The 70,000-nt window shown below is 32.9% G+C and overlaps 1 pseudogene; it reads left to right on the plus strand.

Moving 5' to 3' along the window:
- The first annotated feature begins 20,794 nt into the window (after positions 1 to 20,794).
- LOC145285100 (5S ribosomal RNA) lies at positions 20,795 to 20,911 on the plus strand (annotated as a pseudogene).
- The last annotated feature ends 49,089 nt before the right edge of the window (positions 20,912 to 70,000 follow it).

Consider the following 70,000-nt stretch of genomic DNA (forward strand, 5'->3'; position numbering starts at 1 on the left):
TTGAGTCTCTTATGCCACTCTAAAACTGATGCTCTATTCATGCAAGATGGTCCAAAAGCAGTCTGAAGTATCAAGAGGTTTTTGTGGTATTTTCCAAGTTTAAAACAGAATTTCATTGCATATCGTTCTTCTAAAGTGTCCTCACGCCCGAATTGCATTTTTTTAATTCACCAATAGGCTTTAGTAGGATGTATTCCAATTCCTAGTGTAGTTGTTTATTTGAACCTGAAACCATAAAAATTGGTCAATCATCTCATAAGATGTATAGCAGTAACATATTAAATTTTCAAGAATCTATGGCAATTATAAATGCCCGTAAAAAATAGTATGGAACCTAATTTAAGACACGTCGTATGCGCAGAATATTAAATGCGGATGTCAGTATACCAGAATATAAAAAATATAAGTCGCCACCAGCAGAAGAAATCAAACGAAAAAACATTGAATGAAGGAACAAGTCCAACAGATTTGTCGCACAAATGTCAGTGAAATCAACAGAAAGGAGCTAAAGAAAACAAATATGATACAAATAAATGTTACTAAATATAAATTACTCTTCTACCGAGCACACACACACACACACACACACACACACACACACATACACAGAATGGTTTGTTGGGTCTAATGTGAAGTTTGAAACAAACCGACTGGCAAGCATGTTAGCTTTCTCGGTTGAGTGCAAACAAGCTCATGATTGTTTGATAATGGAGGAATCGTTGATTGGCCATTATTTACTACACTGTTGTAGATTTTCCAAAGATCACGGCTTCCTAATTTCTGTACTTCGATGTGTATTCTGGTGGTTTCGATATATTCTCTCTTAGCTGTCGCTAGTTCTCTTACAATTACTTCTAGCTCCTATAAACTTCTGTCTGTTTGAACTGGACTTATGTCGGTTAAATTTGCGATACGCATGCTGCCTTTGAGTAATGGAAGCTGCACAAGTAGAAGTAAACTATTGAGGAGAGTGGGGCTTGCTATAGAATTTTCGCGTGGGGACATGTGCTTCAATTGCCGTTTGGAACCATTCAGTAGTCTCATTTGCGCACTACTCAGCGGAAAGAGAAAAGATGTTTCCCCGTTTGGTATCTCTGATGAGATCTGTTATGGCTTCCCATTTTTTTTTATAATACTTTGTTGTTTTGAGCAATTGTTCTTCAGAGTTGAGTCGAGAATTTAGGTCAATTTCTACCATCATCGCAGAGTGATCAGCATTCCCGAGTAGGCTGTGGATATTCGTTGCACACCCATTGGGAACTATGGTTAAAAATAGATCTAGAAGTGAGGCATGTTGATCTTGCTGGTCTGGGAAACGTGTCCGAAGCGTAACCGTTTGTAATAGGTAATGAGATATAGAGAAGCTATATGTTATGCGTCTGTATAAGTAGGTTCTAAATCAGGAAAAACTTTTTAGTAAAAGTCCAAACTACAGAGAGTCAAAATGCCTAAATTGTACTGCATGTATTACGGAAATAAATGAAGCGCAAGATAGTTTTATTATATCCATGGCGGAAAAATACATAAATTATTAGAGTCTACGTGTGACGTATGGAAAAATATTTAAATTCGTACATAAAAAGGTTGGATGTTTAAAAAACTTTAAACATTCTAAAAAATGAATCTTCTTAGAAATTCACAACTACTTATGAAACTTCAAATACTTCCAAATAAATTTGTAATAGTTCCCATTGATAAAGCAGCAAATAATATAACTTTTATATGCAAAAGGTATTATATACTATGTTTATTGTTTGAAGTAGGAATTATAGGTAAAGGTTCAGATGCCTATAAATTAAGAAGTAATTAAATCGATAATACTGTTCTTAAATAACAGCATTAGTTGTGATAAATTAGGATTAAAAGTAGAGGATAAAAAATTAAAAAAAACTTCTATGTATTTATCGGTTACCTAAAATACACAAAAGAAATCTGTTAGCACCTGTTTTATTGTTGCTTCAAAATGTGCATCACGAAGCAATTAAGTAAAGCTATATCTAAAGTATTTAAACTAATTATTAATCAAATAAATTATTTCCACCGGAAGTAAGGTCTATAAATCTATTTTTGGTGATAAATAATGCATATTCACTAAAAGAAAAATTAAATAGCATAAATTGTCGATAAAAACTAAATCAATAGCAACATATGATTTTAGTATCTTGTATACAAAAATACCACATAATGAACTGTTTAAAGAAGTAAACAATATTGTAGACTTAGCTTTTACAGACAGGAAAGGTAAATACGTAGACTTTTCAAGATCCAAACCTTCTGGTGTAAAACGAAAAACGGTACCTAGTGTTTCCATAGAAAGTTTAAAATACTTATAAGTCATCTTATTGAAGAGAAGCACTTTCAAATAGGAAATAAATTTTTTTACAAAATGTAGGCATTCCAATTGGTTTAGATCCTGCACCTTTCTGAGCAAATCTGTGTTTACATAGACTAGAATGTATATATATTTTGTCAAGACAAAGACCACAAGGTATTTTATTGTCTTTGCGATAATCATTCTTTGTTTTTCTGAGTTCCTTACGTGAATTTGTTCCATCCTCTCTTGTCTGGGATTATTTCCATTAAAAGTTTTATTTTTTCACATTTGTTACTTTTGCAAGGTCGAACGATAAAAGTGTCGCCCTAAAGAAAACAACACTACAGCATAATTTTAAAACTTTTATTGAAAAAAATCAGTCCAGGTAACTTGATTTTGTAGTACAGCTGACATCTATTCTATGTAGCTGCTTTCAGCCTCTACTGTCTCAATACAGGAGCATGCCTTTCCACAAGCGCTGGCGGGAGCCTGGCGAATACTTGGCGGATGGTGGCGTTCAGACTGGCTTTGGTGTTGTGGGAGGTCATGTTGGTGATGTTCTCAATGTATGACCAAACGAAGTAGTCTAGCGGGTTCATGTCGGAGAAGGAAGGGGACCAGTGAGAGAAGGGTACAAAGTGGTAGCTCTCGTTCTGAAGATAAGTCTTGGTCTCTTTGGGCTGGTGTGCTGGCGCCGATTCCTGCTGCCACACCCAGAGTCTACCAGTGGCTACCTGATTGCATCAGGGGATCACCACACTCTTCAGCAAATCCAGACACACTTTGGTCAACTTCGAAGATGTGAGGTGGCATGATTTTCTCCTCACTTGAAACCACACCAAAGACCATAATCATGTTCGGAAATTTTCTTTCATCATTTTGGGCACGTCTCTGTTATTCGTGGCAATCCAGTGATGTATTTTGAGGGTGCTGGTAATGGTTCTACTGTCATAAATTGGATCGGCAGAGAACATGTTGTACAGCGACGCATCTCTGATCTCGCTTGTTGAACATTGTGTAACTTATCGACTTGAGAGAAGGCTCTTATCGCTCTTAGTGTTACACGAATGAACCGGTCTAAGCCGGGTTTACATGCTAGTATATATATGTGTATAGATGTATATACATATATGTATGTTCATGAATTAAAATGTGGCACACGTCTGCGGATGAAATGTCAGAAATTGACAAGCTAAACGGGAATTGTTTCAATATTTCTCACAGATATAAACAAACCTTGTTATTGTTATGAAAAATGTAACAGAAAGGAATATGGTTATGTAGATGTTTTGAAAAGATTGACAGGAAAAAGTGACAGAAGGAAAAAAATTGCAGTTGGAGATTTGATTGTCAATCGAGTGGATGCCACGATAATTCTCTCTCTCGGTCCTCCACTCTCTCTCTCTCTCTCTCTCTCTCTATATATATATATATATCTACCATAACCAAGAACAACAGGAGAAATTAAAAAACGGTTTATTATATAACATTAGGATTTGTACACAACTGACCAACTAGTTGATGCAACAAAATAAGAAAACCGATTTTTATTAAACGGAGGTGGACTCATGACGTCTTTTCTAGGACAAAATTGTATCCTTTCCCCTGTACTTAATATCATTGTGCCACGCAAGGCTAGTACGGATATAAGATGTGTTAAAACAAAGAGGTTCTTCTGTAACTTAAGTAAGAATATCTTATTTAGCATTAGTTATGACCAAAAGAAAGTTACTTATAATTATAACGATGATAGATCGTCGTAATGCATAGTAATATTGTTAGATGTAAAAATAGCGATGCTGCTAAGACTGATGACAACAAAAGGCAATAAAAATGTGTTGTTGAAGAGTCTAACTTTACTCATGTGAGGAAATGCAGCTATTCTTCCTAATGTGAATAGACTCTCCTGTCTTTGCGATGATCATCTTTTGTTCTTGTTAACTCCTTACATCAAGTGGCTCTAAGTCTTGTCCGGAGTGGTATCCAAAAAATTCTAGTAGTAATAGTAGTATTAGAAGAAGGATTCATATCGTATAATATATTGCTTCGGAGGTGTTTCAAGCAGCATATGTTTTAATTTTATCTAATAGTTTTGGAGCCTATTAGTTCTTATTGATTTTAGCAAGTTTACCAGTAGGAAGAGGGGGAGAAGGGGTCACAGGAGAAGAAAGGAGAGATTAAAAGAAGAGGAAGGCGGTGCCATATTTTCTTTCCTCTATCACACTGACATCTAAAGGACAATCTATGCAACATTTAGTGCAATTCTATTGATCACATATTGATCTTAGAAGTGTCAAACCGACAGATAAACTATGCTATTATTATTATAATATTGATCAAGAAACGTGAACCATCAAGCGCAAAGGAAGGTAATTTGCACTGAATGGAAATATTCTGATGAGCATAATATTATCAGACGTCTATGATTCAATTTATGCGATCACCTGATGATTCCAGATAGCTTCAAAGCAAGAAAAATATTATAGAGAATCCCATGGAACATTGGCGTGTGTCAATTAAGCAGAGCTTCATTTTTCAGTCTAAGCTAATATTTGTCATAAATCTGTCGGCAATAAGAAATTCCTTGATAAAATCTTTAAAAGGTGTCTTTTATGAACATCAAACATGTTCTTGTATAGACAAGTTGGGTTTAGGTCCATGAAACCTTAACAGAGCCATTACAACATCTAGTTGAAAGAAATGGTAGCTTTGATGAGGTCTCCTAGAGTAGAACCTATTCTTATCGATATAACGCAAAATAAAATTAGAGGCCACTCGAGGATAAGGGTTATTGAGTGTACAGTAGTCAATTGGATAATCTTTTAGTAATCATTAGTAGTAGAAAATGAGTAAATTGGATTACTTAATGGAACAGTTCGTCAAGAATTTGTATACATTGGACTTGAAGACAATCAAATTGTATTCATCTGGAAAACAGACTAACGGAAGAGACAAACGAGACCAGGCTAGATAGACATGTGACAGCGAAAGACTTTTTATGTGGTGCCGAAAGTAACGGTAATAAATGGTTTTGTTAAAAAAGAGAAAAATGCCAACCTGGATTTTTATTTCTTTCTTTCTAGTTATGTTTTTATGAATTACTAAATTAAAATGTACATGAAAACATTTAATGCAAATCAATATTATATTGAACTAGCCGAGCTTACCGCACCAAACGCTTTTAACTTCACTACTTTAGACTAATGTGAATCTAATATACAAAGTACATACACCGCAAAACAATGATAATATTATATAATTTATTATTCTTATTCATCCCAAACATATCACACTGCCTTCTACGTATAAGGGATTACTCTTTGAGGTTATGTCTACAACCGCACTGTGTAGGGAGTTAAGTGGCGAAATGTCTTTCGTGTTATATTTAAATGCTTTCATCTTAGTGCAGTTTAGAAAGCAGGAAAAAGGGATGGAATTCCAGTGTCTAGCAATTCAAGAGGAGAAAATTTTCCAGCATATAGGAACTTCTACAGTGAAAGCGGGGGATGTTTCTGTTTATAGTATTAGTCAATGTTATTTACGTTAAGGGGGGGGACATAAGTACGACAAGTTCGTCGGAGAGCACTAAATGACTTAGAAAAGAAGCATAGGGATGTAATACTGTTGCGATGGGACAGGGGTTGAGGCTTGGTTGATAATATGACACCTATTAGATTTTATGCTCTTTTTTGGACCCTGCAGATGCACCAGTCCACGTGTTAGAACGATACTCTATACTAAAAATATAATTGCGAATCACGTGAGTCCTACAGACCTAGAGCATGTAATTCCCGTAGATTAATATAAGTTCCATTCAAAATTTCGCGGAGATTCCCGAGTTCAATAGAAAAATAACCGAGTAATTTCCATGGATTTTTTTTACAAAGGAATCACCACTAATCAAGGTCCAGAAGCCACTCGAGGATAAGGGTTAAAGAGTGTATAGTGGTCAAAAAGACAATATCATAGTAATCGTTAAAAGTGTAAATTTGGTAAATTGGATTACTTAATGGGAACGGCTCATCAAGAATTTGTTTACATTGGGCTTGAAGACGACCATATTGTAGTCAGCTGGAAAGCAGGTAAACGGAAGAGAGTTCCATGGGTGGGCAGTTCTAAGAAAGAAGCTTTGTTCATGGAATCTACGTTTAGGTTTAGGCACAGATAAAGAGTGGAGGAAATTATTGATAGTGTTTTCAGCTAGACGAGTGTTTTACGTGAATGTTTGGCGAGTGTAGACCATAGATTGGGGCTCAGACGAGCACTTGCTATGAAAATAACGATAAAACAGACACAGGCTCGCAGCGTCTCTTCTATGAGAAAGAGGTTGCAGGGAAGAGAAAAGGCCATCTCCCACTAGGTTACGAAGTCTATTCTGAACCCTTTTAGGCAGCATAAGTTCTTCCTAACAGCTACTGTCCAGATGTGACAGCAATACTCCATTCTTGGACATAACTGGCTCTTGGGTAGAGAATTGCGTCAGCAGGTAGATATCTAATGGATCGATAAAAGGATCCCACCATTTTTCCAGCGATCTTCGCAACGGATTTGGATTTACGTATTCCATTTCAGATCAGGAGTAAAGATCAGGCCCAGAAGCGTGTCAAAACATGGAGCCTCCCCAATGTGAGAGCCATTCATTTCAATTGATACCAGTTTAATGTTGTCTTTGCACAACAAATAAAAAAAATTGTCGTTGAGTGTTTCTTCTATCGACATGCGACTGATTAATTTATCTTTATTTTATTGTATTTTTTTACGAAGAAAAAAATGAGTTGACCACCTTTCCATAAGGGCAGACCACTGATAGATAAAATCCTTGAGTGACCAGTTGCCGATTAATATCATACGCCTATTATGACTGAGTCATCATTTGTAACAGAGCTCGTATAGATGCGTGTAATAACATCAGCAGCAGCCAGTGCATGGTTAGCTAGCGAAAATATTAGCAGCAGCCTTTAAAGTACGTATGCTAATTAGCAAGTGTTCGCGAGCTTGTGTCACAAGAAATTGAGAGAAAAATACGTCACGTGGTCGAGAAGCGAAGAAAAGTGCGTGACGTAAAAGATGGACGTGTAAAGATGAAGGCGAGATAGCCATACCTAGCAGCAGAGATAGAGACTTTTAAAAAGCACGTGTGTTCGAAAGGACTTTGGAAATATAATGAAATGCGTTATTTTGGAAGAACCATAAATGCATTTCATTTGAACTTTTAAAAAAAATCCGAGTCAGATATTTATTTCTTTTCTGTTTTATTTGTTTGTCTCTTTGCTCTTTGTGGCAGTAACAGATAACGTGTGAGTCCTAGTGGTTTGCAGTTTAACGTCACAATTAAAAATAACAGCCACGTAACATATTTACCTTGGCTTAAACCATCGAGAAAATGTAATGGGGTTGCCGGTTAAATGATCACAATACTATGAGATGATTGGAAAAGGGTGTATAGAAAGAACAAGTGTTAATTAATAGAGAGGATGACTAAAAATTATTTCTAGATATTTAACGTTAGAACAATCAAGCTGCAGTCAGCACGGAAGCAGTATCGCGATATTGCATATCACATATATGCAGTTCTTAAAGATGTGGTTTGATTGTTGTGCTTTACGGTATATCAATCCTTTATGGGTTATTTAATTCCGGATCCGGTCATCTTGGTCAAAGAGTTTAATGCTTCAAAATATATCTTCAAGCATTTATTACTGGTGTTTGGTTTGTAGGAAAAAAATGTGTTGTTTTTATTTTTGACTTTGCAGAACATGATTGAGTTTTTCAGAGGGAAAGGAAAAATAATATCAATGTTTGGTGCAGTTTTTGTCAGGAAGCTGATATCTACAGACCATCTGATTTGGTAGCACCACGTCCTGGAAAGACACTCGTTTGTTATGAACTGTGTCGACCAAACACTTCACGGCGATAACAGATCGAATAAATAAATAAATAATTATAAATCAAACCTGCAAACCGAGTTTCATCAGATATCAGTCTCCACTGCATAAATCCCATTACACCTGGTGTTATTTTTTTGTTCTATTTTTGGCGTATTTTTAACATGTGAGGAAATCATCTCGATCGGAAGCTGAAATTGTTCGGCCATTTTGTTTCGCTTTTTTGCTTTTATTTTTTGCTTTTAGGTAAAAAAATAAAATGCCGATTAGTAAATAGTTGCTTCCCGCCGTAGGAATTTATTGTGCAGACGAGGATCCAGTCTTATGTAAGGGCAATCTTTATTCCGGGTGTTTAACGAAAATAGAAAGAAAGAGATAGAGATAAAGCGGGAGATTGAACGAAACTAAACGTGTATACACGTGGGTCGATAACATTGCCGTAGTTCGAGCATTTTTGACAAGCAAGAGACGTTGGGAAAATGAACGATCCCCCCAATCAGAAGTGATCAACTGGGCGCCGGGTAGGGATAGATAGGTACTGCGGATGTAAACGAGATATCGGGCCAATGTTAGCAATGGCGCCGAATTGGCCGGATACCGACATCTTCAATTCCCGTCTCCCCTCCCTCTTGCTCCCCTTCTGCTCCCACCAATGCCCGCAAGCTTTCATTGTTTATACTCATTCTTCGGACGTCTGCTGAAACCAAAATCTCGAACAAGATCACACACTGGCTTGCATATCAAGCCTTCTTTCCCCCCTCTCTCTCTCTCTCTCTCTTTCGCTTTCTCTCTTTCCCAAACTCTTCCTTCTTTTCCTCTCTATATATAACTCTCTCATCCTTACATGTGTTATCTCTTCCTTTCCCTCTCTTGTCGAGGTTCGATCACTACTCGACTAAGACCAATTGTTTTACGCTTAATTCGATTTGATGCATCAGATTTTGATTGCGTCGGCATCAGTCCCATCTCAATTGGCCTCCCCATTCAGACACGCCTGTTTTATATTTTTGTTCTCATTCTTTCAGACTAGTGAGCTAGCCCCCCCCCCCCCCGCCCACATCCCCTGCAAGCCCGTTGCTTCGTAATCCGCATTCGCTCAGATTACAATTCAAGTAGATTCGGCAAAATGTTACATGTGCTGCCGCGAACAATGTGGGCGATGTTCACTCGAACGTTAATCCTCTCTAATCTGCAGATTACTTTCTTTTATATATTTATATTTATATACATTTTTTTTTCTTATTTATGATCTTTATACACGGATAAATCGGCTGTGTTCGGTTTTCCTTATTTCCCGTTGACGACGTACCGGAATAATATCGGAGACTTGATACTAACTGATCAAATCTGTGGAACCATATGTCGTACATAAATATCTATGTGTACCATTGGTTATGATCAGATGTCAATGTGGAACTGTTTGGGGGAGAAAAATGGTTTTATAAACTGTCTCATGTTTGTAACGGATGTGTTGAGTTCGATTCTAACAGTGGATGTTTTGTAGTCAAGGAATTATTAGTGACTACCAGGACATCCAGAAAATCCCCAATTGTATACCTCACCTGATATCTATTCCTGCAGTAGGTAAAAATAATTCCATTTCTATTCTACGTTGCACGATATTATTTTACCACCTTTGTTTAACTTTTAACTTACATTAGCATCCTGGTTGATACAGTGTCATAATATAGTCCTATCTCTCTATCTACTACTAGCAGAACAGGTGCCCGGCTTTGCCCGGGCGTAAAATATGCTTAAATATGATATTTTAATTCGTCTAGATTTCGTATATATTACTATAGTCATGATTTAAAAAGTATTGAGGTGCCATCAGCTCGAATCGAACGCAAAACTGTAGCAAGCAAGGCTGCTGTCGTTATCACTGCACTAAAGTGACACGCATATAAATCGATTCAAAATTAAAAATAAACTAAGATGAATTTTTTTTTTACACAGTGATCACCACTTATCAAGGCCCGGAAGCCACTCAGGGATAAGGGTTATTGCAAGTACATTACGTTAGTGTGGAGATTTGATGAAGTGTTTAATTTAGGGGGCGGTTCATTAGGAATTTGTTAACATTGGACTTGAAGACATCCAAGTTGTAATCCGGAGGGAAGCAGGCAGACGAAACAGGCGTGCAGTTCTAAGAAAGAAGCCTTGTTCATGGAATCCACGTTTTGATTTAGGCACAGATACAGAGTGGGGGAAAATTTTGACAGTGGATTCGGCTAGACGGGTGTTTTTCGTGACAGATTGGGGAGGGGGGACCAAAGATTGGAGTTCAGACGAGCACCTGCCATGGAAATAACGATAAAACAATGATAGGCTCGCAACGTCTCTTCTGTGGGAGAGAGGTTGCAGGGTAGAGAAAAGGGCATCCCCCACTAAGCCACGAAGTCTATTTTGTACTCTGTCAAGGCAGGATAGGCTATTTTTAGCAGCTCCTGCCCAGATATGGCAACAGTATTCCATCCTTGGACGTACTTGGCTTTTATATAGATAGAGAATTGCATCAGTAGTGAGATATCTTCTGGAGCGGTAGAAGGATCCCACCATCTTTCCAGCGACCTTGGCAACAGACTTGATGTACGTGTTCCATTTCAGATCAGGAATAAAGGTCAAACCCAGAAGCTTGTCAAAACACGGGGCCTCTCCCAGACGAGAGCCATCCATCACAATTGATGCCAGATGGGGATCAGAGCGTTGATGATGTAAGGATAGGAGTTTGGTTTTGGATGCATTAAAGGTAACCAGCCACATCTTCCCCACTTAACCACGTGCTCAAGATCACAGGAGAGAGAATCAGAGAGAACTTTGTCATTTACAGCCTTTGATGTGTTGCCGTAGATGGTCGTGTCATCAGCATAGATGTCAACGAATGATTTAAGTATGTGTTTAGGGAGGTCATTGATGTAGATCAGGAAGAGAGTTGGGCCCAGGATTGACCCCTGAGGGACTCCAGCATTTATATTGCAGGCCTCCGATTTTTGTCCATCTACCACTATTCTTATGAGCCTATCAGAGAGAAATGATTTAATGATTGAGAAAATATTTCCAGTTATACCGTCGCTGGAAATCTTGTGAAGTAGACCCTTATGCCATACCTTGTCGAAGGCCTTTGATATGTCAAGAGCAATTGCCCTAGAAAGGAAGCTTTTGTCAAGAGATTCACTAATCCTGTGGGATATAACCGCCAGCACATCTGCGGTAGATCTTGCAGAGCGGAAACCATATTGCATGTCACTAAGAAGGTTATTCCTGCTGAGGTGGTTGACTATTTCTCTATTTAATATGGATTCCAGCAACTTACTCATAACACACAGGAGACTTATAGGTCTGTACTGAGAGGGAGATGACTTATCACCTGAATTCTTAAATACAGGGCAAACTGATGAGGTGTTCCAAGGAGTCGGAAAGCACTTCTCCTTAAGGCAGCGCTTAAATAGTTTCGTAAGTATGGGAGCGAGTCCTGGTTGAAGCTTTTTTAACACTATTTATTGAAGGAAACAAGCTTAGTCTTAGCAGCATTGAATGTGACCATCCATTTTTGTCCCATTCCACTACAGATTGGAGATCATCCTCTAGTGTTTCTGCCATTTCTTGGATATGGCTTCATTTGTTTCCCCCTAATATCTGTTATAGAGAGTGGTGTCATCGGCAAATATACCCATCTTAGAAACAATTTTATCAGGGAGGTCATTTATGAATATCAGGAATAGTAGAGGTCCAAGGATAGACCCCTGAGGTACTCCGCATTTATGTCATATTGTTTAGATGTACGACCGTCGAGGACAACTTGGATTTTTCTCTTACTTAAGAAGGATTTAATTACATTGTGAATTCTTCCAGTTATTCCATATGATCTAATTTTCCTTAGAAGACCATCGTTCCATACCCTGTCAAAAGCCTTAGATATATCAAGGGCTACCACTCTACCCTCCCCTGTTTTGTCCAATGAACGCTATATACGTTCAGAAACTACAGTTAAGGAATCTGCTGAATCGGGCTTGCCTGAATCCATATTGTTTGTCAGTCAGGAGTTTAGCAGCTGTTAGGTACTGGACTAGGGCTTGATTAACTAAGGACTCAAATATTTTGGCGAAAAGCGGGAGGAGGCTAATAGGGTGATAATTTAGTGGGTCAGTTCTTTCACCAGAATTCTTGAAGATTGGTACCACAGAGGCGGTTTTCCAGCAGTCTATATATATATGGAGAGAGATTAATAATTGCGAAATTATTAATCCAGTTTTCACAGGGGGAAACATAACAAAATCAAGTTTATATGTACGATCGTTTCGGAAACGATATCCCTTTATTCATTCGAATAAATAAAACCATCGAGAAATAAAGTAAGGTATTTCTGGATATCGTCTCCTCATTAGCATAAATGGGGGGTGGGTAAGATTGGAAAAGACATCAAATTTTAATTAGCATTTTTTATGGTTTCACCCTATGAAAACTTGATTAATAATTTCACAATTATTAATCTTTCACCTTTTCTATTAATATAGCTATAGATGATTACACTTATTGAGTGTATCATATATATGCAATACTTCGAGCACAGCACCTTTAAATATATTTAATTAAGGCTTGCTTTTTTAGACTCTGATCTATTACTTTCTATAATATATATATGTATGTGTGTGTGTGTGTGACATTCAAACATGATAGTGTTTGAATATATGGTTAAGTGGCAGTTTTAGTCATTTAGAACTGCTTTAAATCTTCACCGCTCACTCATTTTTCGACCAAATTTACACGGTTATTACAGTTTATCTATCACCTTCTCAGCTATATTGTGAAAAAAATCGATTTTCGTTCAGTAAAACAAAAGCTATGATGAATTTTCCGGTGTACAAAAACGTAAGGAGGTGAGCGACGTTTTTTTATGATTGGTTTCCATAGCAACCACATTGCTTCAGTGACTACTTCTGCTACCAATTCATCTCTCTCGCGAAAAGAGAAGTAACAAGTTAAACAGACAGAGTGAAAGAATGAAAGGGAGATAATTGGGGAATTTATTGAAAGCAGACGAGTGCTGTACATTGTTATTGCATATGTGTATGTTATGTTCATGGGGGCAAAACAATAAGACTGAAATTAAACAAAGAACAAGTGAATTTACTGAAAACCTGGTAAAACCATGAATTACAATAGAAAAATCCGAGCATGAAAAGAAATATGATTAAGTTTAAACATGGAAATTTAATAACTAGCTGTTAAAACTGGAATATATATATATATATATATATATATATATATATATATATATATATATATATATATGAAACAAACGATTAATAAAACATGTTAAAAGACATCTTGAAAAAGAGTTAAAAACATATTTAATTTTAAAAAAGGAAGCACAAGATAAGTGGATAGTCCTTATTATATATATATATATATATATATATATATATATATAAATTCGTATTTTTGTTTGTTTGTTCACAATTTGATTAATATATTAAAAAAGATCCATTACGTTATTATTTCATTTATTTCTTTATGTAGTATGAATGTTGCAAAATATACAATTAAAAGTTCACCTCATTTGCATATTACATTAAGGAAAATCGATTTCACTAAATAGCTGTATGTTAGTTTATGTTTCTGGCGAGAGCATTGTTTTAAATGTTCTATTAAAGGTTGTTATTTAATCAACGTTAAATAACACTTATATTGATAATATATTTCATTTATTTTATTTGGAATTATTATTTCCGACATCGATTTTTTTAAAACGTAGTTATTTCCCCTAATAACTTCGAAACATAAAAATAGCAAAAACTCTTCACTAAATAATTTAGTAAGATTCAAGCGTGAAAATATAATTCCGTGTAGACAGAAAAATGTGTTGCTTATTTTTTTTTTAAATATTCAAAGAAAAGAACACTAACGAATAAACTTAAAGGATTTCGTTTGTGTGCGTTTTAGCCAGTGAAAGAAATTCAATTTTTTTCTTAAACTTGACTTAAAAGTCACGTACATATTGATTTTTATAAATATTTTTCCAGCTCCACAGTCATTAATCGGCGTAGTACCGTGGGTAAAAACGTTTTGCAAATTACCTTTTCCCTTCTTTCGCGTTTCAGTTTCAAGCCTGTGTGTGACTGATTTTTTTTTGGGGGGGGATGATCGCTCGGTGCAATTTTTATTGAAACAAAAGTTTGATTCATTGATTTTTTCATTTTATTTTCTTTTGGAGGGGGGTACAGCGCATGGGCAATAAAAAGTACTCAGTATCTGAAGAAGAGCTTCTGCTCTTTGTATCCCTTCTGCCGAAATATCTGACGGTGAGGGTATCACGTACTTCACTTTTTCAGCGATTACATTTGCATGTTTTTATCCGTTCTATTTTTTTTAAATTGTTGTGAAGGTATCGACGTTGCCCATGATGAAAATGATTAATATCCTTAGTATAGAAGGTGTGTCCCAAACATAACTTCATGTCGATCCGGGCAACGCTGGGTACCCATGCTAGTATATACATATATTATTTACTTTGCGAATACTAGTTCGGACAATAAAGCTTAGAAGAATAAGAACTGTAATTGAAATAATAAAATAAACTGCCCTCAACAGCAAAATCGATTTATCAAGTTTTATACTCCAAATCACCATTAATATAAGCTTTGTATCTACGCATTCCATATATGTTAAATATTCCTTTAGATAAATGGCCATATATATATATATATATATATATATATATATATATATATATATATATATATATATATGCATACGTACATATATATATGCATAGATACATAAATGCGTAGACGGATAGATATGTCTATCTTTATTTTTTGTTTTAATCCGCAATTGATGCCTGGGGTCTGAGTTTTCGCCTTATCTGCTTGTCTTTCATCTCGTGCATGTTGGCTACAATATTAGATTGTGGGCAGAAGTCTTTGAAGTTCGCATCAAAATCATTCCGATATTCATCGGGTTTCCTCTATCAGCGGAATTATGAGATGATCGCCGATACACAAAAACTCGTCTATTGCAACAACTGAATCTAATATTGACAATATACATGGATGTGTACGTATTGCGTACACACATATACGCGCACACACACGACACCTCTCAATATAAATACATGAACACTGTCATTATAAAATATGGATGCATAGGCTAAATTAAACTTTAGAAAATCGGGTTTCAAGTATAGTTATCAAAAATTGCCCAATGTTAGATGAAATGTTATAGGAATATAACTGTATTAGAAATTAAGCTGATTATACTATATTGTATAAAACCGATATGATACTCTAAGTGCGAATAGACAGACAGACATAACTCTCTCCCTCTCTCTTTCTTTCTCTCTCTCTCTCTCTTTATATATATATATATATATATATATATATATAAGAGCAAGTAGTTAATAAAACATGTACAAGAACACTTTGAAAAAGAGTTAAAAACATATTTAATTTGAAAAGGAAACACTAAATCTAAATATATACATATATATGCATATATATATATATATATATATATATATATATATATATATATATATATATATATATGCATGCAGTGGCGCAAAAAAGAAAGTCCACATTTGTCATTTCTTTAAAACCCGTACATTTAAGCTAAATTGAATGTAACTGTTTAAACAACGTATAACTCATTTGATTCGCTTTTCATTCCTTTATAATTTTACTTGTTCGTATTTGACTTTCAACTGAAGTATTTTCGTGTTCATGCCAATTCAAATAATTAACTTCAAATCGAGAAAACTGGTAAAAACTCTGCAGCAAACAAATGAGCTTAAAACCAGCTTTAAATATTCACATGTTTAGGCAACAAATCATATCTAATCGTAATTGCTATTGTTCCAGGTTATACAACGTAACATTTAGTCCATCTATCAGTGATCGTCAGGAGCTCATTATATCCACGTTTTTTGGTTTAGCCAATCGAGAAATCAGCCGCAGATTGAAACGTGATGAGAAAACGCTACGAATGACTGTGCAAAAGCACCAAAACACCGGCAGTGCTCCTGATTCCCCTAAATCTGGTCGTCCTAGACTTACTTCCTACAGTGAAGACAATGCTATTAAGATCCGCAGCATCAGAAACAGAATCTATTTCTGTAGTTAAGAACAAATTGAAGGAATTTAATTTACGAGACTGTGTTGCACGACGCAAGCCAATGATTTCTGCGAAAGAACAGAAAGCATCGTCGTCAGATGCAATGATTATGACTCTTCATATTGTTAGAAAGTGACATTTATCGACAAAAGCAAGTTATTTAGGTTAGACATTGGTGGTAAGGACAATATCCGTCGAAGGAAGGACGAAGAATCTAATGGTAAGATGGCCAACATCTTGAAATTTGGAATATAGACGTTTGTCATTTATTCGTTATATGCTCTGTAATGACATTAAGTTCAGAAATTAAAGGATTGGCATAAATAAAAGGTAAAATATAACTGAATAAACTTTTGTCCACACGCATACACACACACACACACACACACATATATATATATATATATATATATATATATATATATATATATATATCAAGGTTAGAGGTGTTCAAAAGTCGGGACTAATTAAGACAACAAGGTTGTTAAATAGTGCTTAATAAAAACAGCAAAATATTTTTTATTATTTGAGGGTAAATAGTTACATATGGTCGCTACAACTAGCCATCTGTTTCAGTCAAAGAGACTTCCTCGGGGGACCTAAAACCTCTGGATGCCAAAAAAAAAAGGAAAAAACACTCTTTTTTTCTTCTTCTTCTTTTTGCGTCGAGAGGGTCCAGGTCGCCTGAGGAAGTCTCTTTGACTGAAACAGATGGCTATTTGTAGCGACCATATGTAACTGTTTACCCTTAAATAATAATAGCATTAATAATAATAATAATAATAATAATATGTATATATATATATATATATATATATATATATATATATATATAAGCAAATAGTTAATAAAACATGTTAAAAAACACTTTGAAAAAGAGTTAAAACATATTTAATTTAAAAAGGAAACACTAAATAAGTGGATAGTCCTTAATCCGCGAAGTTTCGAAGAAATATTTTCCTTCTCATCAGAGGGTAGGAATTAGCAAAATGTGGGATCGGATTTTGCATGCAAAAGTATTTGATGAAACTGTAAGTAAGTCAAAGTTCTTATTTGATAAAAAAAAGTGAAGCATAGGGAATATGGTGAAGGAAAAGTGATTACACGTGAATGGATAGTCCGGTGAAAGGTAAAGTAAATATAACTGCTGAGTAATCAAAATTTTCAAAACTTTGAACTTAACAAACGTCGAGTAAACGTGTTCTTTCTACGCTAGAATCAATATAAATTTATATCTTTAACAGTAGTTTTTTTTTTTTTTTTTTGATATGTGCATTGGTTTTATTAGACGTTAACGAATAAGGCTGCAGAGCTGAATGTTTTCGTTTCGGTATCTTTTACGTTTTAAGTCATTACTATATCTTTGGGTGCAACATAATAATCGATAGATAATTGGCCCTTTAATAAATACCAAATCTACATCAATTGAAATATAATATTTATGCGTATTACTAATACAAATGTATATATAGACCAGCAGGCCGCTCGGCATTGCCCGCCATTTCCCAGTCGTAAAATACGCTTAATATGATATTTTGATTAATGCCGATTTCGTATTTTTTATTATATTATATTAGACCCAATATATCGGAATGATTTTAAAAAGTTTTTTAAAAAAATGACTGCTGCGCCACCACCAGGAATCGAAATCAAAACGTTTCCTTTGACGTTAATTCCTGGGCTATTAAGACACGTTCGTTGCAAGGCTAAAAATTAAATCATTAAATCATAGCTATTACGTTACGCATACATATTTGTAATTTTGTCGTTCGATCATCACCTGGCGGATTCCATATTTATTTAAAATTTTAACATTTTTGCAACTACTTCCCTCCGCTAAAGCTCAAATATAAAGTTTCGCATAAGTTCGAATACTCTGTATATTAAGTTTCATATTCTTAGGTTGTTTTTATGGTTGTTTTGTTTGTTTGTTTTTTTTGCGACATTTTAAATCAAGGGCAATCAATAACCAACAAGCTAAAAGAATCACATAACACCCCTCTACTAATGACGGTTTAAACGTGGGAAACAACATACCCCTTCCTACCACCACACTTCCGAACGAAACTCTACTGCTTCCATTCACAAAGCATACACCCCAATTTTCCCTGGAATGTAGATCGCACACAAATATCTTATAAACAGTGTGGTCTTGACATCCGTGTCATTTTTAATTCTTTGTTGGTCTGATGAAATGTTATCCTTTAATTGGGGCGCCACTGAAACATGTATGCACATATGTAACTAATGATGTTTGTATAATAAACCGACTATATATCAGTTCTTTCCTATATTGAGCACTCTTTAATAATCACGAGAGTTTTTTTGGATTTACATATAGGAAACCAATCGATACAATATATATTTTATATATATATATATATATATATATATATATATATATATATATATATATATATATATATATATATATATATATATTGGAAATTTTTAAATGTAATTCGATATAATTAAACGAATTTTTAAGTTTTTAACCGATACCAATATATTAAGTTTTTAACCGATACCAATATATATTTTAAGGTTTTTTTATACATAAGAAAAGAGATTTTTAAATTAATTTGGGTTCAAATTAAAATCGATTTATATAAGGAACTTTTTTTTCGAAATTAGATCTTAAATTTAAATAATTCAAGGTTTAAAATTAGGTATTACATCATCCGATAAAAAAGGGGGGGATTTAACAAAACGAGATTTAAACGTAAACTCGCGAGATATATATACTTCACACTTCCGGTTATAAAATAGACGAATATTGGCTGAAGAGAGCTTGATAAGGATACCTTAAACGGGCCTTATTATCGGGCTTGAAACCGACGGTACCAATGATCTGTCTCAACTAACAACTTTCTGTACGCAAAATATAAATACGCTCTTACATTTTGGATTTTCCTTTTAATTGAGCACTCTGCTGGAATTCTTTTTCCAAAAAAAAAAACTAATCATATATATATATATATATATATATATATATATATATATATATATATATATATATATATATATATATTTACACAGATACGTAAGCGTGTATACGTGCGTATGCGTGCATGTGTATGTTTGTGGATGTGCGTGTATAAACATTTCGCTAAGAAAGGTTACACATCTATATATGATTAGGAATATGGAAATAGTATTCCGACAAAATAGAGAAATAAAAAGGAACAAACTGTATTATGTGTTCATCAACGTTTCGTCTTTATTTCATCCAGAGGAAGTCTCGAAATAAAGACGAAACATTGATGAACACATAATACAGTTTGTTTCTTTTTATTTTTCTACATGTATATATATATATATATTTATTTATTTATGGTGAATTTAAATATATATATGTGTGTGTGCGCGTGTGTCTATTTTTTGCATGTATGTGCATGTGTATGTCCGTATATGTGCGTTCTCGAATCGTATATATGTGTATCCTTATTAAGTTATGAGGATTTATATAATGTGCATGTTATATAATTGTGAATACGCTTTTAAATTGTATTGTTGGATGTGTGTAGTTATGTGCGTTATATTGCATGTGCACGTTATCACATTGTGTTACCCTTAACAAAAATAACAATAAAAATAAGTATAGATATGTTTGACCACTGATATGGTAATTGATAACGCCAAGTGCTCTGGCGCCATTAACGCTTTTTAACTAAAGTTGGTCACGGCTAGAGAAAATAGCTTTGAGAATATTAAGTACAACAACTATAACATTTCTGTTTACGGTTATTTGTCTGAAAATAAGATAAGAATTCAATATATTATATATATATATATATATATATATATATATATATCCTACATAAAAACTGATCAATCTATAGAAACTGTCTATCTCCCTTATTTCACTACTTTTTTCATTAATTATTTGCCCAATTTCTCACACTACTTAAACTCACTCCCCCGTTTAAATTGCTAGTTGTTTTCCCTCTTCTATCTATAAAAAGTAGATAAAATACTTTTATATGAAATAAATGTTTGGAAGTGATGTTTTGACCAGGCAAAGGAAGCTCTCTTAAGAATAGGCACTACAAAAGCATGTATGCTTATATGAAGCCAATAATTTTCTATATAAATACACATAAGACAAATATTCTTTGTTCATTCATAGGACACTTTTTTGATAACCACGAGAGTTTTAGTGGATTTACATCTAGGAAACAAAAACTATACGTCATATACATATATATATATATATATATATATATATATATATATATATATATATATACAAATATATGTATATATATTATATATATATATATATATATAAATAAATATATATATATATATAAATATACATATATATATAAATATATATATAAATATACATATATATATATATAAATATATATATATATCTATAAATAAATATATATATATATATATATATATATATGTATATATATGCATATATATATACATATATATATATATATATATATATATATATATATATAATATTATATGCGGCATAATCTCGTGAACACACCGGTTCTCATCAGATCACCGAAGTTAAGCAACGTTGAGCGTGATTAGTACCAGATGAGTGACCATTTGGGAATTCTAGGCGCTGTATGTGCTCTCCGCTTATCTCGGTATTTGTTTCAGTCGTCTTGTACATACACTTCAGCTGCCACTGGTATTTAACAATGTCGAATAAGGAGATGTGTGGTTGAAGATTGCACACCTCCTGCCACAAAACTTTCACGCGCAGGCACCCCTTCTGGGTATCCATAGTCTGTCAAAGACTGAAGGAGCCTGTGTTATATATATATATGTATGTATATATATATATATGTGTGTGTGTGTGTGTAAATAAATATATCTATAAATAAGCATATATATATATATATATAAGTGTATACATTTATTTATTTATTAGTATATGTAATTATACAATAATATAATCTACCTATGTATATACATGTTTTTATTGCAATTCCATTAGAGAAGCAGCGTCCTCGGACAGGATACTTTTCACAATTAAACTAGATTTTAAACCATCGTCTATTTATAAAGTGAAACGATAAAACGACATGTTTTTTTTTTCGTTTGATGAAAACAGGTTTTTTATTTGTTTTTTGGTTTTTTGTAGACTTTCTACAAGTTGGCCAGTTGTATACAAATCCCAAGATGGATAGGAGCCTTCTATCATGTCTATGAGTGAAACAATGTTCAATGAGTGAGATTGGAGATGCGCCGCCGTACAACTTAAGCTTTCTACCGACAAAATTATGAAAATAGGACCATTGCCAATCCCCTCAAAATGCAAATCCAGATAACAGAGACGTAACCAGAGTGTAAAATAAAGTTTCTGTCTATGATTATGATGTTTGGTGTGGTTTCAAATGACTGACACATCATGCCACCTCACATCTTCGAAGCTGTCTTGAAAGTCAACATCAAAGTGTCTCTGGATGTGCTGAAGAGTGTGGGTGATCCCCTGGTGCAATCAGATGGCAGACTCTTAACATGGCAACAGTATTCGGCGCGGCCAACAAGTCCAAAGAAACCCAGGCTTGGCTTCAGGAGTGCTACAACTTTATACCCTTCCCTTACTGGCCCCTCTTCTTCCTCAACCTGAACCCGCTGAACTACTTCGTTTGGTCATACGCCGAGAACATCACTAACATACTCTTCGACAACACTAAAGCCAGCTTCATATCCACCATTCGCCGAGTATTCGTCGAGCTCTCGCCGGCGCTTGTGGAAAAGGCATGCTCCTAGTACCAGACCTGTATTGAGGAAATGATTAAGGATGAAGGAGATTACATTGTTAGCTGTACTATATAATCAAGTCACCTCGATTGATTTTTTCAATAAAAGTTTTAAAATACTGCTGTAGTATTATTTTATTATTGGAATCTTTTGAAATTAGTCATTTATTTATTTATTTATTTATTTACGGACTTTTATCCTCATCTTCATTGTTGTTGTTTCATAAGGTTTCGGCCGACTGTTCCTCCGTCCTTCATCAGGTGGTTAACCGCGACGGAATAGAAATGCTAAGTCTCTTAACCTTATCCTTCCATAGTTGTTGTTTCACCACGTTTTTTGCCAACTAATCGCCTGGCCGGCTTTGGGTATGATTGAACCCGCTATTTTCAGATAATGCTCACCTGAAACCGTAGAGATTCAACGCCCTATCCGTTGCGCCACGGGCAAAGAAGTGCGATCAAAATTTGACTTTTTGGTCATTTAAATCCAAGTTTTTCGTTCTTATGTGGTCATTCATCGTTGGATCTGTACTGAATGGTATATTATTTTATTATTGCAATTGTTTGAGATGAGTAATTTGTATATTTATTTATTTGTTTTCGGACTATTATCCTCATCTCCCTAGTTGTTGTTTTCAGACAACAACTATGGAAGGCAGTAATTACTGAAAATACTGTTTAGAGACTCAGCATTCCTATCCGTTACAGTTAACCACCTGACGATGTATCTTTATTTATCCATATTATTTGGCTACATATGTGCATACATATTTCTGCAATGCCTCGGTTTAGAGGATTTACTTCATCAGGCCGAACAACTCAATAAGTCCTTAACCTAACGTATAAATGGTGACACTAAATAAAATAAACCATTTAATTTTTCTAGAGTACTAACCTTAAATAAGCACGAGTCACAATGTTGGTTAACCAAATAAAGCAAACGGAAACAGCAGTTAATGGATGGTATGCTAACATTAAACACGGTCGTATAGATACAAGTGAAAATTTAAATGTCTCAAATTCTACAGTTGTTACTGAAAACATTTTAAAAAAACGTTTCAGAACTAGTTTGTCTTATTGTAAATTAAATTTTCGTGTGATAGTAAAAAGAAGGATGATATCACATGGTAGCCATTTTCCATGAACATTTGACCACGTGAGAGCTGTGTTCAAATCGGTGGTGTTTGAGATACATATATATATATATATATATATATATATATATATATATATATATATATATTTATTTATTTATTTACCAGTGGTTGAAACAATATGTAAACTCATTCTGAACTCACAGTAATAAATTTCTTATATATATATATATATATATATATATATATATATATATATATAACTATTATTTCCGGTTTGCTCTCTCTCTCTCTCTCTCTCTCTCTCTCTCTCTCTCTCTTTATATGTATATATATATATATATATATATATATATTACGACCTCAAGTGTTAACTTAGTCCATTGTGATCGTTTCCACAAGCATTTGCATCCTCAGATAGTCAAAAGTTATATATATATATATATATATATATATATATATATATATATATATATATATATATATATAATGAAATAAGAATTGCGGTTAAGTTTACCAAAATGATCCAAGATGGCAAAACCTAAGTAAATTATAAATAAATATTAAAGAATTAATATTTATAAAGTAATCTCAACCAGATGTAAAAGCTCGATAAAACGAAATAGGAGATAGAGTTTATAATCAGAACAAACAGTTGATAAAACATGTTAAAAAAAAACTTTGAAAAAGAGTTAAAAACATATTTTATTTTAAAAAGGAAACGCTAAATAACTGGATAGTCCTTAATCCGCGGAGTTTCGAAGAAATATGTTTCTTCTCATCAGAGGGTAGGAATTAGCAAAATGCGGTATCGGATTTTGCTTGCGAAAGTATTTGATGAAATTACAAATAAATCAAAGATAACAAAAAATGAAGCAGAGTGAATAGAGTGAATGAAAAATTGATTTCACGTGAATGGATAATCTGATGAAGGGTAAAATATCCAATGACGGAAAAATCCAAAAATGCAGAATCCAAGAAAGTTAGTTAAAGTTCCATTCGCACAAGTAAAATCCAAGGGAATCGTGTAATTGGAAGATGATCCAAAGTAATCTAAAAGGCAGAAATCCGTGGAATAATTCACAAATGGGTACAAGGAAACGGGAATAAATTCAAATAATATTATTAAAAAAAGATAAAATGTGCGTAAAAAAAGGAATGCAAGAAATTTAAATCTCGACTGTCGAGGCAAGGCTAAATTAAGAAAAAAATCTTTTTTTTAACTCTTTTTTAAAGTGGTTTTAACATGTTTTATTAACTACTTGTTCTTATATCTATATATATGTGTGTGTGTGTCTGTGTGTGTGTCTGTGTGTGTGGGGGTGTAAATATACTTTATTTCCGTATAATATATACCAGTCCTTATTTAAGAAGCCCAATGTAATTACAGAGTAATAGATTATTAATTATATATATATATATATATATATATATTCATATATATATATATATATGCATATATAAATTGCCTATGTGTATGTATAAAACTATTTTCCTTTAACCGTATCACCAAAGATTCAGATTACCCGATCACTGTAACATAACCCATTTTTTTATTATAATTGTTAGTTCAAATTCTTAACTGTTTATTTTATGCAAAAATTTCAATGTTAACATTCCCGATACATATTTTAGCTGACAAAATATCTAGACCTGGAAATAATAATAATAATAATAATAATAATAATAATAATAATAATAATAATAATTATGATAATAAAAATAAGTAAATAAATAAATAAATAATGATAATAATAATTACTATTGTTAATAATAACAATAATAATTAATAATGATTAGGTTGCGGCGTGTTCAGAGAACCAACAATATAACATCGCGACTTAACGAAGTTGGGCTTGAAATCTATGCGTGCCGTTCTTATGGTTTATAAACAATTGAGAAATAGTTATTGTCGAATCCTAATCATAACGAGTCGTTCACATTTCAAAATCATTTGATTTAAAAACAGTCTTGTAATCCAGGTGGGCCTAAAAGGCAGGTGATAAAAATGGCTGCTTAATAAGATACCCGTTTCAAATCTCCTTCATTGGGAATCAGCAGATCATTTTTTACCAGTCATATCTCGCTTTTGTTATGACATGGATTTATTTTAGCACAGAAAACCCGGAACGTTTATCGTCTTGTTGATTTTCAAACAAGACAACTGAACCCCATGAATTATATATTTTATTTTCTATGTTCTATAAATATAATTGGTGACAGAAGCAATATTCATCACATGCAATTGAAAGATTGTCTATAGTTTTTCGAGGATTAATCCCTGGTTTAGGCACGTGAATTCGGTCGACGTACGAATCGTGTCGTGCTCGACAAAACGTTTGCTTGTTCTTAAAACAGAGAAAAGTCGAGAATAAAAGGATCGGATTCGGGATTCTTCTTAACAATCCGTGTTTTATTTTTTTTCTTCAAGCATCAGAAGATTTTTTCTTTTCGTTCTCTTCCCAACTGACAGCAACCTCACGTGCACGAGATAAAAAAAATGTCACTGCTTCCCTATTGAAAAAAATGTAATTTTATACCGTCACCTAGCGCCTAAATTTTTATGTATCTTTTTATTTTTCGTATCGGACGGGTTCCGAGTTCGAATACACTTCTCCACAGCGGACACCCCGTGTCTCTCCACACTGGCATTACACCCCTCCCTGGCCTCATGATCACATAGATTACATCCCAGTGGCGGTCGTTTTTGTCGGATACTCCTTCGCAGAAGTGGGCCTTCCTCTGGAGCGGGTGCTTTCAATTCTGCCTCGCGAAGATCGTCGTGCTACGTTCCATTGTCGTCGTATATAATTCTCGCTGATTACAACTGGCCCACACTACATCGCCAGACGCAACTGGCCCACCCTACACAGCCAAACTCAACTGGTGTATATACTTATACTACCAGACGCAACTGGCCCACGCTACTGCGTTAATTCAAAAAAAAAAAAGAAATTGAAAATAAATAGTCTGACTAAAATCGTTTCTATAACTTAACGACGCACGTCTCAAAAATCAGACTCCAGTCGTAAGTTAATCTTTTCACGGCGACAATAAATTAATAAATAAAATAAAATTAATAAATAAAATTAAATTAAAATAAATAAATAAATAAAAATTATATATATATATATAATTTTTATTTATTTACAAAAAAATCTGTAATTTCCTAATAATTTATACCCAAACCAAGTCATATAGCTTACCTGATAGCAGTATACGCATCAACTCTGACCCCATTCGATGAATACAAACTCATATTTTACACTTAACTCAACTATACTATCCAGAGAGTGACAAGGTTTCAACGATGTTATCTCATCAGGAGTTCAGCAATGGCTTACAATGATTAAATGAAAGACTAATATATTAAATAGGTCAATAAAAAGGCAAAATGAACGAACTAATAATATACACCCTCAGAGATGCCGTAGCCAGTGCCGCGAAGCAAACCATTGGTTACTCAAACAAGAAAAGACAGGTATGGTTCGATAAAAGTCACAGGATCATCTCCTCTTCAATTGAAGCTAAACCTCGTTGGATAAGCAGACTACAGCTACCAATAAATATATTCCTAAATAAACCGTAGCTGACTTTCCAGAATCCCAGAACGCCTGGTGGAAGAGAAAAGCAACAGAAATACAAAGCCACGCTGACCAGCGAGACATGCACAGATACTTTGCGGCAACGAAGGAAATTTTTAGTCCCGCACGCTCATCAATGGATAGACCAAAGGATGTGAATCATCACCGACAGCAAAGGTGTTCTGGCAAGGGGGAGGTATCACATCGTGAACCTCCTCGACGACCAGATAAACACGCCAGACGGTCTTCTTCAAATGAATCCGCAGCATCCCGTTCGTCACGATGGTACTAACACTCTCCATCCAGAACTTAAACAATGCCCTGAAGCACTAGAGACCCGGCAAAGCCCCAGAACCCGATATCATCCCATCGGAGCTTCTCATCACAGTGGCCCAGAGATGATCCACCGTCTCATGCTTATATTGAAGATTTTAAAGACAAAGACCTCTCCCCACTAGCGACGTCCGCGATGCAACGGTCGTGACAATAATTAAAAAGGAGACTGTGAGAACTGTAACAACTACCAAGAAAATCACTGCTAAGCATCGCCAGCAAAATTTTTGTCCGGATTCTCTTAGACCGTCTTATCCTCCTCACTGAAGATGTCCTGACAGAGTCCAAGTCTGGTTTTGGACCTTACCGAGGAACATCGATGTGATCTTCGCACGGCAAATACAAGGGAAGCGGCTCGAACAACAACAGCACGCAATGCACATCTTTTGAGACCTAAAAGTCTCCTTAAAGCAAGTACTCTGATCTGCTATGTGGGCAGTTTTTACTTGGTTTCGCTATTTACAAAATATTATGTCATTTATTAATAATTTATATTCAAACCAAATAAAGCAATTTACAATTGTTTCTAAAATTCAGCATAGTGATAAAAAGTCAATGTGGTTTACTATTCAGAAAATAATTCTTATCTCGAGGATCTTGATGTTTGCATCAAAAGTATATTTGTCTATCACTCTAAAAAATGTCGCATGGTTATTAATTATTATTAAATAATATTGTAATTATTTTAATGTACGTGTGTGTGCATTTGTTTGTGTGTATAATCTCTATTTAATGTTGTATAAATTTCAGTTATATCGATATAATCTCTTAAACACATTTTTTATCAAAGGCTCTACTCGTCCGTAGGTTCGTTAGACGTAAGATTGATGGAGAGTTTTAGATGCGTCCATAGATTTATATGAGACGTTTAGTCCGGGTAAGATAGGAATAGCATTTTTATCGTTGACTGAATGGACGCATTCTTTAGTTGCCAATAGAATTTATGTTCCTTTCTTTCTGTAGATTAGACAGAACAGCAACTTTCATTTTCGTACGCCCACACTTAGTTTCTCTCTCTCTTTCTCTCTCTCTTTCTCTCTCTCTCTATCTCTCTCTATCTATCTATCTGTCTATCTATCTCACTCTCTCTCTCTGTTTCTTTATATCTTATTTCCCGTTGCTCTCTCTCTCATACTCTCTATTAGATTATCTCTTTTTACTTCCTTCTTTCGCTCTTTCTCTCTCTCTTCAGATCTCCCCCCACCTTCTCTCTATCTTCGTCTCTAGCTATCTTACTCTCTCTTTATCTTTTCCCATTGTTCATTCGCTTTTTCGATCGTTCTCTCTCTCATTATATTTCACCCTATCTCGCTCGCTTTTCTCCTCTCTTTTTCTTGCTTTCTCTTTTTTCTATAGCTTCCTGCCCTCCTATCGCTCTTTCTCACTCTCTATCTCTTTTCGATCATTCTCTCTTTTTATATTCCACTCTCTCTCTCTCTCTCTCTCTCTCTCTCTCTCTCTCTCTCTCTCTCTCTCTCTCTCTCTCTCTCTCTCTCGCTTTTGCAGACGACTTGAAAACTTTCTAATAAATCTCCTATCGTCAGATATACATCTCTTCTAACCGTCGGTGCCGCCCGGACGCGAGAATAATTTCAACTTTTTTTCCTACTTTTCTCGTTCGTTTCTCTTCGAATCAGCCACTTTTTTACGTTGATAGATTTTACCCGACATAAAGTTAATCTTGAGGAATTTTCCTTGATAAACTTGTGTGATAAGTTTTTTCTATCCCAGCGCTGTTCAAATGCACTCACTTCGCAAACACATCCACAGCGTAAAGAAGACATTGATTTATATTTCCAAATTATTTATATATATTAGCATGTGTACCCAGCGTTGCCTGGGTTGACATGAAGTTCCGTTTGGAACACATCTGCTATACTAATCTTTTTCATCATGGCCAACATGGATACCCTCAAAACAATTCCAAAAATAAAAGGACGGATAAAAACATGTAAATGTAACCCCCCCCCAAAAGAAGTACCTGATACCCTCTCCACCAGATATTTCGGCAGAAGGGATACAAATAGAAGAAACTATTATCCGTATATTGATTACTCTAAAGACCCCCTAAAAAATTAAATAATTAAAAATAAATCATTACAACTTTTGTATCAATAAAAATAGCAGCGAATGCCGATGCGATCGCAAAAAGAAAAAAAAAATAGTCAAGTAGGTAGAACCCCCAAAAATTAAAATCTACCAAAAATTAATTCCAAAAAAAATTAATTAAATTTTTCATCATTTTGTAATGTAATCCCCCCCCTCCAAAATAAAAAAAAATTGAATTCGTCATATTTTGGGGTTCATTTTGTTTATAAAATTGTTAGGTGAAAATACAGAATGGTGTCATAAAAAATAATTAAATGTATCATTATTTTATGTTTCAAATGTAATTCCCCCCACCACCACAAAAAACTGTATTTATCATGTTTTGCCCCCCCCCTCAAGCGCCAAATATGAAAAAATGCTAGAGATGACATGTCTCGTTGAACGCTTTGTGGCCCAACAGCGGGTACTGATTTTACGTTAAATTTATATAGAAAAGTGATCCTCCACTTAAAATGTTAATTTTCTTTTTTTTCAAAATTTCTTCTTTCTTATTATTTATAAAGGCTGTTTAAACGTATTAGGGCCCAAAAATTAGTTCCTAATTTTTTTTAGTAGTTAACGATGCTGGGTCACGTCGTAAAAATTTACTGTTTTTTTAATTAGAAATATAAGTTTGTAATCAATGAGATTGACGTGAAAAAAGAAAGACAAGTGTAAATTGTGAAATTCAGAGGTGGGGGGCAGTAGATCTTTATTTTTTAGTTAGTAAACGATGCTGAGTCGCATCGTAAAAATTTACTGATTTCTGTTTAGATAATAAAAAACAAATGAAATGTTCGGAAGATTTTAAGGGACAAATAACTCTAAAAGTTTTTTTTTAAGTTCGATGTTGGAATAATAATTCCAAATAAATTAAATATGTTATCAATATAATTATTGTTTAAAATTTATTACAAAACAATTTTAAATAGAACACTTAAAATAATTCTCTTGCTAGAAACATTAATTAAGATACCACTATTTAATCCAATCGATTTTTCTTAATGTCATATGCAAATGACATGATCTCTTAATTGTATCTAATTTTCAAGAATGAAACTATATATAGAAATAAATGAAAGAGTAAAGTAAGGAACCATTCATATTTATTTATAAAGTTGTGAACAAACAAACAGACAGTAATACGTATTTAGATATATATTTTTTTATTTATTTATTATTTTTTTAAACAGTAATCTACGTACACCAGTGTTTCGAGTTAACTAGCTCTCATCACCGTAGCTCGACTGTTTGGGGATCGAACTTCAGACCATGTTTACCACAGTCCGGCGTCTTAACCGCTGAAACACGCGAATACGTAGATTACTGTTTTAAAAAATAATAAATAAATAATAAATATATACATCCAAACAAATTATGGGCGACTTTCTACAAAATGAGCTTCGAGACGAATCCACCATTAACCGTATTCATCGTTTTAAAAACAACATATATATATATATATATATATATATATATATATATATATATATATACATACATATATATATATATATATTAGGAATGGAACGATTTTAATGTTTTTCCCGATTCCGATACAATTAGCGATTCCGTGCTAAATTCCCGATTCCGATACAATTATCGATTCTGATTCCGATTCTCTGTAAATCTCTAATTATGTAACTATAAAATTGTTAATTCCCAAGATTTTCGTAATAACACATGTTAAATATGCAGGTATTTTCCTAAACATGAAAATACACTCGTAAAGGATGATCTATCGATTTAAGCTTAACTACTGATTGAAAATCAATAATTATTTATTATTTTATCATTATTACCAGAAGTTGAAGATTTTGCTTTCAACAAAATCAAATTAAAAAAAGACAATTAAAAGAATAGTTTGGGCATCGGAAAATAGGCATCATTTTTTCCGATTCCGATACCGATTTCGATACCCGATTCCGAATCCGATTAATCGTCCCAACACTAATATATATACAAGCAGACCACCCGGCATTGACCGGTCGTAAAATTTGCTTAAATATTATATTTTTATTAATACAGATTTCGTATTTATTATTATATTATATTGGACCCAATAGATATTAAGGATTTAAAAAGTTAAAAAAAAATTATTCGTGCGCCACCATCGAGAATCGAAACACAAAACGTTAAGCTTACGATTTATTGTTTCATTTGAGGTTAATGCCTGACCTATGAAGACATATCTGCTTCAATGCTAAAAATAAAAACACTAACCAATAGCTATTACGTTACGCATGCATATTCGTAATGCCATCGTTTTATCTTCTCCTTGTAAGTTCCACTTTTTTTTTAAATTACATACTTTTGCACTGATTTTCCCCGGGTAATACCCAAATATAATTTTTCACATGTATATATTAAGTTTCATGTCTGTAAACCAAAAATATACATATATATTATTTTTAAAACAGTAATCTACATACATGCATGTTTCGAGGTATTTACCTCTCTTCAGCGTAGTTTGACTGTGTTTAGGAATCGAACTGCGGATCATGTATACCACAGTCCGACGCGTTAACTGTTACGCCATGAAATCCTAGATAATTATACTGTTTATTTATATTGTTTAAAAAAAAAAATATTATATACATCCAAATAAAATGCGCGTGGTTTAATAAGTAAAACGAGATTCGAACCGAAGATGCTATTAAACCGCATGTATCGTTTTTAAAAAATCTAATTTTTATGGCTATTTTTTATGAAAAATACCGTGGAGGGAAACCTACGTGCATAAGCAAAAAATTATTCATAGAATATACAGTTGCGAAATTATTTTTGAAAAAATCATTTTGGTTTACCTGCGTTATTTGTAATCTATTTGCCTTTTAAGCATAAAATTATCAATAATATAAATCTCACTTGTCTGTTTACATGCATGTATGTATGTATGTATGTATGTATGTATGTATGTACGTCTTCCTAATACTTTCGACTGAGGCGACGGATTTTCACGAGGTCGGTATCGTTTTGAAGGTCGACTCATCGGACGACAAATATCGAAAAATTGGCTAAAAACATTAATTCCTTCACCCTCAACTGGGCACTTTTCTACAGGAAGGAGTCGCTTTTTCGTCGATATTTTCGAAAGTCAACTCATCTTTTCGATTAACTAGCCTTAATTCAAACCTTCCTCACTTTTGGTTCGGGGATATACGCAACATCAAAGACCTCACGTTTTTTTTTCACGTTCTTTTCCTCCTTTGCGGTACGGGTTCGAGCCTGCCTAACTACTGCCACTTATTTTTATTTATTTTTTTTTTGCTCAACCCACACGTTCAAACGACCGGGCAACGCCGGGCACCCAGGCTAGTTTTATAGAAAATTCTGAATTTTTTAAATGAGATGTGAATGCTTGTGCTATGTTGATTAATCCGACCATTATTCTCATCTTGGATGTTATTAGCACGACGTTTCGGTCGCTGCAAACTGCGACCTTCTTCGGATCAGATAAGAACATGCTTTTGTTCCTACTAAGGAAAAAGAGGGTTGGCTCTGCACTTTTTTTTACTAATAATAACAAATAGTACAGATATTCCAAAAAAATTGAGCCATAGAAAAGCCTTTAAAAAAATATCTAAGTGACTCCTGATGATTGAACCTTCTTTATGATCTACGGACCCACCCGCAAACAAACGGTTCGAATTCTTGTAATGCAGAGCCAACCCCTTTTTCCTTAGTAGGAAAAGAAGCATGTTCTCAACACCCGAAGAAGTATTTGCGTGTGGGTATCATGACAGCGATTATCATGGTAAAATTTGGCACAAATATTTTGACCCCCTTCCCCACGCAAAATTGGGTGTCTATTCCGAAAACCGTTCTTAACAGAAGTAGGTTGGGGTGTTCTTTTCGAAAGTAGTTCTTACCATGAGGAGGTTGGAGGTATTTATTCCAAAAGCATGGGGAGGTTGGGGGTTGGGCAATACCAACAACAGCTGTACTTAAACTTTTTTGCGAGGGGGGGGGGCATGCTTCCACCGGGCAACACCGGTTTACGGGTTCTGCTAGTATAGAATAAAATCGTATTCCCATCTGTATGTTTGTTGACAATTTGGTTAAAATAAAAAAGCTACATTGGTTTCAAACAAATTTCAATACTGAAAGCGGAGCCACATATGTTATTGCCACATGATTTTTATATATACTATTTATTCAAAAGGAATCACCATTCAAAATCTTACCTCATTTGCATATTACATTGCATGTGTTTTCATAATTAGCTTTACATTTTTAGTAGAAATTAGTAATAGATATTATACAACTATTATATCTAATTGAATTTTTAAATTTATTTTTTAATTATTAATATGACCAATTTAATTATTGATATGACCAATATCAGTAATAATGAGTTATATCCTTTTAAACAATGTGTTATTTTATTTCTGTTTGAATCTCATATGTCAAGATGACTATGTTATGTACTTCAAAAAATTCAAAATATGGTAAACTTTCAGGCAAAACGTAACAACTTAGAATATTTGGTGTGTTTTAAATAGTATGTGACTAAATCTTCAGCCCGGCAATATATTTTTTACCTGGCAACACCATAGTAAAAAAATAATTATGACAGCCCCTTTAAGAAATTCGTTTCTTATCGTTGAGCACTTTCAGTTGAATTAAAATCGGTCAATTTAGCTCTTATGCGTAGATCATCGTATAACGATTTGATCACTGTCTGTCTGACGTAATGAACATTTAAATTAAAATGTTTAAAATTCAACGCTATTTCACACGGTTAATGATAGCCGAATGGATACGGCCTCCGCTAATCGAGCCAGAGATGTCTCGTGTCGCGGGGTTCGAATCGTTCGACTGGTAGTAATCGTGACACCCCGCACTGAAGAATCCCGAAAGGATGAAACACTAGTGTCTGTAGGTATTTAATTATTATAGTAAAAAAATAATTATATATATATATATATCCACATAGAGTGCTGTTTCGTTTTATCACAACTCATCAGTGCGGCTAGATATACACCTTTTCCCAGCTGTGGATGGAACCTACAACTGTCGCATTGATAGTCGACAGCTCTCACCATCAGACCACGAATCAGTGCCGTAAATATTTCTCCTTGAGTGTGTATCAAATCCACAAACGCCCGTCGCAACATTGCTTAAACCATCAGTTTGTTTACAAACAAGTTAATAGTTGGCTTCGCTTAATATCTTAAATAGGCGTCGGATGAAAATATATTTACAAAGTGCTCAATATTTCTCCTTGAGTGTATATTAAATCCACACCCACCCGTCGCAATAGTGCTCTAACTCTGTGTACCGCCCGGTCGTGCTTGCTAGAATCTTGCCTCCGACCGTTGGGCGATTTTTATGGATGAGACCGGTCGTAGACCACCAAACAGCCAGCATGACCTTTTTTGGAGCAACTCTCGTTTCTTCGGCGTCTTACTATTAGGCTGGGCATCGTCTGTTGTCGTAAAGAACCTACTTTTAATCGCAAGCCACAGGTGGGTCAAGAAACGGGTTGTTCTTGTTGCGTAAAAGAATGGAAGATGACACTTCATAACGGGATTTCTTTTAGTTGTCGTTCAATTTCGTGAGGCGTCCATTTTTTTTTTAATGTCTCTGAAGTGGTTGGAAATGTTGTATTCGTTGTGGCTTATTCAGAAGCAAGTTCTCGAAGAGTTATGCGTGAATTGACTTCGACTAAGATTCTTAATTGATTGTTGTCGATATCCGATAGCCAATCACTATGCTCTACTTCTTAAGGATTATCGTCACTGCCACGAAATTTCCACGCCCCTTCTATACTTCTTTTATTTCAATTTATTTTTGTTGAAGAAAAACAGATAAACTAGACAATTCACCTATTAAAAACGACCAAAGTTATAGCTCGATGACTTCGAACAAGTGATTTATGCCAAACTGATGGGTGAATATGGTTAAATTTGTATTCGTTTTTGCATTAAATAATCCCAAGCTGCGCATCAAAAAGATACCATAATACTTTGTTCGCTACACCTTTACACCAAGTTTATACTAAATTTCAGCTAGATCAGACTAGTAGTTTCTGTGAAAACCCTTAGAGATAATGTGATATTGTGGTTACTAATTATCATAATGCTTAGTTTTCTGCACCTAATCATAACAACGGTCCATACAAAATTTCAGCTAGATCGACCTAGTAGTTACCGATAAAAAGTGGAACCGACAAACAAGGAAAGAGAAATATAATATTTTCCAAGAACAGAATATTTGTTAACATGAATTCGAAAAGGCAATTATCCTTACTTGATTGTGCCAAAACTTCTTCCCAACATAAACATGACATAGAAATGATAAATTCGAAATAAAGTGAGACAGGACAAGAAAAATAGTATTTCAAAATGATCCAACACAAACATAGTAGATATGTCAAAATGAAATAGAAAGACGAAAAACGGGTTTAAAATTGAAACATTATAAACCTAAAAACAACCAAACATGCCATTTTATCCGTGTGACTGACCACAGAAAATTTCATTTCAACATCAAATCTATACTCCTGTCAATAAATGATATTTAAAAATGAAGCCTAATAAATTATATGAAATGCCATTTCAAACTTTAATTTGATAGACCAAAGAAAGTTTCCTTACAAGCATATGCGTAACAGTTTATCCCACGAAATCTTGACAATCAATAACAGACTAAAAATCATGTGATTTCAAAAGTAAGCGTCACAGATTATTTTTAAAAATCCTATTTTAAGTGGAAGATTGAGGAACCAAAAAGAAAATGCTATTTTAAAATTAAGGGTGTCAGACTAAAAACTATACTATTTAAAACTCAGGTATGACAGATTGACGAAAATTTTATTTAAAATTAGAACTTGATTGATGAAAATAAAGTTTATTTCAAATGTAATTGTAATAATGCAAATATTAGTTTGAAATTAAGTCTCGTTGATGAAGGAAAATAATGTTTCAATTTAAGGTTTGACTAAACAATGCAAAATGTTATTTTATTCTGTAGCTTGGGATAACAACGGCAACCTTATTTGAACCCGCACGGTGACAGACTAAAAGGCATGTTATTTCAATTTGAAGATTGATAGACTAAAGGAAATGTTATTTCAATCAGAAGGTTGGCAGACTAAAGGAAATGCTATTTCAATCTGAGGGTTAACAGACTAAAAAGAAATGTTATTTCAATCTGAAGGTTAACAGACCAAAAAGATATGTTATTTCAATCTGAAGGTTAACAGACCAAAAAGAAATGTTATTTCAATCTGAAGGTTAACAGACCAAAATGAAATGTTATGTCAATCTGAAGATTGAGAGACCAATGGAAATGTTATTTCAATCTCAAGGTTGACAGACCAAAGGAAATGTTATTTCAATCTGAAGGTTGACCGATCAAAGGAATTGTTATTTCGATCCGAAGCTTGGCAGACCAAAGGAAATTTTATTTCAATCCAAATGTTGACAGACAAAAGGAAATATTATTTCAATCTGAAGCTTGACAGACCAATGGAAATATTATTTCAATTTGAAGCTTGACAGACCAAAGGAAATGTTATTTCAATCTGAAGATTGACAGACTAATTGAAATGTTATTTCAATCTGAAAGTTGACAGATCAATGGAAATGTTATTTCAATACGAAGGTTGACAGACTGGTTGGAAAAGTTTTTTTCAATATGAAAGTTGACAGACCAAAATAAATGTTATTTCAATATGAAAGTTGACAAACCAAAGCACTTTCCATTTCAAACCGAGGCAAAACAGTGAAAGACCAATCATTTACAGCCAACGCTTCTCAGAGAAATGCGATGACGCATCTAATAAATACCGAAATTATAGACTACTTTTATCTCCCTTCAGTTGACATTGGTAACTTTCAAAATCATTTGTCTTTATCCTTTTTTATGATTTCTTATCCAATGTATTTAATTCGGGAATTGTGTTCGATTTCAGAGATCAAATCAAAAAACATTTCATTTCTTTTTGTGTTACTTTTCTCCTCACGATATATGTGTTCATTCTATCGATCGTTTGTCTTCATTTTTTTATCTGTCGAAGATAGCGGGCAATTTTTTTCATTCATATTTTTTCGCATTGTTCGGCTTTATTTCCCGCCTTTTTATCAGTTTGTACGTCGTTCCATAAAAAAGTTTATCTTTTTTCCAAGGTAAAATACTCCCGCCTTTTCGACTTGCAGTCCAAGTGATTGAGGCGAGAAAATGTTATCTGCAAAAATATTACATGAAGTCAACAGTTAACAACGGAGAGATCCACTGTTAAGAGTCTGAATATATATATATATATATATATATATATATATATATATATATATATATATACTAGCAGGGAGACCCGAAGTTGCCCGGGATTGAATGACGATTAATAAACGTTTCACAATCCTATAGTTCCTTTGTCATCGAAATCAGTGAAATTTTTCAATCAAATCAATCGATTGCTTTATCTAATTGAGAACCATCGCGGTGCACGGAGAGGAAGCTTCACATGCCTCCCCGCACTAATAAATCCACAATACATTGCAATCTACATTGCACTGTAGAGAACTCATGTTGATTTTATAAAATTATTTTTATATATAATGGCTTGAATTAAACTTTAAAATGCAAAAGTCAAGTATCATAGTTCATTAATGCTCTAAACAGAAACATTGATTTCGAGCGGGTTATATAAAAGAACCTACGGATGATTTTTTTTATGCCTGGCCTTTCTGCGGTGACAATCGTTTGAATTTAAGTTAAAAATGAAAATGTCAAGTATCATTGTTCAATTGTGCATTAAACAGAAACATTCATTTCAAACGTGTCATATCCAGGACTTACTGTTGATTTTATATGCCGGACATTTGGACTTGTGTGGTAATAAAATTTATCGAATGCATTCGTGATGCAAGGCTGCATACGGGGGTAACTTTGGGCAAAATCACCAGTTCCTTTTTTTATCGAACTTTTTCGATTATCAATTATCGATACTTATAGAAGACATTCCAACACAAAATCTTTCTAAGAATATTACCATAACATAAAGTACATTTCTGCGAAATTTCATCAAATCGGCTCAGCCCTTTTGAAGTCTATAGGGAAAGGACTCACACGCATATATAAACATGGACTAATTCCTTTTATATAATAGTATATATATATATATATGTGTGTGTGTGTGTGTGTGTGTGTGTGTGTGTGTGTGTGTGTGTGTGTGTGTGTGTGTGTGTGTGTGTGTGTGTGTGTGTGTGCTTCAGTTAACTTCCTATAAATAACTCTTTCCTCCTAACGGAATTGATAAATATTTCCAGAGAAAAACTATCCGAATTGCATAATGATCAGCTAGATCCGTGTGCCTATAGCGGACAAAGAAATGTAGAGTATTTAAATAAAATAAACATACACTAAGTACGATACTTAGTCTCCCCTTTCTACAGGGAGTAGAAATAGCATAATTGGTGCATTTTCGACAACCAGAAACTCTCGGTTTTGCTGTTTTGTCCACCAGTCCTCATCTACAAGAGGAATATTTGAAACAAAGGAACTTTTAGTAAAATATTTTGGTTGACTTAGAAGCATTAACAAGAAAAGAATGTGATGGACATGATCAGAGTATTTTTTTCAAAGCTAGGAATAAAATCAATAAATTTGGCAAGAAAACGTGACCGAAGGTCACGTACTGGGTCATTGTGTTGTCGAGCGATGTAACCTCAAAGGAATAGACATATATACAAGAGAGTTAAAGAAGGGGAGAAGAGTGTTGAAGGCATGGGCGTAATCACCCTAGTCGGCAGTGAAGTAAGGTGTAAGACAACAGGGAAACAGTGTGAAATAAAATTTATTTGAAATACAACTGGAGAGTCCTGGTGTTTTCTTATAAAGAAATGTTCATTTCAGCTTTTGGCGGATTCATCAACTAAGATCTCACATGAATGAAGGCAATGTTTCCCTGTTTGCCAAGAAATAATTCCCCAGATGTTGCGTTCCTGTTTGTCGTTAAGGAAATGTTTGTTGTTAAATTTTATGTCATTTTGAACTGTCTATGTGTAATATATATATATATATATATATATATATATATATATATATATATATATATATATATATGTAAGCATTTATGAACATAAGACGACACAAGGAAACTTCACTATATACAGAACTCATCATATACACAACTCATTTTACATACAGCGCCTTACATATATAGAGACCTTATACCTCTACAACGATTATATTCGCACTGTAGTGCCATACAGAATATACACGACAATACAACATATTCGTCTTGGTGCGTGATACCAACAGGCTCTCCACAAGGGAGAGAAATAAAAAACTGGATTCCAACATACACGTACAAACACACGCACGCACGCACGCACACACATACACACACATACACACACCGTCAAAAAAGTAGAAAGAAAAAACAACCGACAAAAATAAGCATCTAAATTAATCTTAAATAGTTGAACAAGAAAAGAAAAGGAATATAAAATACTTGACACATGAAAAGAAAGAAAAAAAAAACGATATGCTGTAAAATCATATGAAAACAGCGTTAAAAAAGAAATTGTTGAATGTTTCGAATCAAGAAAAAAGAGAAGAAATATATGTTGAGCTGGTTAGGACAGAAAGACAAAAAGTAAACGAAATTTAAAAATGAATCTGTATACATTTTGCGTAAGTCCAATAAAAAAAATACTACGGCATTCGCTTGTAAATTGTTGTGAAATTGTAACGTTTGTTTGTTTAATCTGTAAATCAAAATGGCAAGATGTTTACTGTTGCACTTTTAAAATTGTGTTGATATAATATACACAATTGAGTATATTTTCGCATTGTATTACATTTGTTTTTTACGATTGTTTCTATTGTATTGAATTGTCTTCTGTGTAATTGGAATCGAGTTATAATATACATGTATTTTTGAATGTCAAAGATGCAAAAAAAAGTTCCAATGCATTTTGTCTACAAGGTTGGACTTGAAATTTGTATTGGGGGTTTGAAAAAAAGGACAATATTGAACGTTGGACTTTATAGATGAGATTTGTGATGTCCTCTGATGACGTATAAATTTTATGTTGCAGTTATGTAACCGAACGTTCTGTGTTTTTTTTTCTTAAAATAAAAGGAACTGAAGATGTTATTGTTGAACTTTCAAACTTTTGGGTTTTTTTTAAAGGGGCAATTGATTTTTTTTTCTTTTGCATGCCGGTTCTGATTTTTTCAATTGTTGATTAAAAAGGCTTGATAAGTGTCTGTTAATGTATGTCAATGTTAAGGAAATAATAATAATACCTAATGTAATGTAATTAATAGGACTATGACAATAGCATATTCTTTTCATTGTTTTGACTCTCGTGTGTGTATCCGACACAGTTAGACACAGTTAATCAACAGAGAACCACATCACTCTATATAAAAACATATAAGATATTAATGAATATATACTCGAGGGTCAAAACAATTAAAAGATGATGCTGTTGTCGTGACAATCTAGTAATTAAATATGTTTGAGTTTGTGTAGGAAGGTTGTAACGCTGATTTAATTAAATAAAATAGACAGTGAATATGTTTAGAAGAATTGAAGGTCAGCATAATGGATTAGAATTTTAGAGAAGGGTAGCACGAAGTTGAATTTACGTACACAGTTAAATCTTTTATTGTTTTCTGGGATGTTCGGCAAAGTATTTTTTTTTTTCGTCACGATTTTATCCGATTCTAGTAGATCGGCGAGAAAGCACAGAAGTGTTGTTATAGTAAAAACATCGTTTCCCGCGAGCTGCGGATGTTAAAAGAAGTCGGTTACGGATACCGACTTCGACTAGATGTGCTGCTCGACACAGCGATTAAAAATGCGGACGGAGTTCTGTGGGTAAAGAACGAGCTGCTGTCACCAGTTTGGGGATAAGGGCTTCCGCAATACATACATAGGTGGGCACAAGGGCAGTGAAGCTCTGGTGATATTGAATTCAGGAAAATAGAAAAGGAAAGGGACAAAAGGCCGCCGATACATAAAAATTCAATCAGTAAATTAGTCCCTAACGAGAAATGTCTTACAGAAAATCAGTAGAAAAAAAAATAGACAGATCTCAAAATATTTGAAACACCCAAAGGAGGGAGAGGTTCAGAAAGGGTGGCTGAGTGAAACTGCTGATATTGATCATAGGAGACCTTACATCCCCAAAAATATGTAACGTGATCGGCCAGAGATCAGGAGAGTCAGTTCGTAAAATGTTTACCAAGAAGTTTCTTTTTGATAGATGAGGTCTGGCCTTTCTTAACCTGACGAGAAGTGAAAAATTATGGAATTATAGAGGAGCAGATAAATGTACGGAGATTTTGAAAAATGCGTACATTTTTTGTTTCAGAATGGATGGTAGGAATGTTATATAATGCCGAGGCAACATCGGGTTGCCTTGCAGATAGTCAATTAAGGAAATCTACTATTATTATCATTATTATTATTATTATTAGTATTATTATTATTATTATTATTAAAGACCCAAGATGAATGAGGGAAATGTTTCCTTGTTTGGCAAGAAATAATGCCCCAGATGTTCCGTTCCTTTTTTGTTAAGACCACTTTTTGTTGTTAAATGTTATGAAATGTTGAACTATATGTGTAATGTATATATGTAAGCATTTATGAACATCAGACGACACAAAGAAACTTCAATATATCCACAACTCATTATATACAAAACTCATCTTGTATACAGCGCCTTACATATATATATATATATATATATATATATATATATATAAACCTCATACCCTCACAACGTAACTCTTTTTGGTGCCGTGATGTCACACAGAACATCCCCGACATATAAAAAAAAGTACCGACCAATTATTCTTCTGTGCGTTGCGTGAATTCGTGTCAAATAGAGACAACGTCAACCACTTCAGCAAAAGCAACCTACTAAGTGACAAGCAATATGGTTTTCGTCCTGCGCGATGTATAGTTAATGTAGTGACAGTAATTTCACATAGGATCAATGAATCTATTGATGCGGGTTTTCACACTAGGGGAATAGTTTACGATATATCAAAGTCATCTGATAGGGTTTGCATTAAAGCCTAGTTCACAAGATCTCCAATTTTGTGATTATATCGACATGTCTTCTCAGTCATGGAATCCTTTCCTTCCAATATGTTTTTACAAGTAGTCATCGATGCGCAGAAGTTCGAATCCCAAACTATCATCATAGGTGTTCCTCAAGACCCATCCTGGTTCAACTCCCTTCCATTATGTTAATCAATTATCTCCTAAATCATATTTTAAATTCATTTGTCGACATATATGCAGATGGCATTACCGTCGATGGCAACACTTCAAAGGTTAGTCTCTCTCTTCCAAACTTGATCACGTGGTACAGTGAGGAAAAAGCTGATAAATTTGAACTCATCCAAAACCAAGCTTCTGTCTTTTCACCCTAACCTTCTAATTATCACGTGTTCACAATTGATATCAATGGCTCTCGTCTCCAAATAAATCACCCTCCTTAGAGAAGTTCCTATGACCAACCTTCACTTCTTACCTGAAATGAAAGACTTACGTCAAATTTGTTGCCACTGCCGCTGAAAATTGGTTGCATCATTCTATCGCTTCAGAAGTTATCTCACTCCCGACGGACTCCTCTATTGGTATAAGAGCCAAATACACACCACAATGGAGTACTGTTGCTACATATGGGCTGCAGCTGCTCAGAGCACCCCTAATTTTTTTCATGGCAAGTGCAAATGCTTTCACGAAACAATTTCTTTTACTCTCTATCTGTGCCTAAATCTAAATGCAATTTCCATGAACAACACTGTTTCCTTAAACTCACCGTTTTGCCTGCTTCCCTGCTACCTACGACATGGCCGTGTTACAATCAAATGTAAATAAATTTTCGTTGTACCGCCCATTAAAATAATCTAATTCTATCCATTTTCTGCAACCGAGTTTTTTTTTGTCTCAGTTATTTTCGAGTGGTGACTACCTTGTAAAAAAAGCGAATAAAAACCTACGATCAAAAATGTTGATGATTTCTACGAATTTGTAATACAACTTATATATATAATACAAGTTATATATATATATATATATATATATATATATATATATATATATATATGACTACTTCATTTAACCACATAAATTAATATACGAAAGTATAGATTTATGCGTATAGTTTAAGTATTTACTTAAACAGAGCTCAATACGTAGGTAGGGCTCGGTAGTAAGTTATAAAATATATATGGCGATTAAGCTACACAGAATATTCCGCGTTTCATCCACGCTAGGATCCATCTACTTTTCATCCACGCTAGGCATAAGCCTGATGACTGATGAATCCTAGCGTGGATGAAACGCGGATTATTCTGTGTAGCTTATTCGCCATATATATATATATATATATATATATATATATATATATATATATATATATATATACTGCTAATCAAAAATTTAAGACCACTTAAAAATCTTTAAAAAGAAACCTTTTTTATAAGGATAGATTTTAAACTCTTCCGACTTAAGTTTACTAATACTACAATCTTAAAGATTACGGAAACAAAAAGGTACATTCCAAAAATGTTATTTAAGAATTTGCATTTTTATTAAATTAGGCTTTTTACACATGATCAACATTATAAAGTCAAGAGTATAAATTTTTAGATTTATGGTAATGCTAATGTTTTTTAGTTCAGTTAGAGATTTGCCATCACTGTGTAAAGGTGATACCATGCCTAAAGCAGGAAAACTAACCGAAGTTGAGCGCTCTCGAATTCTAGGATTCCATAAGCAAGGTTTTCAACAGCGAGCGATAGCGGCTAAGGTAAATCGCAGTAAAACTGTTATTTGCCACTTTCTAAAGAACACTGAGAATTATGGAAAAGAACTAACCTTTGGTAGCCCCCCCCCCCGAAAAACATTTCTCCTGCATTGAGTAGGAGAATCTGACGGGTTGTTATGAATGACAGAGGACTTTTTTCTAGTCAAATAAGGCGATTACAGATGCTGATTGCAGTCCAATAACCATCAGACGACACTTACAATAAAAAGGCATGGTAAATAAAAAGTGTAAACAAATTCCTCGATTGCTTCCACGTCACAAAGTTGAATACCAAACCTAGGACGTTGAGAAATGGAAGAAGTCCTGTTTTCTGATGAGAAAAAATTCAATTTAGATGGTCCTGATGGCTTCCAGCGATATTGGCATGACAAAAACATGCCCCTTGAAATTTTTTCCACATGTCATAGTGGTGGAGGGTCCGTAATGGTACGACGTGTTTTTTCTTACAGAGGAACGATGGAGCTCCACGTGGTGAAGGGTCGTCAGACAGTAGCTAGTTATGTTAGCATGCTACAAAAAGCATCTTTGATGATGGAGGGTCATCGTTTGTGTGGGGATGGATGGTTACTCTAACAGGATAATGCTGCAATCCACACTGCAAGACGGACCTTAAGCTTTCTACAAGAAAATGGAATCCATCTCTTGGGACATCCTGCATGCTCACCGGACTTGAACCCAATTGAAAATGTTTGGGGATGGATGACAAGAGAGGTTTATCGAAATGGCAAACAATATTCAACAAAAAATTAACTTCGTGATGCCATCTTCAGAAACTGGAGCAGGATACCCGCACCTTAATGGAAACCATTATTTCTAGCATGTCCCAAAGAATCTTTGAAGTCATCAAAAGCAGTGGAGGTAGAGCTCATTATTAAGTTTGATTGTTAAATGTTTTTATACAATTTCATACACTTTTTGTACAATTTAATAGAATGTTTGTCTCTGGTCTTATAATTTGAATCATGTGTAAAAAGCCTAATTTAATAATAATGTAAATTTTAAAAATACATCTTTGAAATGTAGCTTTTTGTTTCCATAACCTTTTAGATTGTAGTATTGGTAACCTTAAGTCGGAAGAGTTTAAAATCTATCCTTAAAAAAGTCGTTTTTTAAGATTTTTAAGTGGTTTTAAATTTTTGATCAGCAGTGTATATATATATATATATATATATATATATATATATATATATATATATATATATATATATATATATACGTAAAAATATAGCTATATAGAGGTGTCCATGTTTCAACTTTGCAAGAAATTGTAATGTTTTTTAATCCAAGAGAATTGTCAATTAAGTGTTCCAGGTGATGTTAACCTGTCAAATCCCGTGTGCGGATAATATATGGATGCCTTTGTGTAGTTTAATTGCTATAAGTATATTTTCATATTACTATGAAATATATATATATATATATATATATATATATATATATATATATATATATATATGGCATTTTAAGAAGGATAGAACAAAGCAGGAATGTACAGTCGTTGTGTGAAGATAAAGAAATAAATATATGAATAATAAACAATTCAATATTTTTTTTGTTTTTTATTTATTATATATATATTTTAATATATATTTATTCGTGTATCTACCTGAAATTTAACTGTGGGTAGTATTTAATTGCAAAGGTCTTTTCGGGTAATAACCTATCGTCAGTGGAGAAAGGCATGCTCTCTCTGGAATGTAAATTGCAATTTATATATATATATATATATATATATATATATATATAAATTACAATAAGTTTACCAAGGTAATCAAAATGGTAAACTTAAAATATATAAATATTAAAGAGTTAATATTTACAAGTATATATATAAAAAAACAAAACAATATTGAATTATTTATTATTCATATATTTATTTATTTATCTTCACACAACTGCCTTCTAAAAATACCTTTTGTTCTCTAACAATGTTTCAAGCTAACTACGCCATACTTCTTATATATATATATATATATATATATATATATATATATATATATAAGATTTTCCGATGTATGGAGCTATATTATCGCAAGTTTTTTTTTATATAAAATGAACAATAAGTTGTAAAATAATTTGCTTACGTCAGTTTTTTTTTTCTTTTTGTCTAATAATTTAGCAGTAGTACTAAAAACTATAAATAATGGATATGTTCATGTCGTTTTTCTGCACCTCACCGATAATTTATACGAAAAAAAAATAGATATCGAGAAATCTGTGCAGTAATCAATTTTATTCAAATGAGATAGAAACTAACTTATATGTTATTTGACCACCGGAGAATTTAACCCAACATAATTCTACCTTGTGGAATTTGAGATAAGCGATGTTTCTATTAACACTAAGATTTTTTTGTTGGAAGTGAGGGTTGCAGATATTTTTGCATTCATTTTTATTGATTGAATATCTGAAAATGCATTAATTATTGACAAATATATTATTGCTGTTTTGCAACCATCTCATGGAAAATATAATTTTGGATTAAAACTTTAATAACATTTATTTAAAAAAATACTTGTATACACTTTTAATGGCCCTTTCCTGTTACAGTTTTTAGGCAATAAATAATCCAAAGTTTCGTATCTGTTTTGATACTACATATTTTTATATTTTGTGTCCTCGGTCAGTGAAAAATAAATCCTCCTTGACTGAGATATTTTTTTTTATTTTTCTCCAAGTTTAGAACGGATCTTGTTCAAGAGCTAGATTCGGTACATTGTGGATATTAGAAATCAACCTTGTTGTTAAAAACACTTGAATTGCTCCGAATATCGGGTGTCCTTTTACGTTACATTTACATGCGAGACTAAAGTCCCAAAGAATTTATACTTTTCTTCAGGATAAATTTTTAGGTTGTTCATACGTATCGTTTAAATAATTAGAATCTTGCCCTTTTTTAGAGGGATTTGCTAAAGACTTTCGTCTACCACTGTAATCAAAACTGCTACAATAATAATTTTTTATGTAGTAAAAAAATTTACTCTACTTGTTTGTTTACATGAAAATATAAGTTTAAATATTAAACGAAAAATAATGAAAACATTTTAGTAAAGCATGTTTTTAATTTCAAATACCTTTTTCTTAAGTACGTTACATTTTTATGTTTGCATGCAAATTTTCAGTCTTCATCTGTGTGTACAGAGTGACCCCCCCAATAAAAACAAAAGAGGCCATCTAGAACATATGTTGTAGAACGAATAAAACAAAGGAAAAAAAGGCCAAAGACCCTAGTATTTTGATGTGATGTTTTGAATATAATAAACTAGTTATGACCAAAGTTTCGTTTAAATAGGACAAAACACTAAGAGACGGGGCCTAATTAGAGTAAGGTCACTTTTTTTTTAGTCACCCTGTATATGATTTATCGGTGGAAGAAATATTAATTTTACTGCCAAAAAGGTTTAAATTATATGAGCAACCATCAATCATTTAGTATTCGCTTTTTATCCACTTTTATATATACAGAACTTGTTTTTTTTCAACCAGTAAATATTATTAAACAGACGAAAATTTCGAATCAAAGAAAACTTGATTAACAAAAAAAAATTTTAGCATAGATTTTTGAAATTTTTCCAAGTCTACTACTTGATTAGTTAATTTTTTACACGTTTTAGATATGTCTCTCAAATTTTTCAATGCTCATAGACCGGGCAAAAGCTAGAATTTAACTTGGGGGGGGGGGGCACAAGTAAAATAGTTTTACATCGACTTTTCATGTAATTATAATTCTTAGTGAAGGTTTTTTTTAGAAATCGAAAATTAAACATTTTAAATAAGTAAATATTTATTTAAAAAATGAAAATGATGCACGCGTCTGATATTTAACCGCCATGTTTGAAATTTTATTTTCATCGTGCTTCTAAACAATGGAGTTCTATTACTTTTGATGTATATATATATATATATATATATATATATATATATATATATATATATATATATATATATATATATATATTCTCACAGCATTTATATGCTAGGTAACATGTCGCAGAATGAATATTGTAATCCTAAACTTACTTATTAATAGTTTATCTCTTTCTATTTTATTATTTAATTCATGTTTTTTTCTTTTTTATATATTAGTAGAAATAGTAACCATATTATTTTACATTATTTTATTGGGGAAGTAGTATTATCCACTGAAGAGCCATGTATTAAACAGCTGTCCTCTTTTTAAATCTCCGAAACAGCTACATGGTAAGCAGCTGATGATCCCCAGTTTCTATTTATAAAATTTTAGTAAAGGTTTTCTCTTTTCGTCCTCATGTAGTTAAATTCTGTTTTAAAATTTTGACAAACTTCTGGGCTTGACCTTTACTCCTGATCTTAAATGGAACACGTACATCAAATCTGTTGCCAAGGCCGCTGGAAAGATGGTGGGATCTTTCTATCGATCCGGTAAATATCTCACTGCTGATGCTATTCTCTATCTATATAAGAGCCAGGTACGTCCAAGGATGGAGTACTGTTGCCACATCTAGGCAGGAGCTGCTAGAAAGGACTTGTCCTGCCTTGATAGAGTTCAAAATAGACTTCGTAGCCTCGTAGGAGATGTCCTTTTCTCTTCCTTGCAACCTCTATCTCACAGAAGATGTTGCGAGTTTGTCTCTGATGTATCGTTATTTTCATGGAAGGTGTTTGACTGAGCTTCAATCTATGGTCCCCCTCGCCAAACTTTCACAAGAAACACTCGTCTAGCTGTACACACTATCAATAATTCCCCCCCCCCCACTCTTTATCTGTGTCTAAACCTAAACGTAGATTCCATGAACAAAGCTTCTTTCTTAGAACTGCTCGCCTGTGGAATTGTCTTCCGTTTTCCTGCTTTCCAGCTGACTACAGTATGGTTGTGTTCAAGTCTAACGTAAATAAGTTCTTGATGAGCCGTTCTATATAAGTTATCAAATTTACCAAATTTTCATTACTAATGATTACTATATTGTCCAATGTCTACTGTACACTCTTTAACCCTTATCATTGAGTGGCCTCTTGGCCTTGATAAGTGGTGATGCCTATGTAAAAAAAATGAATACTTTTGCGAAATCAGCTAATGCAAATGCTTAGTCTATTTCTATTTAATACTTTTAGTTAAGGCCTTTTCTTTTTTTTTCATCCTTATATAAATGAATTCTCTTTGGTCATTATAAACATTTTAAAAGTCGGATTATGTAGGTGCTAAGTCTGCGAAAGGTTAAAGTTAATATATTTTTTCCTTGAATTTAAATTGCATGCTTTATTTTTATTTTTGCATTTTTATTATTCAAACCTTTTAAATAAATAAATATTTATTTATAAAATGAAAATGATGCACGTGTCTTATATTTAACCGCCATGTTTGTAATTTTATTTTTATCGTGCTTCTAAACAATAGATTTCTATTAATTTTGATGTATATGTATATATATATATGTATATATATATATATATATTATATATATGCATGTATGTGTGGAGGTGCGGGCGTGTGAGTGCGCGCGTGTGTGTGTGTGTGTGTGTGTGTGTGTGTGTGTGTGTGTGTGTGTGTGTGTGTGTGTGTGTGTGTGTGTGTGTGTGTGTGTGTGTGTGAATTCATATGAACATTGGACGATCGTACGTTGATTAATATACATCCCGAAAATATTAATTTTCTCAACATGGATTGAACGATTGATTATTGAACTCGTGATGAGACAAGTAACATTATCGGAACGTAGATTAATCCGCGTACGATTGTTCTAATGTTTATATAATTACATTTATAAAAACTCTTTATATCTATTGATCATTTCTAAAAAAAGCATTGTATTTTAGGACAATAGATTTGAACTTATTTACTTTTATGCACGTAAAAAATATTTAATAATAAAAACAAATAAACAAATGCGCCCCATAAAAAATAAGGGCGATCTATTCATATATATATATATATATATATATATATATATATATATATATATATATATATATTAGTCCTCGCGCGAAAGAGCAGGACACAAAATGTTTTAAATAATAATAATAATAATAATAATAATAATAATAATAATAATAATAATAATAATAATAGAATGACAAAAACAATAATAAAAACTTTCGCTGGTGAGGACTACTATTGACCGTAACCAGTTATACAGTCCTTTTAAAATTTGCATCTCTATTTTTATCGTTATGTACTGAATATTTTTAATTAAACTATATTAAATATGTTCCTTGTTAAATTTTAAAGATTTTCTATTCCGAAAGAAATTTTTTTAAATTTAATCTAAAAAATTATTTTAAAGTTTTTGTTAAAATAATTCAGATTTTCTCATTATTCAGACCTGTATTACAAAGAGGGATTTGTAAAAGATGAGTTTCGGTGTGAGGATAAATACAAACTGAAACAGAGCGAATATTCAGACCTGTAATAATACAAAGAGAGGGTTGCAAAAATGAGTTGTGGTGTGAGGAGAAAAACAAACTGAAATAGAGAGAAGGAGAGTTTTAAAATATAATCTTAAAAAGATAAGATACAACTTAGAAAAGCATTTCATCCATGGCATGAAAATGTTTAAACAAAATGTTTTTTACTATAGGCTTTAAAATAAAGGTACAAGATTCAATCTGAGATTTATTTATCTTCAAAGTGCACTTTTATAAATTTTACAAAGTAAGGTACAAAAATTTAATTCAAATTGAATTAAAAAAATTACCTTGGATTTATTTTATGTAATGCACATTTTGTTACAATTTAAAAACATTATCTTTCATCTAGAAATTAATGATATAGATATAAAATTTTCAATGATCTTTTTTTAAAGTGCAACAGAAAGTGCATTACATAAAATAAACCCAAGGTAATTTTTTGATTCAATTTAAATTAAATTTTTATACCTTACTTTGTAAAATTTATAAAAGTGTACTTTGAAGATAAATAAATTTCAAATTGAATCTTGTGCCTTTATTTTTAAAGCCTATATTAAAAACATTTTGTTGGATTGACTTCGGTTAATTTCAATGTTTTTGACTTCCGGTCGCGTCATTGAGACATCGGCTAAGGTGTCATATTTTATTTCACTTTCTTTTCCGACTTCGCGGCATGGGTTCGAGAGTGGCTGCCTACTTCCAACTATTTTTGGGGCTCAACATACCCGGGCAACGTCGGGCATCCAGGCTACTTTTTCCAAATTCTTATCCTCTGATGCAAAGAGTCCAGTATTTTTCTTTATTATAATTTATTATTTATTAATTTTCGACGGCGTAATAAATAGTGTAAGGTGTTAAAGTTTATAGTCATCTTTTTTTTTTACTTGCTCTATCAAGTATTTTTTTTATTATGTCAATAGGTTCAAATGAATTCTCTTTGGTCATTAGTGTTTATTATTAATTTTAATTATATACGAGATGCGTTTGGTAGGTTTTCAAACTATTTCGTGTATATATATATATATATATATATATATATATATATATATATATATATAGAGAGAGAGAGAGAGAGAGAGAGAGAAAGAGAGATAGATAAATAGATAGATGTAGATATAGATATAGATATACATATATATATATATATATTATCAGACAATATATATATATATTATCAGACAATATATATATATATATATTATCAGACAATATATATATACATATATATATATTATCAGACAATATATATATATATACATATATATATTATCAGACAATATATATATATACATATATATATTATTATATATATATATATTATCAGACAATATATATATATATACATATATATATATTATCATACAATATATATATATATACATATATATATATTATCAGACAATATATATATGTATATATATATATATATATTATCAGACAATATATATATATATATATATATTATCAGACAATATATATATATATGTATATATGTGTGTGTGTGCGTGCGTGTGTATGTATTATCAGACAATATTGAATAACACGAAGTGTTCTCGCTTAATTAGCTTTTTTTATAATTTTTCAATTATTCGAATTGTCTGTATTATTTCTCGGTTGAATCTGTGCAAGAAAGTTCCATAGTTACCTTGCTCCATGAAATGAACTAAGACGACTATGAAACTTGCAAAAAAACAACCAAAAGAAAATAAAGATGGACGAAGCCAACTATGGAACTTTCTTGTACAGATTCAACCAAGAAATAAGAACGACAATTCGAAAAATTGAAAAATTACAAAAAAAAAATCATTAAGCAAGAACACTCCGGCTATTCAAGAATACTTGTCTGAATGACAACATGCAGCCTAAATACTATATATATATATATATATATATATATATATATATATATATATATATATATATATATGTATGTGTGTGTGTGTGTGCGTGTGTGTGTGTATGTGTGTGTGTGTGTGCGTGTGTGTGTGTGTGTGTGTGCATAATAAAACATAATTAATCTTACAGCAGAGTAAGCTGTTGAGGAATATTAATAATTCAATTCTGAAATATTTTAAATTTTAAAATTAAATTGAAAACGTTTTTCAGAATGTGACTTAATATGTGTGTGTACCATGTTTGGTTACAGACAGACGCAAGTATCTCGATTCAAATAAGATATGAGTGGAATTAAGGTGCTTGTGAAATCAGCGATTATTTTGAGATAAGTCCAATGTAAAATGAGAGGATATTGACGGCCCACTCGCATGTAAAATTAGTAAATGTTTTCACGATGAATAAAATTGGCGCGAGATGAAGTATTGGGGTCTGCGATGATTAAGACAGATTACCGGGTGCGATAAAGTCCCATCTGCAAAGACACCTGTGTTTTTTATTGACTACTTAAAAGAAAAATATTTTCTTATCTTACCTTTACCGAGACGGCAAATGAAACAAAAATAAGGCGGAAAATGAAAGAGCGTATAGTTTTAAGATACGTCCTTTCTAATCTGCGCGTTTAATGATGAAAATGCTATTTAAAACTAACGCGTGACAGATCGGTGAAGTTATATATTTTTAATACCGACTTCTTAGTCACCATTTATCAAGGGCCGAAAGCCACTGGAAGATAAGGGTTAATGAGTGCCATGTGACGCGTGAGATAACACTGTAATAATTGGTAATGATTAGTATTGGACAGAACTTGATTATTTAAGAAAACAACTCAAAAAGAACTTGCAAAATTTGGACTTGAAAATGGCCATGTTATACTTAGACGGGAAGCTGCCCTGCAGTATTGTGCTCCACAGACGCTAGGTCTAGGAAATAAACTTTGTTCATAAAATGTGTGTTTAGTTTTAGGCACATATGTATAGAGAGCGATACAAAGGGAAATTATCGACAGTGGTTGTAGCCAGATGAGTTTTGTTGTGACTATTGTGCAGAGCTAGATTAAAAATCGAAGCTCAGACAAGCACTTGCGATGAAAATAATTATAGAATAGAGAAAAATTAACAATGTCACTTCTGTGAAAAAAAAAATATTAGGGAAGAGAAAATAGCATCTCCCACTAGATTTCGAAGATTGGTTTGTATTCTGTAAAGGCAGAGAAGGATACGGTGAATAGCCCCTCCCAAGATGTGGCAACGGTGTTTTAAATTAACGTCTAACTAACGAAAAATATTTCAACATAAATATGTCAGACATACCTTAATTATAGGCGGTCGCACCAAATTGTTTGCATCTAGGAATCTATTTAAAATCTAAATATTACAGACAGTCGACAAAGTGGTTGAGAAAATAAAGTAAATCTTCAAAACTAACGCCTTGCAGTCTGACGAAAATTCTATTTCAAACACAAAGATACGATTTCAAACTAAAACATGGCAGAGCAATAAAAATGATGCCCAAGCTAAAATTTATCTTTAAAAGTAATGCCGGACAGACTACCGAAATTCTATTACAAATTTAAACGTAAAAAACGTTGAAAATATGATTTGAAATTAATGCATGACAGAATAATAAAAATGTTATTTCAAACTGAAGATTACAAACTGGTAAAATTATCTTTTAAAACAATTGTTTGACCGGTCCCCCCCTCTTTTTTTAACGAATAAACTACGCTCTTTTTTAATGAAAACCGCTCCAGATAAGGTGTTAACATACTTCTTGATGTAAATGTTAGATGTTGTCCGGAAATGCTGGAAGGTGTGCTAGTCGATGATTATTATGATTATATATATGATTATTATATTCAAGCCTAAAAGTTTTGAATAATCCAAAATATTTAGAACCAGCGGAGGGTACCCGGCGTTGCCCGGGTGTTTGTAGGTGTGTATGTAGGAGGGGGTCCTGTTTTAATATTATAAAAAAACACGATATTATAAAAGAGGCGAAAAAATTCCTGACACGTTACCTCTACGCCAAAGAGACACACAATTGAGAACGGATAAAATTAACGCTTTAAAAACACTTGCAGGTGGTTGAAACTAACGTCAACGTTTTCTAGGTAAAACATGACGTCATTGTTGTAGTAGCAAGAGGAGGCCGAGTTTAGGGTGAAGGAACACCCAAACACACACCCACCCACACACACACACATTTTAGCTTTTATATTTATAGATGCCCCCACCCTGGTTTAGCTAATATATGACGCGTAAAATTGACAGGAATAAAAAACAAAACGAACGTGAAAGAATACAAAAAAAGAAAAAAAGAAAAAACACAAAAAAGTTTTTAAATGGAAAAACAAAATTTAAAAGAATAAAACTTATCGTGTATAATGAAAATATGTTTTATTTATTTATTTTTCTTTTTTTTTTCAATGAAAAAGAAAAAAATTGAATAAATAAAACCAGAAAACTGACCGTGTATTTTTATTTTTTTAATGTTGGTTTATTTTGGTTTCTTTTGGTTTCTTTTTTAGTATTGTTTTCTTTGTTGTCGCTGGTAACCAATTTGAATGTTGTCTGATTCCAATATCGAGAGAGTAGTAGTAATTGTGCCAATGAAACTCTCAGAAATGAAATGTATAGAAATAAATAATGAATAAGTAACTAATCCGAAAAAGGAAGTCACCCCCCCCATAGTATCACGTATGAAATCAGTGCAAACATAATAGAAGTATAAAGATAGTAAATAAAATATTAAAGCGACTAATCGGTGCAAGATTTGAAGAACGCTGGCAGATGACTCTTAAAGTTTCTTGTAAAAACTGGAACCAAATGTTAGTTCGTTTCGTTTAAGCAATCCTTCGAACCCCCACTCCCTACAAAAAGAGAAAAAAATATAAAGGGTGGAAAAAAAGGGGGGAAAATAAGAAGAAATTTATAAAATGGCACAGTAACCCACAGAATAACTGGAATTTAAAGTCGCGTTTCACCCGACGAAAAATGCCAATCCATATTTTTTAAGCAACTAAGAACTCAAACCGGTGTTCCTCGTGTATCCGCAGCGGTGTTAAGTGGTCGTGGGCGAAGTATGACTCGAATAGAGATAAAAGATTTTAAAACTTCCATTGATTATAACCGATTGTGGCAGTGAACTCTCACCGGAAAAATATAGAAATGTACGAATATTAAGGAACTGTAAGGGTAGTAGGCCTAGAGCACACCTCAGATCCTGTGCTGAAGTGTGGGGACATTACATCTGAATGTAATGTCGTGATTTGTAATCCTATTATGGTCAAACTAACACGGGAAAAAATGAGTTCATTGTATTTATATAGAAGAATAGAGAAGATAAATATTTATTTACATTAATTTAGAAATGTAAATTTAACAGGTTATAACAATTTAGTTGACAACTTAGAATAATAACATGTAAAAAGATTAGATGATTATCTTAGTAACGTATACTAATGACGTCATTTAGAAAGGGAGATGGTCTTTTTGAGATACATTGAAATTAGTTGAGGCAAAGCAGTCTCAGTCGAGAGAGGACCAGAGACAGTCTTCAGATCGTGATGCGTTCAAGCAGAGGGGACTCGAAATGGCGATAGTCAGAATCAGCGTTGCAACTTTTAAAAAAGGAAAAAAAAACTTTTGAATAAAAAGTTACGAAAAAAAAAAACAGAGGCTCTTCCATTTCTTGGGAAGAATTTTAATGCCATCCTTTTGTCAAATAAGATCAGATATGTTCCATAATGGCCATATGTTAAAACCTCAAATAAGTGTTATTTGTCCCATCATGAACTATAATTAAATGTACATACACACACACAACGAACTCTAGATTAAACGAACACAAAACATAGACGAACACACATACACACACGTCATATAGATGACTGCGACACGTATATACACTCTAATAACATCTAACCACTTGGAGACACACGTATACATAATATATATACCCCCTCGAAAATAAGGAGCTAACAAGAACTAAAGATAATCATCGCAAAGACACGCTGAGCAAATTAATTTTAGTCTTAAAAAGGCCAACGCTACACGTAGGAGGAAAACAGTCAGTAGGGAAAGAGTTTTACAAGCCGGAAGTGCTTCGGAAGAATTTACATGAATAGGAAGCTCTATTAAAGCTGTATCTGAAGTATCAAAAGCGAATCGATGCAGACAACTAAACGAGCTCGGATAGACGGAACATGTAATAGATGAAACAAGTTTGAATAACACATGCCATAATAGTATTATATAAAAGACTGAGATTAGTAAAATCACGTCTGTGCAAGAGAAAAGTTGGGGACCAATCAAAGTAAAGATACGTTTCTACTCCTTATCGCAAACCTTCAAATTGAACAGAGATTCAGCAGTACATGATCTGATAGTAGATTTTTAGGGGTACAGAATAGACTTAGGTGTGAGAATGTGTTTAGAAGGTGTTATAACTCTGTTAAAGTGTTATCAGGAAAGCAGAACGCCGAAATAACGTAACAACTTGCATTATAAAAAACATACAAAAGGGCGGGTAGTTCATCTAACCAAAGACAGACCTATAGTAGTATCGAGTTCCACCTTACGGCTTGGTCTTCCGGTATTTATTAAGTACAGAATAGGTAACACAGGTTAGTTCCGCCACAACATAAGGATTTACAGAAACGACTTAACAAAGGAGAGTGTAAAGGCTGGGAAGACTTCCTATAACCACATCTCAGCCCGACTAAAGAAAGTTCATTGGGAGTCACAATAATGCGATGTCTGTTTAAACGATTTTCAAGGATGTATCCTCGGCTGATAAGCTCCTTTACATAAGATGCGTTAATTCAATCTACGCGGCTCAAACTTAAACGTGACAGTTTGAAAGACAGAGCACCTCGGAGAGAAGCGAGGATGCACATGAAAATACGATAACGAAGCCAGAAAATGACGTCAGCTGCTTTTAAAGATGCTTTTGATAGACGAGCGAAGATAAAACGAGTTTTGAATGAATAGTGACCCGTACATGTATCTTTAGTGTGGGCAGCGTTGGTAATTCAAGATCTTTGCCGAAAATCATTCTCTAACCGAAAGCGCGTTTAATTTCATTTAATCGAAACGGATCCAGGTAGGAAGACGCACACATGTACGGACGCGTGTAAGTTGGCGTCGCCTGCGAATTTAATTTTTCGATTTATTATTTTTTATGCGATTATCAGTAAATATCTTGAAGAAGCGTGTGTATTGCTTATCAGTTGAAAATCTTATGTATGCACGAAATCGACAGGGGAGATCTTGCTGAATATACGCATGTAGATTTTCTTCTGAGGATAAATATGAAACTGCCGGCTAAATACGATGATAGTGGTATTTTCAAGAAAATATACTAACGCACACAAACACACACGCACATACACAACCAGTGGGAATACATACACATACACGCACACACACACACACACACACACACACACACACACACACACACATATATATATATATATATATATATATATATATATATATATATATATATATATATATATTTATACTAGCGAGGGAAGGGACGCCCGGCTCTGCCAGGGCGTAAAATACGCTTAAATATGATGTTTTAATTTGTCTAGATTTCGTATATATTATGGGTTTTACATCCCACCATTTTTTCCAGGAGCTTTTGTAACGGATTTCAACGGAGTCGTGATTTCAAAAGTAAAAGAAAACAAGTATTTGGGTTCGATCAGCTAGAATCGAAACCAAAACTGTACCATTCAAAGCTGGTGACGTTATCACTGTACTAACGTGACGTACATATAAACTAGTTAAAAATAAACTAAGATGAATGTATTAAATGTATAACAATTTTTTAATTTTGATTCATTTTTGACCCCTTAAAAACTATTTTGACCCGGCGAAAGTCTCACAAAAGAACGGCCCGTAAAAAGTTCAATTTCTTGATGGCCCCTAGCGCTGTTCTGCGACTTTTAGTTTCGGAGTAGATAGATTAAGAGCGGTCGGATGGTCCACTGTTTTACACACACACACACATACATACATACATACATACATACATACATATATATATATATATATATATATATATATATATATATATATATATATATATATATATATATATATATATATACAAGGAACATGAACTGGAATAGATACATTGAGAGCATTGCCACGGCTGTTCCAAATAAGGTGGGCTCTCTACCGTGCTAGAAAATTACTTACGTCTGAAAGTATCTTGTACCTCTATAAGGCCACCATTCGCCCATGTATGGAGTACTGTTGTCACATTTGGGCTGGTGCATCTGCTGCTTGTCTCTCACTCCTTGACAGGGTTCAAAAGAGAGTCGCCAACCTGATAGGTCCTGAGCTGTTATCTAGGCTTCAGCCTCTGTCCCATCGACGAAATGTTGCATCCGTCCGTCTGTTCTACAAATACTTTAATGGTGAATGCTCTGACGAACTGCAAGCACTTGTACCCCCTCGACGTGACTACCCCTGACAAATCCGACAAGCAACTAAGTCCTACCTCTTTACAGTAGAGATTTCTAAGTGTAAGAAAGGTTTTTACTCCAACAGTTTCTATTCCAGAACTGCAAGTCTTTGGAACTCCCTTCCGGGATTCTGCTTTCCCAACTGTACTGATATGCAGAAGTTCAAGTGTAATGTGAACAAACATCTTGCTAACACATCTCCATTCATAATGCCCCGCAAATTATATCCCCGATAGTAGCCCCTATTACAAAATGGCATTGTGCCTTGTTCGGGGTGAAAATTGAATATATATATATATATATATATATATATATATATATATATATATATGTTTCAAGGAAATTTTTTAATAAGTTCAGATTATAGATTGATAAAACTGTAAAATCGAAGTGCATATAAATATTAGTATCAATATTTATATGATGAAATCAAATACAAAAGCTCAATATACGAGCAATAGTATTAATATAAACTAGCGGGACCTGTGGATATTCCACAGCGGACTCATTCATATGTAATATATTGATGTTGGCATTCTGTAGATGTTCAGCGTAAATAGAGATGCCCTGATATTATTGTAACTCTTTTGTTAAAACTGCAAAAGTATTTATCTAACCTAGCATGGATGCCGGGTCATAAAGTACGCTTAAATATGATATTTTAATTTTTGCAGATTTCGAATATATTATTATAGAATTAATGTTCTATCTATTTTTATATATTATAAATTTGTGATTTCCAAAATATATATATCCATATAACTTGGGTGCATCAGCTCTAATTGAAACCAAAACCAAAACTTATGAATATGAATATATATATATATATATATATATATATATATATATATATATATATATATATGATTTGAGTGCCATCGGTGATAATCGAAACCGAAACCAAAATTTATGAAGAATTCTTGGTAGAATTATTTATTACACGAGACTGAAGTCCATAACAATTAAACAACTCGGATGTAAGCGTGACATAGAAAATAACACACACACTATCGTATTAATATATAGATTTGGAATTAAATTGGGCAAATTAAAAGTGAACAATAAATGGATTATTCAACAAAGAATACAAGAATTTAAAGTATGTTTTTCTTATTAAATAGAGTTTCAAGAAATGTAATTGGCAAAATAATATTTATAGGTAGTCCATAGATTTATAGTTTAACTTTTGATGGGATTTTAGGGATTTTTCTTATAGTGAGCTATTATAACATTTAAATACTTTTAGTATATATATTTATATATAGTAACTTTATGATTAATTTTCAATAAATATCATCTAACAAGTTTTTCAGAAAAAATTTTCTTACAGCAAATTTTGTGGGAATACTACCGTTTGCAATTGGTTTTTATCCTATTGCAGTTTTAGACTACATTATATACATACACGTTGAACATCAAAAAACTGTTTGTGTTCTGGATTATACCTTCATTGACTTGTTGAGAAGTACTAACATGAAAACGTAGGTTAATCAGCGTAGGCTGTTCTGCTAATCAAATGTATTTGTAATACTCTGCTTTGTATTGAGCCCATTTGTAAAAGACATTCTATCAAGATGGAACAGTTTATTCTCTCAATCTGTCAGTCCTTAATTACTTTCATACATGATAAAATAAACACGAGAAAATGGCAGTATAGGAAAGGAAACACTAGGGACACACATTAATCCCAAAAAGGAGCCCTAATTGACAGTACGTGATGCTTGTTTTCCACTTATTATAAATTGATTTACTTGAATATAACAAATTTCTATAATAATTGAGAGTAGAAGCACCTTCTAAAATACTCACTCATTGTTATATGCTCCTCCTACACCAGTTTACACCGTCACCAAATATTTAAATATCTGCCCTCTTGATCAATCTCTGCTGTAATTCTTTATCCAATTTTCATTACGGGCTCTATATTTGTATAAGTAGTATCACCTGAAGAGGTCTCTAGTTACTTGGCTGACCAAAATATTCTCATGAATGTATAACGACAAATAAAAATTATATTTTGCCCTTTTTCTTCAAAGGAGTCACTACTTATCAAGGCCCGGATGCTACTCGAGGATAAGGGTTACTGAGTGTACAGTGGACAAAGGGAACTTGTAGTTATCGTTAGTCGTGAAAATTTAGTGGATTGGATTACTTAATATGATGGCTTATCAAGAATTTTTTCACTTTGAACTCGAAGACAACTGTATTGTAGTCAGTTGGAAAGCAGGAAAATGGAACAGAGTTCCACGGGCGTGCAGTTCTAAGAAAGAAGCTTTGTTCATGGAATCTAAGTTTAGGTTTAAACACACATAAAAAGTGGGGAAATTATTGATATTGGTTCCATCTAGACCAGTGTTTTTCGTTAAAGTCAGGACAGAGAATGCCATAGATTGGAGCTCAGACGAGTACTTGCCATGAAAATAACGATAAAGAAAAAATAGTCTCGCAACGTATCTTATGTTAGAAAGAGATGACAGGGGAAAGAGAAGGACATCCCTCACTAGGATACAAAGTCTATTTTGCGCTCTGTCAAGGCCGGATAAGCAGCTCCTGTCCAGATGTGGCAACAGTACTCCATCCTTGGACGTACTTCGCTCTTATACAGGTAGATAATTTCATCAGCAGTGAGATCTATTGGAGATCTATTTCATGCAGCCTTTGCAACGGAATTGATGTACGTGTTCCATTTCAGATCCAGAGTAAAGATCAGACCTAGAAGCTTATCAAAACATGGACATCCCCAAGACGAGAATATTCGGTATTTAGCACACTTGTATAAACCTCGTTAAAATATTTTTGGTTGTTTCACTACTGAAAAATATTAACCTGGAATAATATATGTGTGTGTGAGTGTGTGACATTTTCTGACTAAATTAACGAACGCTTGACATTGAACGACTAAAAACAACCTAAATGGAAATATAAAAGCATATACAATTACTGTTTTTATAATTTAAAAATTTAATATTTTCAGCAGTTCTCAGGTCGTTATGAAAAATGTAGATTTAATATAACTTAGACATTCTTCATCTGCATGTACATGTCGAGCTACGCGCAATAACTCCTGCAAATGACTAAGAAAACTGTTATTTTTTGTAGTTAACCAGTTAAGATAAAATAGTTCTTTTAGCCCGAAAAATGTTATTTGAAAAACAAAGCTTTGCTAGTCTGTAAAACAAACTTGTACATATAAAAACATATCAGAGTTCAGATCGAATGTGTGGGTTCAGATTTAAATTCTGTTTTATTTCTTTGATTTCTTTATGTATTCGTGAATAAAACTTTCGCAAGTATTGCAATACATTTTTATATTATGATCTATTTGGTTTAAATGATGGCATATTTGGAAGTAGTGTTTGTGTTGTATAATAATACTTCTGTGGTTATTAAACGTGCGTGTAAAATATAATTTTGTCTTGTCTATATATTAACAATTTGAACATTTTATGAAAGAAATATTTCAGTAATCACTAGTAAAGGTTTTGTGTTTGTATTTGGATGTATATGTCTTGGACTATGGAAGCTGAATCTTCGATTAATTGTTAACAACCTTTACATTTCTGTTTATTGCAGGAATCCTTGCCAAGTTGTGCGGTGGAATTTAGAAAAAAAAAACATTTACTTAACAACTGTATTGTAAAAACAGTCTAAATAGTTGATTAAATACAATAAAACGGTTTCTGTGCGTAGTGATTAATCTGTTTCCACAATTTATTTTCTACAATAATGTCTCCAAAAAGGAAAATATTCGTAGATATGCATTTATAAATGCATTTTCTTATGAATGTGGATGAAATATCCTTGCTAGAACAATAAAGAGCAAAACAAAAAATAGGTGACACATTTTATTTCACGAATGCAACCTAATTCTCGCGCCCGTTTTAAATAACGAAAAACTAACTGATAAATTTCATATATATATATATATATATATATATATATATATATATATATATATATATATATAATAGCGTTTTTAGCCGGTTAAAAACAGGAACATGTTGTAGGCCGTTGATTTTAGTATGAGTACTTTATGTCAATTTGATAGTTAGATATGGTTTAATTTGTGCTCATTTTTGCATTAAATACTAACACCTGTAAATTAGACGAATAACATAATTCTTAGTTCGCTGTATTATATCATAACAAAGGTCCCTACAGAATTTTAGTCAAATCAGCCTAGTTGTTTTCGAAAAGTAAATCTGCTGTTGTGGTTACTAATCCTTATTAATCCCTAACTTTGTATCGGCCGAATACCACAATACGTAGTTCGCTGCACCTTATTATAAAAAAAAACACCCATATAAAGTTTTAACGTGATTGGCTTAGTAGTTTCTGAGGAAAATTTGAACAGACGGACGAACGGACAGACTAAGAGAAATATAATATCTACTTATATATAAAATACACTTTTTCTGTGTGTGTCTTAATGTGTATATGTGAGTTTGTTCCCTATAGATTATGAAACGGCTGGACCGATTTTTTTTTTCTTAAATATCACACAAATTTATTTTATATATATTGAAGTGTTCTTGAATAGGTTTTCTTTCGGAATGCATTTCATAAGTATCGGTATTTTTATTATTATCTCATCTTATAATGTACACGTTAAAAAAAATTCGCGGGTTTATTATTTTTTTTTAAATCTATGCATTAAACATCTATTAAACAATCATTAAACAATCTATACATTAAACAAAATCTCCAGATAGATACTATACAATCTATACATTAAACAAAATCTATACATTAAACAAAATCTCCAGATAGATAATCATAAGGAAACAGGTTCTCCTCTTCAGAAGTTTAAAACATGAACGTGAATGAAACTGGAATTCATCTCATGGATAAAATGAAAGTGAAAACAACACTCGTCTGAGCTCTAATCTCAAGTCCTCCCGCGCCAATCTTTCACGGAAAACACTCGTCTAGCTGAAACCACTGTCAATAATTTTCCCCACTCTTTATCTGTGCTTAAATCAAAACGTAGACTCCATGAACAAAGCTTCTTTCTTAGCCGCACGTCTCTGGAACTCTCTTCCGTTTGCCTGTTTTCCAGCTGACTACAATTTTGTTGTCTTCAAGTCCAACGTAAACAAATTCTTGATGAACCGTCCATTTAAGTAATTCAATTTACCAAATTTCCATTATTAACGATTACTACGATATTATCCCATTGACTACTGTACACACAATAACTCTTATCCTCGAGTGGCTTCCGGGCCTTGATAAGTGGTGATCCCCTCATGTAAAAAAAAACAAATAAAAACAGGATTACAATTGTTTATATTATTCAGTCCAAAAGAAGATATAGTAACGATCGCGAAGAATGTTCGAAATAAAAGAAACTTCATCTGTGTGTGAGGTCGATTTTTTTCTGACATTTTAAACGGAGGTACTTTATGCGTCTGGGAGTGTTCTTAGATAGGGTTTGTATCGGAATGCGTCTGATAAGCATCGAAAATAGATAATCGAAAAAATCCGATTTAAGAAGGACGCCCAGTTTGGAACAAAGGTAACACTTTTTCTACAAGCTTCCATCACAAGTGCATTTGAGAAGTTGTATCACTGCACAAGCAGAAAGGCCCAACCTATAAACTCAACTGTCGATTCTTTTATAAGACAGGGATGCGTCCGAAATGAATGCTTCTTTTAAGATCACAATTGAACCATGATACTTGACTTTTGTACATTTTTATTCAAGAGATTACGTAAAACTAATTTCATAAATCCATAGTTGGTTCTTCGATAAGACAGGGGCACGTTCGAAATTAATGTTTCTCTTCATAGCACAATTAAACAATTAAACTTTTGCATTTTAAACTTTAAGTGAAATCATTATTTACAGAGAATTTTATAAAATCAACAGTAGATTCTCTACAGTGCAATGTAGACAACAATGCATTGGTAACTATGTGGTAATAGCAATTGTCAAAGACAAGAGAAATACCCCATGAATCGATTTGTTTGAAAAAAAAATGGACACTTTCTCTGATTTCGATGACAATAAAAGTATTGGAAGTGTTGAGTATTCGTTGATCCTCATTCGTTCCAGGCAATTATCTATCTATCTATCTATCTATCTATCTATATATATATATATATATATATATATATATATATAAGTGAATGTGTTTTTGTGTGTGTCTGTGTGTATATCTTTGTGCATTTCCCTACGTAATAACTCTGTCAATTTTAAGTCTACATACTCGAAATTTGATATGCAGGGTACTGAGATTTGGGAAAAAAATTTTAAACGGGTTTCAGCCAGAAATTTGGCTGTTAAGGGGTCAAAGTTCAACGATTTGACCTTTGAGAACTCTACCAAACTCCTACGACAGTTTTGGGTCTAAACACTTGAAATTTTAGATATAGGTTCCTTGGACATGGATCTAACTTAATAACTTGATTTGGGCCCAAAACAATAAATGTTCAGGGGCTATAATAGAGGTAAGTTAAAGAAAATTGACCGCTTTTTTTTTTTTTTTTTTTTGCTCAGCATACACTTCCAAACACCCGGGCAACGCCAGGCTGAAATGCTAGTATATATATATATATATATATATATATATATATATATATATATATATATATATATATATATATATCGGACAAGTGCGTATATTTAACCTCACGTATACACAATAATGTTATCTTTATTAAGCACGCAACAGACATTCTCAAATCACATGGCTGGGGTGAGATTAGATAGAAAGAAACTGATAATTATTTATCTGATATTTACCCAAAACGAACCAATCAGCGTCCAGGTATCCGATGTTTCTATCGACGCCCCGACGATAGCCTGGCACCAAATGATATAGGATTCATATCGGAAAACTTAAACGAGATAAGTTACATCAGGTTGTCCGATGCCAAATGGTAATCTTCAGATTTTCAATGGGCGGCCTTGAATTTGCCGCGGGTGAGATGACAGAAAAGGCAGGAACGAGAAAAGTTGTTCGCCGCAGCTAATCTTGTAGGAATTTTGAGAAAGACATGTCTATTGGGACGTGGAACTTGGGAAGAGAAAAAAGAATATGCCGGAAATATGCCATGGATTTAAAAAAAGATATGGATTTTTAAACTATCATATCTAAAACTATTTCTCGTAGAAATGTAAGACAAAATTTATTTCAAAACGAATGAGATTTTATCTAGATATTTAGTAATGTTATACCAAGTTATACGATAAGTAAGAAAATACCCGTCCTAGTAAAAGTAATTCCCCGAAAAAGAAGTAACAATTTTGTATCAATTTTTATGTTCATACGAAGATTAGGATCCAAATATAAGTATATGGTGGACGTTCTGAAATTAATGCCTCCTATTTTTTCATTTCGCTTCAATGAATCAATGGTGATTGCAAATTGCATTATTATGACATTATGTAAGTGAACGTATGCATTCATGATCTGAATGTTTCATTCATATATATATATATATATATATATATATATATATATATATATATATAGTCATCCACATACAGGACTGTTTCGCTGTTTCACAGTTCATCAGTTCGACTAGACAGGCAACTACCTCATATATATATATATATAATGTATATCAGCAGTATGTTCTCATTCAGATAAGTATTGTTAAATAGCATGGAATGTTTTTGCTTAATGAGCTTTTTTTTTGTAATTTTTTTTAATTTTCGAATTTTTCTTATTTCCCGGCCGAATCTGCGCAAGAAAATTCCATAGTCGTCTTCGTTCAGGATTTTTCTTTTGTCTATTTCTGCAATTTCAACAGAGTTTCATATATATATATATATATATATATATATATATATATATATATATATATATATATATATATATATATGTGTGTGTGTGTGTGTGTGTGTGTGTGTATATATATATGTATATATATACATATATATTTGTGCGTATATATATGTATATATACGTATATATTTGTGAGTATATATATATATATATATATATATAGCATAGATATAGCGAGTAAGAGAAATAGAGATAGATACATAAAAAGCAATAGAATCATGCGAAAAGATTTATTTTATATGCATTTTTGATAACAAATATCAAAATGACGCAGGTGCGAACAAGTCGAAATGTAGGTGGGGCTGTAGAAAAAATTTCCATTACTATGTCTGTTTCATTTTTGATAAACTATTTGATGATAAAAACGATATTTATATATATATATATATATATATATATATATATATATATATATATATATATATATAAGAGCAAGTGGTTAATAAAACATGTTAAAAAACATTTTGTAAAAGAGTTAAAACATATTTAACTTGACAAGGAAACCTTTAATAAGTGGATAGTCCTTAATCCGCGGAGTTTCGCAGAAATACTCCCCTTCTCATCAGAGTGTACGATTTAGCAAAATGCGGGATCAGATTTAGCTTGCCAAAGTATTTAATGTAGCTATATATATATATATATATATATATATATATATATATATATATATATATATATATATGAAGGACGTTCCAAAAGTGATATTGTTCTTACTTTTTATTCCACCTAAATATACTTGAGAGGATTGCAAATGTCATTGCTATGATGACTGAATTTATGCATTCATGACCTGAAAAGTTCATCTTTCTCTTGCAAAAATTGACGGTATGAGACTATAAGAACGCAATCCTTATCATAGATATGTGTCAGAAGCAGAGATCCATCACTTAATTCTTCTACCCAGAAATAAATTGAGCGGATCAACATTCATGGACGTCTGTTGAACGTTTACGAACCAATTAATTTGATGCCAGCACAGTTAGGGGATGAGTTCTTCGTTTCAGATTTGCAACATAGATGTGGGTGAGAAAGTGCCCTTCGAACTTGTTGACCAGGGCATCGTTCATCGCTGTATTGAGAATGGTGGTGACTATGTAGAAAAATAAATTCCGGCATACAAAGGTCGCTTGTGTTAATGGTACCATTCTCCTCTTCTTAGCTTTTCAACGTTTTAGTTGTACGGTTAAAACATAGGAGGTTCTTCTTTTGAAACGACTCTCGTATCAAACGTAATGTATCACATCGTTTTCTGCGACGGGTCTGTCCAACACAATCTCTTTGAATCGTAGGGTTATATTCTTCATCATTATCTTGCTATCGGTCTTTCTATGACTATTTACCGTAATGCCATCTTCAGTTCTAATATTACTAGCTCTATTTTAAGATTCGTTGACACTAGTCGTGAAAAACATAGCCGACAACAAGGGCTCAAGACCTCATCCTGTTCACAATAACAACTATATATGAAAACAAACTCACACGCTTTTTTCAGAATTAAAGCAGTAATTATCGTCACCACTCCCTTCGTTTTCTTGAAACGGAAAGAAACTTTTACTAATGTGACATACTCGCCCCACCGGAAATAGATAATGTCCTGTTTTGGTTCTGTGCAATCTCTCATCAGATATGGCCCCTGACATCTGAAGCATTTCCAGTAAATTTAGGGAATTGTTTCCTCGTTGCCTGCTTCTCTCTTCCGGGATGTTTGCAGTAGCGGCTGCAACTACCCTTAATTCACCGAGATCTTTCAACAGCACTTTAGCAAGCCTCAGAATTTCCATCTACCCCATGGTTTCAACCTCAGTCAATCGTTTCAATTCCATAGAGATGTGGTCATAAAAGTCACAAAGTAGAACCAGTTTTCCAAAGTTCTTTCTATTACATCTGGCCAATCCTTATTCCTGCTGCATACACATCTAATGATCCTTCAGCCAAGGTTATTATTTTGAACTTGATATCTTCATTTTTTATTATTTTGAACTTGATATCTTCATTTTTTATTATTTTGAACTTGATATCTTCATTTTTTATTATTTTCAACTTGATATCTTCATTTTTTATTATTTTCAACTTGATATCTTCATTTTTTTATTATTTTGAACTTGATATCTTCATTTTTTATTATTTTGAACTTGATGTCTTCATTTTTTTATTATTTTGAACTTGATATCTTCATTTTTTATTATTTTGAACTTGATATCTTCATTTTTTATTATTTTCAACTTGATATCTTCATTTTTTTATTATTTTCAACTTGATATCTTCATTTTTTTATTATTTTCAACTTGATATCTTCATTTTTTTATTATTTTGAACTTGATATCTTCATTTTTTTATTATTTTGAACTTGATATCTTCATTTTTTATTATTTTCAACTTGATATCTTCATTTTTTATTATTTTCAACTTGATATCTTCATTTTTTTATTATTTTGAACTTGATATCTTCATTTTTTTATTATTTTCAACTTGATATCTTCATTTTTTATTATTTTCAACTTGATATCTTCATTTTTTTATTATTTTGAACTTGATATCTTCATTTTTTTATTATTTTCAACTTGATATCTTCATTTTTTATTATTTTCAACTTGATATCTTCATTTTTTATTATTTTGAACTTGATATCTTCAGTTTTTATTATTTTCAACTTGATATCTTCATTTTTGATTATTTTCAACTTGATATCTTCATTTTTTATTATTTTGAACTTGATATCTTCATTTTTTATTATTTTCAACTTGATATCTTCATTTTTTATTATTTTCAACTTGATATCTTCATTTTTTATTATTTTCAACTTGATATAAGCCTCAAAGGCATTCTCAAAAAAATGATGTCTTCATTTTTTTTTAATACTCTTAGCTTTCGTCTGATCCTTTTCTCCCATTTTCAGAAAGATTCCTAGCGCATTACCGTCCAACTACAGTGGAATCAATATTGTTAATTCATCAATCTTTTGCAAAAAGCTTCAGCTTACTAAATCACGTGACCATATCACCTTATGCATTAAACGGCCTCAGTTTGTAACTGCTTAATCTCATATGTTTGTTCATTTTAACCGTTTCGTTAAAATAACTTGTGGTTAAATAATTAATTTGTATCTATTCTTTACTTTAAAAAAAGAGATTGTTAACTAATCTGTAATTTCAAATGACAATTTCATTGGTTGGATTCGTCACACTGATGTCCATCTCACGACTCTGAAATCACCCCTGTCCGTGAAAATTGTGTTTATTCAAATCGTTAGCATCTCATTTGCATATGAGGTAACGAGAAATTTCGTTAATGTAGTTTAAATACATATTAGGTTATAGTTGTGCATTCCCAAATGTTTGTGATCTATTTCCATTCTATGGACGTCCAGCACACAGATCGACGATGTTATTATACAAACGCGATAGCCAATCATTTTTTAATATTTTATTTCAAGTGATCCCATCTTTTTTAATAAGGGTGTTGGGGTGATTACGTAATTATGAATATAT

This window comes from Euprymna scolopes, chromosome 9 (assembly GCF_053919585.1).
Source record: "Euprymna scolopes isolate OS-2025 chromosome 9, ASM5391958v1, whole genome shotgun sequence".
Classification (NCBI taxonomy): domain Eukaryota; kingdom Metazoa; phylum Mollusca; class Cephalopoda; order Sepiida; family Sepiolidae; genus Euprymna; species Euprymna scolopes.